The sequence below is a fragment of the Drosophila albomicans genome, chromosome 3 (assembly GCF_009650485.2).
Source record: "Drosophila albomicans strain 15112-1751.03 chromosome 3, ASM965048v2, whole genome shotgun sequence".
NCBI lineage: Eukaryota > Metazoa > Arthropoda > Insecta > Diptera > Drosophilidae > Drosophila > Drosophila albomicans.
Genome location: NC_047629.2, coordinates 676,273 through 747,174, shown reverse-complemented (window position 1 = coordinate 747,174; position 70,902 = coordinate 676,273). Strand labels below are relative to the sequence as shown.

The following is a 70,902-nucleotide window of genomic DNA, read 5'->3' as shown; positions in this document are numbered from 1 at the left end:
ATGAAATTAGCTGAAGGCACTTGAAGTGACTTAATCTAGTCAATACTGAATTTGATTTAATACTTAATTCATTAATTAGCTACTTATAAATTTTAATTTTTCGTTAAGCTTTTTGTAAACTAATGTTATGAATTTTTAGTTATTAGCATAACAATTTGAAAATCATTACCTAAAATCCTTGACTTTATTTGGATGAAATCTAAAGACCGTCTCCCTCTTAATAACCTTGGCATAATACAAATATATGTACATTTTAGTCTTTATTGCATATTCCGATTTCAATCCATCAAAAGCCTATTTCAAACTTGTCAGTTTACTTATCAATTTTTAATTAAAATTATAATTCCTTATAAGCACTCAAGGCTTTCGTAGAAGACATTAGAATTTCTCATACAATTAAAAGTATTTCTCATATCCGTGAACTGCAGCTCATAAGCTCTTCACCTATGTCATCTTCCGCCTATCCTACGGACTCTCCGGCGGAAATTGCAAAAAGCCTAGGAGAGGCAAATCTCCTCCCGCAAAAGCAGTTGCAGAAACCAGGGCGTAATCTACAGCAATTGCACCAGAATACAAAAGTCTGAAATAAAAATAAAAGACAGTGCTCCAGTCCCTTCGAAACTCCATGGACGCAGCCGTACTCGCATTCACTCGTATAAAGTAGTTGGCATCAAAATTATGAAATAAGTAAAAGCGCACTCCATGCATTAAAAACCTTTTAATTTGCTAAATCGCCTTTCCAGACGTCGGCGTCATCGTCGTTGTTGTTGCTGTTGCTGTTGCTGTTGTTGTTGGAGCCACAGCAAAAGGTAGCTGCATCCCACGGATACAAATGCGGCATGCAGATATGGAGCTACGGCAGGCGCAGGCGACGGAAGCGGATGGACGAAGTCTGTAAGCATTTTTGAGATTTGCAGACGCCTAAAGGGGCGCCAAGCCATGCCGCCTACGCCAATACTCTGCGCCCTTACGTCGAACAGAACACATAGACACTTGGAATTCTACTTGGACCTAAGCAAAGTTGAGCAGGCAATGCAAACACTCCAAAGTCAACGGCCGTGACTGACTGCCCCTCTATCTCTTCCTGGTCTACATGTGTCGATAATTTCCACTTTATACTCCTGACTACCGTCGACTTCGAAATTCCTTTGGGTTTGGGGGAAAATCAAGAAAAAGCAGCTTCGTCTGGCATCGCACTCGTACCCCTTGCAACAAATTTTGGCATTGCCCAAAAAAAGCAAAAGATATGAGGCGAAACTTGACTGGAGCTACCTTTGAAAGGACGCAGTGAAGCACACGAAATAATTTCACAAAAATCATAATGCATTTTAATTTTTAATACCCTGAGAAAGATGTAACCATTTTATCACATAGCTTGTGTTAACTATTATTTTAATTCAGAAATTTTGTTCGTTTATATTATTAGAATTTATATCATAGAAATAATTGTATCTTAAAGTTTATTAAGATCAATTAAACTTTATTTTAAATGTATTTCATGTTATTTAAAAAAAAAGGTTTTTAATTTATTATATCATAGAGTATTTTAAATATCGTTTTATTAAATATCAAAATTGAAAACTCTTCCTCTCTTATAAAATAATTGTATTAATGTGATATTTAGATAATATGGGACTGAATACGTTTAATGTGTCTTTAAATTCCTTTTATTAAAATTTTTAACTATAAAATTTGTAAATATTATTTAATTTTTGAAATGTTTTAAAATAAATGCACTTTTCAATTCTTCAATCGTTGAGAATTTTTATACCCGCTACCCATAGGGTAGAAGGGTATTATAACTTTGTGCCGGCAGGAAATGTATGTAACAGGTAGAACGAGGCATCTCCGACCCTATAAAGTATATATATTCTTGATCAGCGTCAACAGCCGAGACGATATAGCCATTTCCGTCTGTCCGTCTGTCCGTCTGTGTGTCTGTCCGTCTGTCCGTATGAAACACTGCATCTCAGAGACTATAAGAGATAGAGCTATAATTTTTTTTTACAGCATTTGTTATGTTTGTACGCAGATCAAGTTTGTTTCAAATTTTTGCCACGCCCACTTCGAATAACAAGCCTAATGTTAAGGCTAGAGTTGCGAATTTTAATATATACAATAAATGCTATGGTAGTTATGATTCCTGAAAATTTGGTTACGATCAAATAAAAATTGTGGAAGTTATTAAAGAAATAGTTTTATATGGGCAAAAGCGCCTACTTACTAGGGTCTGAGTTACTTTGGCCGACAATCTGGTACATTGTGCCGTCTATGGTATATTTTGAATGGTGTACTATATCGATATACCAACATATATATATATATATATATATATATATATATATATATATATGGTATATTTTTAGTATTTTTTAGTATTTTCGGTATATTTTGAAAATGATACCGCAATATTTTGCCTTTATTAAAAATGGGTAGCGGGTATCTCATAGTCGAGCACACTCGACTGTAGCTTTCTTACTTGTTTATCATCTGTATATTGAAATTTTAATTATATAATATAAGCATTATGAAGGTAGAGTATTAAAAACTCTACTAAAATGTTTGAATTTCATTACACAGTATTTTCAGATTATCAATGTGATAATTAGAAAAAAAACGTTTAATCTCTCTCCAAAAATGTGTCTTAGCACGTTTCCTAAGATTTGTTTAAAACGACGCCTTAAAGCATGCTACAAATTGTGATAAACAAATTAATGAACCGCACAAAATCTCACTGCATGTAAGAAAATAATTAAATTTGATTCCGAGAGCAGATGCAATTTCATTTGGGATGTCGAAGGATACATTCTGCTCCTAGCGTGTCCATGGCAATCAAGTATTGTCATTGCATGACTCTACAGATATGTAAAGTGAGTGAGGGAGAGGAGGAACTTTATTGTGGATAGAAAGAAGCACGGGGAGACACGCAATCGAAATTAAGAAAAGTCTCGCATTTAATTTAATTGACAGCACGCGGACTCTGACACAGACAAATTCCAACTCCCGTCTCACCGAGGAGAGCACAGCTAACCCCATGGAGTCAGGGCAATATCGACAGACTCACTCACACCTGCCCACACAGTTTCATTAAAAGCGTATTATACGTATGAATGCGGGGAAATGTCTGCGTTTATCTATCGATTTGTTGTTGCCAATGATTTTCGAAATTCATTAGGATTTATTTGCGTGGAGGAAAAACGTTAAACAAATAAATTGCAAATTCATTTACAGCATGAAACTTTTACATTTTTTTTAGTAGACGAACTTAATTTAAATTCGTTACAAAATGCAAAAATTCATTCAGCCAAAAACATTCGAAAGCAAAGTTTGTTTTCACCATTTTTATAGACAATTTTTTATCATTCCCCTATTTGTAGAAGCGCCTAGACTTTGTCTGTGGTTAGCACTGTCTTCGGCTCAGCACTCAATTTAAATTGTATCCTTGGAGACTTGCACAGCCTTCGAAGATGTCATTGCGTTTGGTCTCTATGCCTCGTGTTTTTTATTTGAATACCCTGTTATTTACTTGTAAACGGTGTACCAACGCAATTCCAAATATGTACAATATATCAATTTGTTATATCACCAATAAAAAAGTCAAGTAGAAGACTTTGACTTGTGTTTTGTACATCAGATTTTAAAATGGCGAAAATAATAATAATTTTTATATTTATAAGATTACCTAATGTATTATTTATAAAACTATTTATTTTTTATCAAAAATATATATTTTTTATTTATTTCGAAATACTGGGTAGTAAACAGTCGAGCTTGGTCAATTGGAGCTTTCTTGCTTGTTTTTATTTTGAGTACTTTGGTTTGCTGATGACTCGACTGAAATTGTATTTAATGGAAATCGATAGTAATCATTCGAATATTAAGGATAATTTGCAGTTTATTGAGTTACTGTTTATTGTCTGCTGGAGTCTCTGTCAATTTGGCCGTTAGACCAGAGCTTTATTTCATTTAAAGGCTGCATAAAAACGTTGTTAATTATTGTTGAAAATCTACATTTAAAAAATGCATTCAAATGGAAAAAGGACGCAGAAATGACGCCACTTTCATGCAATACTCTCAAATAATAAAGAGAACGAAAAAACATAGGAAAAGTAATTCAATTACCCTAAAAGAAGCAAAGCGCGGTAAAGAAAAAATCGCGCGCAAAACGCGTTATGCACTCAGAGCCCATAAATTATACAAAACAACAAGAAAACACACATCCAGCGAATTTTTGGCCAGACCAAATAACATACAACACGCAACAACAACACGCGTATTAAATGTTTTACACGACTTTGCACTCATTACAGAAATGTTGGGTGAAAAAATGGAATATAATAACCGCAAAACCGTCAGAGGGTTGTCGCTGTTTTTGGCATAATTTATGCATGTGCGACATGAGAGAAATTTGGTGGGAGTATGAGGTTTGCCAAGTGTTAATTTCGAGAAATGTGAAGCATTATAAACAGCACAAAAAATATAGAGACAAAAAAAGAAAATGTTTCGAATAGACGCAGCGAAGCGAGCGTTTCTTGACGCGTTTCGTGCGCGTTTAAAATCGCGTATTACCTTTAAGTAGCGTTTCCCATGGTCCACTAACCGACAATGGCAAACGCAGTCACAATCGCAATCGAAGCCAAAGTGCAGGCCCAAAGAATGTGACTCGATTCCTGAACTAAACCCAAAACTGAGACCATAATTCATATGCGCCACAAAGTCTGCGGCAATCAAAATGCCAAAAACCGCAGCCACTTTTGGACGACTTCACGTTTCGACTCCGAAATGAAGATGAAGATGGAGCTGAAGTTGAAGCTGAAGCTGGAGGTGGATCAGTCGCGCTGTCAGCATTAGACAAGAGTTGCAGATTCAACGACATAATTGCAGCCTGTCTGCGGTGCCTAATGCAAACAAACATGGGATTATGAGAGGTTGCAAGCCAAGAGTTGCAAGCCCAAAGTATCGATACTTCCCCTTGCAGCCCCCCTTTGCAGTCTGACCCGTAACAAGTAGCTGGCGAAATGTTTTTGCAATTGGGCTGTACGTGTTGGCCCCAAACGCACTCTAGACCAACACAAAAACACAAAAATCATTGATTGCATTGTCGATGGGTTGCTTGAGATCGTGCGATAGCTTTTCATTAGTTGCACCACACAATTGTGGCTTGAACCCAAGCCTGAACTTGGCCAATAAATACGTTACACAAATAATACGAGATCTAAACTAGTGCACACTCACAGTGCCAGTTTCAGTTGCCATCATGTGCATTGCGTTTGGCGAATCGATTGGCAACGCCTGAGGGCCAAATTCACGGCCCCGTTCAATATATGACGCCAAGACACGGACAGGCAATCGATTGCATCCACCGACTGTGTTGCACGAAATTATGATTTCACCTACAACAATTTGGCTCCCGTTTCCATGAGCTGCTGCTGCACTTACTTCTGTGTGTCTCTCCCCCTCGATTGCCTCTCTTATCAGACAGTATCTCACTCCCCCTCTGCAATCTATATGCATTTTTCATGGGAATTACATACGTGATAGATTATTTTATCCAACTCATCCTGAGCAGCTGGTTGATTGGTTTTCCAGCTTCTGTGATTGCTGGTGTGTGATTACCATCGCTTCATATGCGACGTGACTGAGGCATCATATTGCGTCCATGCAACATTTGCCGTATTGCTAAGAATATGCAACAATATTCAACCTATGCAGCACTGTTTGTTATGAATGAACTCTGCTAAGACTAACCAACAGCTAGGTACTAGGTAATAAAATAGTATTTAAAACAGTTTATACATGTAATAATTTATTTTAACTTTCAAACTACCTTAAACTTAGTAATATTTTTAGAATTAATAACAATAAATGCAACTTCATTATGAAGTAGGTTTTCGTACAGCATTATTATTACACCAAAAATGTATTGCATCAGTACTGCATAAGTTTTCATACATAGAACAGTAGGGTATTATAACAAATGTTTTTTTGAACCTATCATAGAGTCACGATTTTTGGTATATATAATCATAAAAACGGTTATTGTGGTTGGTTGAGATCAGATAAAAATTGTATAAGTTATATAACAAATAATTTCATATTGCATAAAACGGTTGATGCTGGCGGGTCTTACTAGCTTTGGTTGACAATCTGGTATATTTTGTACCCTATACTGGTATATCTTAAATGTACAATCGCACATTCAAATAATACAATTCAACAATGCAATTATAGTAATTTTCAGAATATTTGGTAAATTTTTAGAATAATAACTCAGTATTTTGCTTTTGTTCAAAATGGTTAGCGGGTGTCTCAAATTCGAGCTCACTCAACTTTCTTTATATTAAATAATTGTATAAATATTTTCAAATCTTAAATTATTAATAAGATTATATGTAGGCAGTTAATAAATGAATGCAATCTAAGAAATCCTAAATTTAAATGATGACAATTCAAAATATACATATATATATATATATGTATATATCAAAGATTTAATATTTTATCTGTTCAGACATAGTAGAATATTTAAATGGAGAGTTAATCAATAAGTAGGCATTGTTGATTGTTAAATTTCATTACTTTATTTTTTTGTATTATCGTATTGAGTCTTAAATTTCGAAAATGGACAAGTTCAAGTATCTGAAACCAGCCTGGTGGACAGCTGCGTTAATGCTCTTGATGCTGCTGCAAGTGACAAAGGGAGTAACAAAATACATCGATGCAAACTTTCCTAGTCTAGCTAATCGAATCATGAACACCATTTCGAAACTAACATTAAATTGACATGCAAAAACAACTAATAACAACAGCCAAAGGACATTAAGGGAAGCAGCAATAATTAATATCAAATAGTATCTTGTATGGCCATCATATTCAAAGGAAAAAACTGCGATTAATGTGTTCACATTAAATCGAAATCCTTGTTGGGCATCCAAGCGACAGCTGGAGGCGGAGGCGCCCAGTGTAGACATGACCCCGACATGCCGCACAACAGGTGGTAAGAGTTGTGTTGAGTTGAAATTGTGGCAAGTTTCTGGTAATCTGTTTCGGCTCCTACACAAACTCGAGCTGAAGATCAAGCTCGTCCGGAGTGGGCAGTTCACATGTAAGCAATTCCTAGAACATGTCAGCAGATGATTTTGTGAACTGGCGGCGCCACAAAGATGCGGCAAAAAGTATGGCAAATAATTCAACGATTTGCCGGACACTCGTCAATGTCACACTGAGGGTCAATAATTGACCATTGAGCCGGGAGCAGGAGCTAAACCCGAACCCGAAGTCGAAGTCGAAGTCGAAGTCGGCTCAGGAGCAGGAGTTGGAATAGGAGCTGACTGCGCTGCGATGCGCTCAGTTAATAGAGTCGTGATCAACAGCCACGAAGCAACCTGCAACCTGCGATGCACATGCAACATTATTTGCTGCTGCACTGACCACCTACAACTAAGTATTTGTTTTGGGGCTAGCTACGAGTACAATTCGTTGTGAGTTGCTCCTTTGCTGCTGTTATTGTTGTTGTTTAGTTGTTGTTCAATTAAACTCTATGCCAATAAATTATATGCAGTAAGTCGTTTAATCTAAATTAAGCGCCAGTCGCAGCAGCACAGAAGAGACTGGGAGAGAGAGGATGTCTCTCGCCAGGCAACGATTGAACAGCAATTTCCATCAGCTGCATCATGTGTCATAAACAAGTTGCAAGGCGCCGACAATGCCCCATTCCCGCGCTGATTCCCTACACATTTCCATAAACGACACCAGAGCCATTGGCAAGCAAGTGCGCTTCCTGGTCGAAGGTGGAATCGATGTCTGTTTCTGGCACCGACTCTGATTCTGATTCTGGTTCTGGTTCTAGTTCTGTCTCTTTCTGAAGACTGTCTAGCATTTGCCTACGAAGCGTAAGCAATTTTTATGCTCATGTTGCACGTAATCACCGCGAGCCGCAGGTGGTAAAATACGCTTGCTTAGCTCGAATGTAGTACAGAGCATCAAGCATAGAGAGAGACGGCGACATTGGCTCATCTGGGCCTCAGAGCTGCGTTGCGCGCTGATTGAATTGCACTAATTGCGTATTAAAGCTTCAGCGTTTGCAAGGCAACAAATTGCATGCCGCCAAATTGAATTACTCGTACAGGGGTTCTGTCCCTCCCCTATTATCTCCACCCTGCCCCTCCCACGTAAATCATCCACCACTTGCCCCTTGAATGGAAGCTTTTGCCAGGTCCCATTGCGGGTCTGTGCCTGTTGGCTTTATTCGCTTAATTAATTGGTAGCGCCAAATGTCTGCGAAAAAAAGAACATGACAGTTCCTTCCCCAGAGTTGCCAAAGTTGGCCCAAAAAGTGCAACAAAAAAGCTGTCAACACAGCCCAAAAAAGATGCTGGAAGAACAGCTAACCCCAGTTGCAGCCTCAAGCTGCCCACAAATGCAAGCTGAAAGTCAAGTGTCCTTGGAGAATATGTGTGGCATGTTGCATGTTGCAATTCTTTCATTTTTTCGGCTATGCCCAAAATAAAAACACAAGAAACTAATTGTTCTTGAAACAGCGCATAGATTTTTATTTTTTGGCAGGGATTGTGACAGCGATGGGAAGAGGGAATCTCTTGAAGCATGTTGCCGATGCATAAAGGGTTAATTATACCTTAGAAGCCTTTGATGGTGAGAGCTTTTGAAACCACCGAGAGTTGGATGAGAGCAAAAAGATTTTTTTTTAATTTTGTAAATCTGCAAAATTTGATGTAACTTTATAGTTGGCTGTACCAACAACATAAATACTTGCAAGTGTATTTTATAGCTAACTCTATTTTTAAGAAAGCCTCATCCCATTAAGTGTCCTGTGCAACATATTACTATGAACATAGTTACCACACAAAGGACCAAACAATTCGGTTCCCAGTGGAGAGCCAGTTGCCAGATTCCTCTGCTCATAATAACAAAATTTTTGCTTAATTAACAGAACAAAGCATTGCCTAACAAATATGGCAACGTTGTAAAAGGAGCACAAAATATAAGTATCCTTCATGCAGAGTGAAATTTTCCCGTAACACAATGTGAAATGGGGGGGGCATGGGGCATGAAGTATGAGGCAGCTGGCATCTTGCATTACCACCTGGCACAGAGAGGGCGTGTAGCTTATGTGGGAAAATAGAAGAGGCAAAAACACTCACAATGCCTGGCTGCTGCCCCCCGCTTTTAATGCTCCAGCCAACGTCGTTGAAACCTCACAAAAAGATTTATGTTTTCTTTTCATTTTTGCATTCAACATTTCACATTTCACATTTAGCATTTCATTCCTAAAAACAAATGAACAACAAAATTGTATAAAAATTTCTATAGTCGACTCTTTGCATACTTAAAGGGTACATACATAAAAAGCAAGAAAATGTTCAAGCACGGAAAAAGGAAAAGACAACGCGTTGCCAAATGCATGCAAAATAAAACACCAAGTGCATTTCCCCAAGTATAAAACAGTTTTGGAAAAAGGGTGCTTTGAATTAATACTTTTTCGATTTGTTTTGTTTCAGTCTGCTTGAAAGCTGACTCTGCTGTTTGAAGAGAAGGCGCCACCCTGTCTACGAAATGAAGAGAGTTTTGTTTAATTTGGGTATTCTTAAGTAGACTTCAAATTTCAAATGAATTGCAGACAAAATTGCATGCGAAAATATCTAATTAGAGGTGTTCTTAGAGAGATCTAATAATAATAATATTTGTATTGAATAAAAGAAAAACTGTTTGAGGGCGGTATAACTATTTAAATGTACCAAATCAATGTATTCAAAAGAGCAAAAATATAAATATAGAGTAGTTCTTCTGCCTATTTTTGATGTTGACGCAAAATGATAATATCCTTCTACCTTATGAATAGCGGGTGTCGAAACACTAATGATTAATTTTAATGATATTTAAAAACTAATTATATACATTACAAATTGGAAAATATCAAAAATTACATGACTTTCTTTCGTTCATTATAAAATCTTGTAATTACTCTGTAAAATTCTTCATCCGAACTCTGCCAATTGATCAAACTATATAAATTATAATGATGGACAGATGGATGAAAAAAGAGATTGGAGAGCCAAATGGCGCCATGCAAAGGCCATACATCATACTCACATACCATACAGCGGTAATTTTTTGGAGCATGCATGCAACAATAACTCCATCGCAGATGACCAACAACAATACTGCGAGTACCAACAAATTGTTCAACAATTTTCCAATTTTCACATGCGAATTATGGGCAGCCTCCCATAACGATACAGCCGGAGCATAACCCACCGCAGTTTCCCTGCTAGATATGAATTTTGGAGTGATTGATAGCATGTTATGAGTTAACATGCTATTATTAGACCGCAAGATGCTACCAACAACAGCAACAGCAGCAGCAGCACCTACAACAACAACAACAACAACTGCAACAATAACAAAAAGGCAACTGAGATCGCTTTTGGAAAAAGAGCAGATCGAGGATCGGTCTAACCAAATGTTTACTCACGACTTTTCGCGTCGTCTCTATGCTTTGGATTTTTCGTCATATTTGCCAAAAGTGGAAAATTGTGCAAGAGAAATTGATTTCACATGATTTACGTGCAAGTTTTCGCAACTAGCAGCAACAACAACATGCAACCAGCAACCAACAGCAGCCAAAAATAATTTCTAATGTCATGTTCGGACTGCTCTCTCAAACACAGAGGAGAAAGGGGCATGGTCAGTCAGTCGCTTGCCATCGCAAATCAATAGCGATCGCACAGCCAACAACAACAGCAACCACAAATCGATAATCACATGCTACAACAACAATCATACTGAGCTTGTTAAGAAGTCAATAGATGGCGCTAGTGATTCGTGGAGCAGCAGCAACTCAGGCTCAGACAGTTAACTACTAGTTGGTCAGTTGGCCAGTTGTCCGCGTTTAATAGAATTTATTGGCATGCAATACAAATTTCGACCCATTGATTGGCATTTTAACTAATCTATTCAATGCATTGCCAATGCACTTCCGCTTCTTACAAATATCAAAGACAAATTTTAAGATCGCTTAAAGATACAGTTTGGAAAGCGCCGCTCAAAGTCAATGTCAACAAAGCGATAAATAATGCAAAAGCAGGCAAAACTAATAACAGTTTGGCAGTATAGTGAGCAGACAAACATTGCATAATAAATGAGCGTCTATGTATTTTGCATACTTAAATAATATAAGCATAACTGTTGAATACTGTTATTTCTGCCACGATCGTTATTTGTTTTTGCCATATAATCGGATTGAAGGTCACGTAGTTCTAAACAATGAGAAGAGACTCTGAAAGCAAATAACGATATTCAATACTCGTAACAATATTTGCATATAATTTTAAACATTTTTTATGATATAATAATACTTTGTTTCATATATCAAAAAAAAAAAAAAAACAAATCTTATTTGGCAATTTCATTTTAGTGAAACTAAATATACTGAAATTACTTTTACTTTTTTTGTAAATTTCAAGTCACATAATGATAATAAAACATATAACAAATGTAGTGTAATTAAAAAAGTCATAATATTAAATTCGTTTATAAAAATGAAGCATATTCCATAAATGACCATATTTAAAGAGGGTATATAAACAGCTTGGCATGATCACATTCTGAAACCTCTTTTTTGTGGATTTGATTGTTGACATATAAAAGTAGACAGCGCGATCTTTAAAACCAGAGAAAATCTTAATTAAGATTTGCCTAACATTTTGCAAATCATTCAGCCGAAAACCTGTTCTGAACACACTCAGCACACTCATTCACACACCCATAACATGACTTGCCAATTGAAATCAATGTAAGTAGAGCAAGATCATAATACAAACCAGATTCTAAAAATATCCTCAGGCAGTTATTCTCATTTATGTGTGTTTGGTAGTTGTAAATACTCATACTTAAGCCGCAATGAATAGATAGAAAACTGTTCGTACCTCACCCAAGTTTCACTTGCAGACAACACACAACTTTCAATGCACATAGTTCAGTAATTTTGTAGAGTTGTAGAACCAGTTGCCATAAATTGCAAATTATCTACTTAAAGAATGCCGAAAAAGAAAAAAAAGATCGCAAGTAAATTAATGAACTGATAAATGTATGTGTAGCGAAGTGTTCATAATACAAACGATGTGTTGTGATTAAGAGCAGATGCAAGGTGCATGCAACACCAACTTAATTAAAATTTCATACAAATTGAACGATTGGAGAGGCACCCAGAGAAAAGTGAGAGTCAATTGGGGCGACGACTAGGAGAGAAATTATAACAGAGGCCCAGACCCAAAACGAGGCTTCACTTAAAAATCAACAGCAAACGAAACAACAGCAACAACAACAGCAACAGTAAAAAATACTGGTTTTTTGGCGCTCGCTTATTCAGACAAAAACATAAAACTGTCAATCGAAAGAGACCCGCATAGCAGTTCCCTCCGTCTCGGCAACCTCTCTGTTGTCTGTTGTCTGCTGTCTTGTTGTCAGTTGTCTGGCAGGCTGGTTTGCCGGACCGTCCGCTGGCTTGGCACTTAGCATGCGCATGCGCTACCGTTTTCTTGGCCAGTTGTATTTTAGCCATTAGCACGTTCGGAGCTGGAATCTCGCCTCGAGTCGAGTCGCCTCAAGTGTGAAGTCATAGAGTCCGACAAGTATCGCCCAACTAAATGCTAGTAGAAACTAAAAGTGATTTTCAAATCTTGGCTGGTGAATTTTGATTGCTTGTCTTGTCTTGTCTTGTGGTGTCTCCCCGCGAAAGCGAAAGTTGCGTGCGAAGCGAGCCTTAAAAACTTAAAACTGAAAACCCCATATAAATACAATATACAAACAAAAGCGTGCAATATCTGGTGATCAACAACAACAACATCGACAACAATAACAACAATAATTTTCAACCTTCGTGGATTTACAACACAATAAAATGCCGTCTGCCAGCTCGCATTCGCGCCTGTTCTTCTACCTGCTGTGTGTGGCATCTTTACTGGCAGTCTCCAAATCGGATACCGGTAGTACAAAGAACTCCTATTTTATGTCGTATTTCTACTATCTTGTTGTGAACTTTATCAATCCCTTCGCAATGCCAATTTTTTATCGCTTTGTTAATGTTTGCCTAACATAAGTAAAATATAATACGGGGCATTGACTCTACGAATCAAACGAATTTAAGTTTAAGATAAGTGTATATAATACATATAAAATGTCCAACTAAATGTCATACTGTAAATATCTCCTACTCTAAGACTGCTAGATGAGTTCAAATGTGATTGGCTAAATGGGGTTTTGTATATAGTTAGGTATAATGGAATTCCTTTGTCTAGTATTTTGTACTTGTACCTGCAATTTTGTGATAACTTCCATGAGGCAAACTTGATAATATAATGCTACAATAAAATGTGTACAAATTCCTAATATGTGATGGTGTTTTATTTGTAAATATATTATTCATCATTCGACATTCTTTCATCATTATTCATTTTATTAATCGTCAGAATTAGGTTTTAGCAGACCTTTTAACACTATAAAACCATTTACTTAACCTTGTACACTGACAAAAATCACCAAAAGTTGCAATTCTTTTGCCTTTTTTTTGCTGATTATTGTTATTATCTAAAAACACTTGAACAATCTACGATCAGGCCAACGAATGCCAAACACTTCATAAAATATCAGAGCACCAATTAAATATTTTACAATACCCAAAGTAGTCGCTCAGTGCGGGACATAACAAGTTACAGCAAAAGACGTGACCCGACATTATGACTATCCAATGTCAGTCGACAACTCCAACTTGAATACCGAATACCGCATATCGACCATATAAACCGCATACTTAAAATCACATATTAAACACATTTGCAGTCCAACATTAATCAACAGTCCACGTTCTCAGCGTACTTGAAGTATGTTTTTGACATTGTCTTGACTTGACTTTATGACTTTAAAAAATTAGCACATTATGCGTTTTAAAGACACCAAATTTTCGTATGATCTTCAAGTATTCTTAATGATATATGCACCAGCTGTGCCTCCAAAAAAAACTCGTCAGAGAGTCGTAAAACTCGAACGTTATCAATTTGAGAGGCATTCAAATATCGAGAGAGAGCAACGATGACTTACCAGTTTTTACCTCACTCTCCATCTCTCTCTATGTCTCTCCCTCTATGAACACTCTATGACGCTCTTGTCCATGATCTTGACCACAACACTCGGAATTGATATGCTGCGATCAGTTTCGGTTCATTCGCAATGCATGCGATCTCATTGACATCAAAAAAACTCCCAAGCCTCGTCAGCTCTGCTCATTTTTTGCTTCATTTGGAAGCAGTCAAGGTTAATAGTTGAAACTGTTAGACGTTAGGTTTTGTTTTTGTTTTCTTCTCTGTTTTATTGTTGATTTTCCTATAGTGGCTGCGTCAGTAGCTTTGAAGCGGAACTGTTTAAAATGCGGAAGTTCACGAAAGATGATTAGGCAAAAAAAAAATCGATTGTTGTTTATTTTTGGTAGTTGTTGATTTTCTAGTTGTCTATTTCTGTATATTTTGTTGTTTTGTAAAGAACTTGAGCTACTTATCTCGTTTCACAAAGAAGTTTTTTGCTCAATGCAAATTATCGTCATCATTTCATGGTGTCATTTTAACACATACGTCCTCAATCATTTCATTCGTCCTTCACATCCTTTCACAACTCGCTCGCAGTTCCTTTGCAGCCTCCAGCCGAAGACTTGGCCTACGATGCTACCCTTCAGTTGGGCATACTAAACCATCGGCTTAATCAACTGGCACTTGAGGAAGAATCACGTCAACTTGGTCTGACTAACTTTACGATCAACAATCTGGTGAGCCGCATACCCTGTAATTGCGATACAGGTCTGTGTAAATGCTGTGCTGGTATGTACCAAGACTGATATTGGATTATAAGCCACATTATTACTTCTTTGGCATTGATACTCAGGATTCCTATCGGTGATTGGCATGAATAGCTGCACTGAGGTCGCCTATCGTCCGGAGGAGTTCTCCTTTGAGCTGCGCATGCGATTCAATAACAATATTTGGTTCCGACGCAAGGTATCTGGCCAGAACCCTCCACCCTTCTGCTTTAGGCCACCGCGCTTTAACTTTGCACGCGCCTGCATTCAGTTCCATGACATTTGGTTTGTCGGCCGCAATATGCACGTCTGCATGTATATGTCTGGGGAGTTCCAGGGATTTGAACTCTTTGAAAGGTAAGATTGAATTTAGGTACGTTGCACTGCAATCATCTTCGAATATATACTTCTATAAATGTATTAAATAGTGAATACTTAGATAATGCCGCTAGAAAAGAAATATGAACGAACCAATAAGGTCAACCTCAGTGTTTATTACTTCTGTTCTTTTTTGTTTCTTAGTTCGTTAGTGTTTAGTTGTTTTGATCATGTACATAAGACTAGACTCTATATATAAAAATTATAGAAATATAAAATATTAAAATTTCTCAAATATTATTTTCATAAAAGAATTATCGAAATCATTAACAGAAAACATTATAATAACGATACATGGAACAAAATCGCAAGACTAATTTCACTAATTCAAAATAAACAAGCTAATTTCATTTAATAAATGAATATTATCCCTAGGAACTTCGACTGCCTTTTGTTCGGCGATCATGGAGTTAAAATCGTGCCACCCGAGCAGGGATATCCGATGCGGCCTAACGCTGTGGACATTGATGATGCCGAGGATGAAATCGAGGATTATGATGAGAACGTAGTACGCAGCTTAGCTGAAAAGATGATGTATGATTAAGCTACCTAGAAAACGTCTACCCTGCCAATTGTCTCTCTTCTTATTTATTATCACAAATCATTGTTAATTTATTAAATCGCATTTTAAACACTTTGTGGCATGCTCTTTTGTAACCTGGGGGCACTTGGCAGCCTAATCACTTGAAAAAAAAATCCTCCCAGAGAAAGTGGCCACCTGATGCGCTGCTTTCTAAGTGTGAAAACTGCAAAGGGCAACGTGTGATGTTCAAAGGCGTGCCACACACTCAACATACAACACCGCCCCACACTCCCCTTCCCAGCCACTGCATTCGCGCTATACAACCTTTCTCGCCTCATCCTCAATATGTGCAGTCGACGCATCCGCATCCTGTTGCGCCTCTCATCCTGTCGCGCATTCAAGTGCAAAATAAAACACAAAGCGCATTCAAATTCTAAAGGATAATGCAACCAGTTGCAGTGCATGTGTAACTGCAGTCCATGGAGGGCACAAATGTAGGATGAGGGGCGGGCACGAGGACGTGTGCACTGGATAAAAAGGACTTTTTTGCATATGCAGAAACACGTCGACTGACGGAGCTGAAGCTGAAGCTGCTGCACTTCGCTTCACTCGCAGTTGACTGTAATAAAGGACTATTTAGGGCATTTGCCAGGCGCCTGACGAGAATGCAATCAACACAGGACCAAGAGGAGCAGCAGCAGCAAAAGCCAACAACGATGCAGCACAAAAGCCCACGAGCTGCTGCAATCAAGTGGATTGCCATTTGCTTTTCGAGGGTGCCGAGTCAGGTGTCATGCAAATGAAAAAGGATATGCCGACAGAATATACATGTGCATTTGCTTGTTAACCACTTGTGGCCCACATCATTTGAATGAGGTTCAACAATGAAGGTGTAATAGATTTTCATGGCGAGGGACTCAAATATGAATGGGCTGCGAAATGGGATCTAAATTAGCTAATACATTGTTATAAATTAGATACAAATTTACTAAAGGTAAGAAGTAAAATATTTAAGAACTTTGTAATTACGCAAGTATTTCACATTATACACACATTAAGTAAATCTAAACTCGCACTATCAAATCATTTATGCTCACAGTATCTAATTTTAAATTGAATAATTTACTAGGGGAATGTATTCAATTTTAGCAGCATTTTCTAAAAAAGCTATCAACCATGATTCCGCTATTATTGTTCCCATGTTATCAATAGGATTAACAAGCTATCAAAAACATTTCAATCAGACAAAAGACCAATTATGTTGTGTGGCATCACATTTGGCTGACCATTAAACTGTTTAAAATCTACTTAAGTTGCCGTTAAACACGTTGACCCCTTGGGCTTGAAAACCAATGACCCAGGGAGAGGTGAAGAGAGAGAGGGGTAGAGGGCCAGTAGTTGGTGTGAAAGAGGTGTGAACAAAGCTGACCATAAAAAAGCGACAGGCGGCTAATTTAAAATTCAAATTTGAAAGCGCATAAATAAAATGCATTTAGTGTCAGTAATTGATTTGTTTACACACAAACACAACACACACGCGACACGGAGACATGACAACACAAAAGCAACAACGAGAACAATTACATAAAAAAACTCGACCAACTGACCCAACTGACCAGCAGGAAAGGCGCATAGATAGTCGGACAGACAAACAAGGGAAAACGCAACTGGGGGAAGGAGGAGTGAAACTTGGGCACGCTACTGACAACAGACAACAGGCAACTGACCACTGGCCAGCGACGACCCTAACCCCGCCCTTGACCACTTCTCCGACCCCTATTGTGCCTGTTACCCGGCACAACAGAGAGTCAGATACAAATCACTTAAGTTTTGCTTCGGTCAGTTGATGCGATTTGCAATGATACCTTTTTTTTTGTGTTTGTTCTGTGGTTCCCTAAGGTCAATTATGTTATTTCCGGTTTCGTGTGCTCAGCAACAAAATACGAAAAAAACATTATTGAAGTGTCATGGTCAAGTGGTTAGATCCGTGGCAAAATAAACCCCAGGGCATATGGCACACATCCTTAGCTTTAGATTGAGTTACACAACAATAATATAGATGGGAAATTGTAATTGAATAGAATTCTCTTCAGGTGACTGGTCCAAACAGTCGTTCAACAGATTATTGCCTTAACATATGCTGAACAAATAAAGCCATTTAGGTCAACTCGTCTTACTCGCCAAGCAGTAAAAAGATTTGGATTACGATTATTGGTTTTAAAAATGCTGATAAGGCTTATAAATATAACATTTTTTAGAGATTTAAAGCAACATTTTCAGTTACTGCGAACTTTTCAAGGTTTCCTCATTCTTTGATGAGTAATAAAAAGAAAAAGAAAATGGAAAAACAGAAATCTCCAAACTACCCCCAAAAGTAATTAAAAACATCGTCGTCGCAGGAGACGAAGCAAACGATGCAACCAAGCGACAAATGTTAATCAAAACAGAATACAGAAACAGAGTGGAGAAATACACAAGAATATATCTTTGAGTACAGGACAGAGCAACAGCAGCAGAGACATTGTCCTTAGGGTATAATTTCTTTTAAAAATCTACATTTCGCTTTGAGCTTCTTGTGTGCTGGGATTGCAGAATACTAAATATTGTGTTCACTTATGTATGTATTATATCTGTATATGTTTGTATGTATTTTTACGAACAAGTTCTCATTAATTAATTGCATCATAGACTGGGTGGTTTAATTTAACTAATGAAGTTATAATTGAAAACGAATTAGAATAGAAACATTTTTGAAATATCATACTAGTTGTGATGTACAAATGAAAAAATTGTTAAAAATAAATTAAAAATTTGCTATTAATTTATAAAATTTATCCTTTCAAACAATTTAATTTTATAATTTAAAAAGTAATTTATTTTTTTTACCATTTTACTCTAAGAGTAACACATTTTTCAATAATACAAAAAAAAGGTTAGCATTTTTATAATATGGAGACGGAAAATGTGGTTCTTGGATTTCTTAAAAAAGTAAATGTAGTAATGTAATGTTTAGTTCACAAAAATTATGTTTTCTGAACACGAAATATACACTTTCAGGTCCTCCCATATAACCATATCCAAAAATATTGTATTCAATCTATAAATTTCTCTTCATAGGAAATTAAAAGAAAAATATTATTTTTAAACAATTTGATTTCACATCATATCTTATATATTTTGTTGACAATTAGCACTTCTACAGAATATTATCTAAAGTCAAGCTAGAAAAGTTGAATTATAAAAAAGTGGCGCCCATTCGAAAATATATAATCTTAAATTTGTCGAGAAGTGTGTGAATATATTTAAAAATTCCAAGTTTTATGATTTAATGAGTGGCAAAGCATTTAATCGGCAGATGTCGCAAAATTTGTTTAATCAAAAAATTGTGACAGTTTTTCATAAAAAGTGTCGCAAAAGGTTGTCATATAAAAGCCTAGAAATATTTACGTAGTAGCACAAGGATAAGCGACGAAAATCGAAAGGATACGCATACCACATGAACTCATATCCCAAGCTGGGACACAGAACACACACAAGCGCAGAGCAATGGGCTTATGTAAAGAACAAAATCGCGACTTTGATGCGTGCGATGTGCGTGAAAATTTCCCCTCTTTGCGTGTGCGTGCATGTGTGTGTTTGTGTGTTTGGTCTTGTATATACATAGAATGTAAATAAGCGACAGCGAAGACTTTCGATTTTTGGGGTGGCATTTCAAGCAAAGGGTTAAAAATCTGAGCCTACGCGCGCTGCGTCAACATGCGTGTGTCGTATGTATGTGTGTGCGTGAGTCTATATGTATGTGTGACAACAGCGTTGCCAGCCTGTCAGCAGAGCTATCTTGGCAAAGCAGAAAGCGACGAGGACAATGAAAGACAAACAAAGTCATTTACATAGCTAACGAAGTGGGTGAACAAGGCTGTGCGAAGATACAGAGTAAGAAAATGAAAGAAGGATAGAGAGAGAAATGAAAATCAGAGTGGGTTGCGGGAGCTGGTGGGGAGATGCTGATGGCGCGTGTTGGCGGTTTGTGGCCAAGTAAAATGGCGAACGGCGGCCAACTTACATTTTATGTGTCAATTTTTACATTTTGTGTCATCTTATCGGAGAAGCTGTATTAGCAGCAGACGCGGCGCGGATCGACGAACAGCAGGGTGTTTGAAGCAATCATTACGCATTCAAGTTGGCGAATATAGTACGAGAAGCCTTTCGTACAGCGTCCAACAATAACGCAACAATGAAACCTCATTGTTGTAGGCTATTCTGAGAGCTCGTAATGAATACGATGGGTTTTATCAAGACAGCTACAGGCCAATGGGGAGCAATTGATGTTTGTAAACTCATCTAAACTTAAGTATTAATATTTTAGCATTATAGTCAAACCCTTTATCCATTTACCACAACTGGCGCCATATATATCCATTGTTTTTCTAAACATTTTCAGCATATATTAGCATATTTTAAGTCTCTGAATTTCCATAGTTCATATCTCCCGAAACGCTTTATAACTCAATATGGTTTTTATGTACCGAAAGTATTTTGTTTTAAAAAATCAAACAATAGCTCTATTTATTTTAAATTAAAAAAAAAAACCCTGTACATTGTATTGAATATAAGCTGTATACTTTAGATGAAAGTTTAGTCAATTGGTGATGGAGGTATAGGTCGAAAGAATCATAAAATATCTGACTAAACTAAAGCCAATAATCCAAATAAAAGAAATATAAATGAATTTCTGCTAAATGTCATTGATGAAATGCTCACTTACTTGGAACAGTATTTTTGACGTAGAATTAACTAATATCTAGAATAGTCTGTCAGTACTAAATATACAAATATAACAAGAAAGAAAGGTCGATTTGCGGGGGCAGAAGTGGTCGTGGCAAAAGTTGAAACAACTTTGATCTACATGCAATCTTATCAATCAAATGCAATCGCAAGCATTCAAATGAATATTATTAACATTTTGTCATAAAATCACATTTCAGCACTTTGAACTCCGTCAAACGATGTACATTTAATTATTATTTACATGCTGGTGGGATTGTAGAATATCAAAAGGCCATGATAACGTTCGGTTTATTTCTATATTATTTGATCCCTTTGTTAATGCACCGAAAGTATATTTTCAGAGTGAAATGTATTTTATATTAATTTTTATATCAATTAAATCTTTTTTTCCTGAAGTCATTACCATCGTATATTTCTGATTATTACCAACGTATATTTGGAAATTATGAACAATGATCTACTTTTAATCATTGCGGCAATTAGTAATATTGGCTCGATAGTTTCTCATGGTCCATAAGGATCAAATGGACAAGTTTGACATCCACCTCCTCTTCCTCCTCCGCCACCGACCACAGCAAGAGGAGGAGGTGGTGGGAATGCTATAGGAATTGCAGCCGGTGGAGGCGGAGGAGTTCCAAACCAAAATGACAAGCTGCCGTAAGTGCTGCCAATAAGCATCACCAAGGCCAAAATTGAGAACTGTTTAAAAATTCAATTGATTTATTATTTTCCAGCAAATGTCCTCGAAACAATTTATACTTACCTCGAACCGCATCTCTACTATATAACTTTCTCAAATAATATCGAGAAGAGCTTGTGAGCACTATATAAAGCAGAAAAATTGCGACTTTTACAAAATTTACATTTAAATTGGAAATGTGAAAACGGATAAGTGTGAAAAATATAACAAACAAGACATTTTAGCCCTTTGCAATAAACTTCATAATATGCATAATATGCATTACTATATTACTATTTTAAAATCACATTTGACAGACATATTAACGGCACGAATATATAAACATTTAAATGCTGTTTGAAAGATCATGCTAATGACCGGCTTATTATGGAATTCAAATTATTTGTCATAGTTTCAGTATTACTCCTGGCAAAATTTTATATTGCTAGTCCCTTTGTTCTTAAAATAGAGCAAAACTAATAACTATTTCTAATAGTGAAGGTAAATTTCGATATATTGCGCACATCCATGTTTATAGTAACAGTGTTTTCTTGAATAATATTGAACTTCCTATAATAAGAAGAAAAGGAGTTAATTTTAATGTTTGTCCCATTAGTAAATTTTAATACATTTTTTTATTTTTTTTTGTTTTTTAGATTTGTAATATTATTATAAATATATAAATATATATATATATATATATATATATATATATATATATAATATATATATGTATATTTAATTGATACCACACTGTTATGTTTTCATTAAAAATACGTAGCGGGTATTATCCCGTATACTTCTATTTCTTAAATGACTTCTAAAATTATTATCTGACCGCAAAGAAATTTATGAGTTCAAAATACTATAGCTAGTATTGTATGTTCCAAAAATACCAAAAATTATTGGTCTATCTCTTGTAGTCGCTGAGATCCAGAGTGCCATACGGACAACGAACGAACGGACTTAGATGTATCGTCTCATATGTATGTTGATCGTGAATGCGTTGCTTCTTCTGCTAGTTACTTACATTTGTTAGAGGTTCAAATTTATATAACCCTTCTATCCTACGGCTAGCGGGTATAAAAACTAAGACGCCATTTATTATTAATAAATTAAATATTCGTTTAATCAAATACATATTTGCTATTGTAGCTTGGTATTACTGTTTCGTTGTAAGCATCATACTTAAGGACATTACAAGGAGGGAGACATAGACCACCACACCCTCGCTAACAAGTAAGAAAACAGGAGGTCCAGCCATTGGAGTAGGAATTGGAACAGGTTGCAGTGCAGGTCGAGCTGGAGAATTACCTAACCATTCTGCCGCTAAAAGCCCTTACAATAAGTAGAATCAACGTCAAGAAAAGGAACTGCTAAAAACCAATATATTTCAAACTTCAAGATCCTCAAGACTATACTCTCCTACCTTAAATCGCATCCTTGCTGAACAAAATTTAATGTCTTTCATAGTTTTAGATTAACTACTAATCAAGGTAACTTTGTCGTTGTTGATATTTATTTTATTTATTTAATAGAAATTAAATTAATTATTTTTAGTAAATTTTAAACTATCTTCTGATAAAACTTCGAGGAAATCGGATGTCTGAATTGGAACTTTTTTAGCGAAGTACACAATTTACTGAAAAATGCAGTTCTTTAGCTATATTGTTGTTATTTGTTAAATTAAATCGATCTACTAATAACTTCTAAAGAAATCCATGTTTGAGAATGGAAAACTTACATAAATTTATTTATTATTGTACTAGAAATATATGCTGCGACTAATCAAAGTTAATAAGGATTCTCTGTCGATAATTCGAAAGTAAGTTTTGGAGTAAATTCTGGAGATCGGTGAATTTTTTTCCTCTTCAACCAACTTCAAATATAGCTTAATAGAAATATTTCACTTTATTTTAATAAACATTATTATGTTTAAATATTTATTATCTCAGCAAGGCTCTACATTACACACTTAACCAAATAAACCTCTAAATGGATTAACAACACTGTCAAATATACCTCCAGGTTTATTATTGCCTTTATTTTGTTGACCACCATTTGCTGCATTTTGATTGCCTTGACTTTCCAGTTCCACCGTATCCGTCAATCCAATGTCTAGATCAGTTTCTTTATCATTTGTTTGTGGAGACTGGCCTTGTGGCTGTTCATTTTCTTTAGGCTTATCGTTACGGAAGATGCCAGTGACTTTGCTACTCACTCGGCCCATGATTGATTCATTGCCATCATCAGAAGGTTTATTTGAATTACCGCCTCCAAAGAATCCTCCAGTCAAACGATTTGTCAGTGGGCTAGTCAAATCGCTCAATCCACCAACCAAACCACCTGCGAGTCTATCGCTGACACCACCAATGCTTTCGCTCACTTTATCGGATATTTTATCGGCAACTGCTCCAACTCTGTCGCCGATTCTATCTGTTATTTTATCGGCCACTGCACTTACTCTGTTGCCAATTCCACTTGATATTTTGCCAAGCGTTCCACCCGGCGAGATCTTTACACCATTATATTCCGGAGGACCTCCTTCGGGACTTTTGATAACTGTTATTAGATCACTGTTATCTGATGATTCGGCAATTATCCGCTTCATTGGCGCTACTGGAGATTTTTTTGTACCCAGAATGGAAAATATCATCTTTGATGGGAAGAGAGTAAAATCTTCAAACGCTAACGCTATAGCATCTGCTCGATCGAGCCAATCTCTTAAGCCTGCATTCGATGAACTACAAGCCAGGGCTATTGCCAGGAATAATACCTAATAATGGAAAAAATAAGATGAAAAAGCTTTATATAGAAATAGTGTAACTCACTAGACATCGGGACATTCCAAAAGCTCGTGATATTACTTCGAGGCTTTTGGGAAAACTGACGCTCTATATAACAAGCGGCTGCTTATAAGGCTAAGCATTCAAAGTTAAATAGTATTTATGTAAATGTAAAATTTACGGTGGGAATTAAATAAAGTTCACCAAAGTTCAGACACATATTAAAATTTGCAATACGACTTTTAATAAATTGTATCATTCATACAGCTTTTTAAATCTGTAGTGTTATCTGTAGTGTTTTGATTCTAGTATGTTACAAGTTACTATGCTCATTGTAGTTACTATTCTATGACAGCGAACACATAACATAATTTAATTAGGTTTAGGCAACAATAAACCGATAATTGAACTTTGCTACTTATGTTTTACAACTAAAAACTGTATTTTCTTCTAAATTAAAGTTGTAGAATAAAATTCAAAGAAATAGTAGAAAATATGTTTTTAAATATTTATTTTGAAAGCATCCCTTAAAGTGATATAACAAATTAATGTGTAACAAGATCTATATATTAACAGATTAGCCATCTCTTTCCAGATAATAAAATGATACATCCTCATCTTTCAGCATTCTAATAATCAACTCTTAATTAAGAGATAAAATTATATTGAATTAATCAAAATAATTGCTTTGGGATACATGTGCAATTATTGATCTTGTTGACCATTATCATTATCATTATCATACTCATAATCATCCTCATACTTTTCGGCTGTTTTAAATAGTGAATGCAATCCAGCCAACACAAACTTTGGAGCATGAAAGCGTTTAGCGACAGTGTCTACAACATCTTCAAAATTGGGAGCATCCTTCTCCCCAAGATAGTACGCTTCAAGAGTGTGTGGTGGAAGACCCAAGTGCATACTAACTTCACTAGCCATATCATGAGCAATATTTTGAAAATTGTTGAAAATATCGATCTCCAAACCCAATGGCGATTCATCCTTTTCAGCCGATGGGGAAGTTACATAATCATATAAGTGCAAATCGTTGAGTCTATCTTGTAAAGTTTGTCGTCTTCTTCTGAGGTGCTGAGGTGCAACTTTATGTGATGGCCAGAAAGGCGAACCTGATGAAATAGGAACCGCTACGGATGCCATAGAAGACGCCCGACTAATGGGACCGCCCAAGGCCATATCCAAAAATGTTGTTCCAAGAATCGTATTAAGTATAAATATGGATCCAATCATAGCCTCTGTAATTAAGGCAGAAGAACTGCTCAAGAAGAAAACAAGCGAAAAGACAATCAGCTGTAAAAGATAATGATAATTAAAGCAGCGAGACAATGAAGAAGAGTTACCAACTAACTTACAGTCAATCGTGCCATTAGGTAATCAATGATAATATCTCAAGGTGAAGTCGACGACTGTCACTCCACATGAGCATCGACAATTTTTATAGCAGAATTCCAAAATGTAATTAGAATATAGACTCGATATTTTTACAGTTGTAAATAGAACAGTTCAGTTCGCTTTAAAGGTTCATCTTAGTGTTAACCTTGTGAGTTCACATTGAGTAAAGGAAATTTTACACGAGACTAATGTCTTTAATAGGGGAACACACTTTCGATTCCTAATGATTGTTACACTTATTCTTTAGTGGGTTAATGCTGAAAGACTATTTGTAGTATGTTTTTATTGAAATAATTACTAAATATCAAATATTCCGATCTTAATTAAATGGAAATTGATTCTGTCCTGAGAGCAGTTGAACGGACAGATAATTTCTAAAAAATGACTCAAGTATTTTGGCTTCATGCTTCCTTTCTAATAAAGCATTTTGGTGTTGTAGCTTTCAGTAATAATTCTTAATTTTCAATTTATTTGGCACTTTACGCACAAACTGCAAAATATTCAATATTAATGGAGAATACTTGTAAGGCGGAAGCCAAAGTAAACAAGACTCCATTGAAGCAAGTATGATATATGTAAATGTTGTTGCCAGAAAACTTCGTCAATATGCAGGGGAGTAAAGGCGAGTTGTCTGTGCTATATTTGATTTATAAATACTTGACATAAAATTTATGATACGTGAATAAAAATGGCGTGGAAATTGCTGTCTGAAAAATTACTTGAACGAAACGGATGCGACTTCCAACAATGACAACTTCAACACCAAAGCGAACTGGAAAACGCTTCAGAGACAGTTCAATATTTTGTTCTGTACTCTTTGAACCATTCATTAGATACAAGCAGCGCCTTAAAACTAACACAACTTTTCAAAATTTTAATATATTTAAGCTCCAATCATATTTTTTGTTGGAAATCCCAAATTCATAATTTTTACTTGACGCCATTCTGACATTAATATTTTATATTGTATGCCTTGTATTTTACCGTTTCGCTTTATTTGATTTTTCAGAAAGTTATAGGCTTATAAAAATGAACGGCCTCAATATTCAGCTAGTCATTTATTGGAAAATTTGCGAGGCATGTCGGCAACTTATTTATATGTTATGTGCTCGTGCTCTTATTATTGCAGCAATTGCAATTTGTAAGCCAGAGTCCATTAAGCAACTTTTAGCATATTTTAATGTGTACTTCGTCCTGTCTCAGTGCAATTTTTATTTATTGAGTGTTTTTACTACAAAAGCTTTAATCACTGCTGATAAAGTAGTCTCAATTTGTTTTGAGATCTTAAAAGAAAAGAATGGATCACAAATAAAGTTCGTTTTTTCGTCAGCTAATATTATGATCAACTATAGAGTCAAAGTTTATTTTTAACAATTAAAATTAAAGCATATTGTAGACGAATGTTTTGACAAACTGCGTAAATTTTTAAAGGATGCTGCACACAGATAAAAAAAAACTGAAAAAATAACTCAAATACAGTTCGAACTGAACAAAAATAAATACTTGAACGGTTTGCACTTCCTCAGTCCATTTGTATTTTTGTTGGTTTGGTTTAGTTCAATGTCAACCACTTCGAGGGTTGTTGGTATGGGTAAGTTTGTTTTGCTTTTTTACGGTTTTATAATTTGAATAAAAAGCGACTCTAAGGCGATGGCCATGGTTGGAGGGTTGACAAACTGCAAGATGCGACTCACTACACTCGAAAGTCAAATGGAAAGTTCAAAGCGTAGACAACCCTCAAGGATCTGGGATATTCGTTTCGACTTGAAGTGCGCGAGGTTTTCACTTGAAAAGTGTTGCTTGAGATGCTGCCAAAGTGGACACCCCCATCAAAGTATACCATGATAAACATGAACACCTTCTCAATAGATTGTCAGAGGGCAACTCGACAGAGCCCAGAGCAGAAGGAAGGTAATTCAAATGTGTTTTTATTGATGCGCGCTTGAGGCGCCGGATGTGTTGTCCTTTGGGTTTTCCATTCTAATATCCGCCGGTGATAACTTGAATTATTGACAAGCAGCAGCAGCCTTGCAGCAGCCCACGCTCAGCGTTGTCCAGCTTCCTTTAAAATGTGCCACTGCAGCTTCAGTTCCATCTCATCAACTTTTTTTTTGCTGTTACTTGGTCAATGTCCTTCCTCGTTAATGTGGGCCGCCATCGTTTGCGTTTTATTTTCCGTTCCTTTGGTCGTTGATTTGATTTGAGTTGAGCCTCCCCTCGAGCAGTTGCTATGCCACCCACAATCTCCACATTAAAGCGACCCGAGCAGAAGCGTTGATACCATTATGGCCAAAAGAAATTATCTGATAATATTATATCACTTTTATTGACTTCAACTCATGGGTAAATACAGTCTCTGAATGTTTTTATCTATGCAAATTAAATTTGGCAATATCAGAAAATATTTTCATTACACTTTCTAGAAAAGCTACAAAAAATTTAAATAGAATATAATCGTTATTTAAGACTAACAAGCCATTAGTTGTATTAGCTAATACAGCTCGCTAATTGATCATTTTGACACACGCATATTTCATAAACTCATTCAGAGAGTTGGGGACTCCATTTGAAAGCGATATTCAGTTTTGGGTTATACAAATGACGAAAGTGCGAGAATGCGTGTCGTATGTAAATTATAGGAACAGACAAGAACACAGCTAATATACATATATAGCAGAGAGTGAGGTAGAGGACGGAGAGTGAGTAATTTTCCAATGGGCCAGAGGCGAGACATGCAAAGGACATCGAAAGGACACCGGCACAAGGACACAGAGCACGCACAGAGAGGCCCAGAAGTCTCAAGTGCTAATAAACTACATGCACATCGAGAATGCGCGTTAATAATTTATGTGGGCTAATCGACCCCACTGGATAAACATCATATGCAGGCAGTCTATCTATTTTTTTAGAGGGGTAGCAAATAGGGGGAGAAATGCGTCTGCTGCGTCGCCTGTCAACATCAACAACCCTTTCTTTTTTCTACCCAAAAATAGTGCACAAAATTTATAGGCAATTTTTGGATGTGTTTCAAGTCCAAAATGTACCTTGACACTATCTAAACTAATGTATCTATACTTTCCCTATTAGCTGGGCAAACAGTTTCATTCTTGTTTACATATTACGACACACACAAAGAGTGAAAGGCATACACGTTATGTTGTTTGAAATTTAATTAACAAAAGGGTCAATTGTCGCGTGTGGGCGATGTTAACGCCTGACCTCTGGCCTCCCCAATTTGGTAAACAATATTCTTTTTTGATTAATTTATGAATATTCGTGTGAAATTTTTTTTGTTTTTATACATTTTTATTATTTATGCCTGCATGGGTCCAGTTCGCGTGCTCCACAAAAATTCCCATAAAAGTTCAAGTTTAATGAGCGAAAATTTCATTATTATTCTAATTACATTTTTATCGTTAGTAATTGTTCGAAATTAAACAAAAGTATACTCATTGGTTTTACGATCAAAGTAATATATGAGCAGCATTTATGAGAATTTTACTATATTATATTATTTGTCTATCATCCAAACCAAATTTATGATGACTCAAGAGAATCCCTAGACCTTTTTGACACTTTTATCTGCTTCCAACAAACTTGCAACTCGGCTGTGTCTCCAGGCTAAACTATTTTTCAAATCAAATTAAAAGTGAAAACTAATTCCCACACATGTCGTGAATGTCATGCCATTGTTTCTGTTGTTTTCCGGTTTCCTTTTCTCCCTTTCACTCACTCTCGCAAAATCCCTTTTTCGTTTAGAATAGTTGACAAAGTTTTGCAAAGTAATAAAATCAATAAATGACTTTTCAACTTTGTCCGTTTGTTTTGTGGGCCACTTTAAACTTCATGGCTAAGAATTACGAAATTGAAATTTGATTTATATTTAAAGAATGCAAATTAAAAAGCATTTAAATTATTACTTACTGAAGTATATCTTAATATTATTTCTAATATTTAATATATAATGAAAAATAAATAATAAATTATAACATTATATTTACTACAATAACATTCCTTAAACTTTCTTATGCATCTCTATAATAAATACAGATTGCATTCTTTAATACATTTTTGTCAGCACTTCTCTTTAAAGCTTCTTTACAAAAATTGTGCACATGAAAGCTAGAAGACCTTAGTCCGATTATTGCACATCCCAAGAGCTGTCTGTGTTTATCCTGTTAGCTAAGCACCTTGCTGCGGTGCTTGGTATGAATTTTTCATGGCATTTTTGCAGTATGAAACACACTACTCTACGACTCGTTGGAACTGGCAAACTGACTGGGAAAAGTGTCAGCAAACATTGCAGTCAAGAGAAGTGATGCTGCAGATAGCTATGGCGATACAAAGTTGGGGTAAAGAGATACTTTGGGGCATAAATATTAAATGTGTAAGCAGAACAGAGTCGACCTGGTCAGGCGATATGGAATATGTGCTAAACTGTCAGTAATTGAAGACATGCAAAGCACTTAAGCGGAGAACCCTCAAACCCTTTACACCTCGCACTAACCCTTCACTCAGCTGGACTCTAGAAAGATATTGGACCCTTCTCGCTTCTCGACGTGCGCTTTCGCCACGGCAATTAACTTTACAAATCGCATGTGAACCTGTGATTAATTATTCCAAAACCGGACAGTCAACTCAGCTCCATCTCTAGTTCTCTCAACCGGAGGACAGTTAACCCATTTCGTCCTGAAAAAGGGTTGCACTAACAGCTGCACAACAAATTTTGAATATGTTCATATGTAAGTGTGTGTGAGTGTATGAGTGTGTGTGGATGGGTGAGGGTATTTTTGACATTTCACAATTTTTGCTGCTATCCCAACAAAACACATTTGATGAATGTTTGCTCATAAGGCGTAAATTGAAACTATTTTTGACCAAGGCAAGAGTCCGAATTCGAGACCAAATACCATTTTGACCACATGCCACTTAACACATGTTGTGCCTCCCCCCAGCTCTTGTCCTCCACATGGTGAGCATCTCAGGGTTTTGACTTTGGTCAGTTTTCTTATCGTAGTGGCACAAAGTTTGGCATTAATTTTGATTTGGTCAACACTTCATTAATCACGCCCAAATGAAAAGTGTTTCGGGTTCTTGTTTTTTGCTCTTATTCTTGGACCCATATTTCACACACGTACTAATCTCCTGTGGTCAAGCACATGTGTGTGTGTGTGTGTGTGTGTGTGCCCATGGCAAAAGTTTTATTACAACCTTATCGCTTTATCGAACATTGGAAACTAACGACGACCCTTTTCAAGGCTCTGTGTCCTTCTCCTTGCTAGCATCCTTCAATTCAATTTCTATTTCGAAGCACGCACACAGCATCCTGTCAGAGCTGAGCTAGGGGTTATATTACCCAGAGAGCGGGGGCATTTGCATATATTTGACGATCGCGTAGATTTTATGCATCATCCGTTACGCATTAGGTTGCATGTTCTTAAATATTCAACGATCCTTTGAATTCATTCTTTTCACTTTTTCGGGTAATTCAGTGAACAGCTGTTTTTCCATTTATTGTAAATATTCTCGAAAGGGTTATAATCTTCCTCTATTATCTCTAAGGGTATTTGTTTTGCTGAACCCATCAGCTGGTAATATACGGTTACGAAAGAGCTGGTAAAAGAGTGAAATTTAAAAGTTTAAAAAAACAGAGTATTAGAGTATCATCAAAAAAGGAATAAAATCCAAATTAATAAAGTTTAAATGAAATATATTTTTATTTCAGTTGGTATAGTATATTTATAATTCACACTATCACATAATTTTTAACATAATTCAATTCCCTCATCTTAAATTTAAAGCTGCCCATTCTGCTCGTTTACGTAGCCGGGAGAAAACCAACAAATAATAACACAAAGAAGAAAAATAAAAATTGCATTTAAAAACTCAAAAAGTGGAAAAACTTGCTTTGCTTCGAGTGGTAAAAAAGTGAAAGAAAACAAACAAAAACTGAATATGAGTGGGAATGTGAGCTCGTATCCTTGCTTTTCCTTTATAATTTGCACAGCTCCAAGTGTTGTTGTTCCTTGCTTCTGCCGTTGACGGTTGATGAAGAGCCACAGCAGCTGCACCAAATAGGACCAACAAAACAAAAAACAACACAAAAAAAGATTCCCCATTTAATATGCAAAGCAACCGCCTTAGGTGCCTCGAGTTGGGGCACGAGTTGCGGGGCATGCCTCGTAGTTTCGTCCAAGTTGAGTAGCAAAAAGTTAATGGATTGTTATCTTGCGGTTCGGTTTCCTTGGGTCCAAGCAACCGCCACTCCATTCAAGTCAGTATGCAATTAAAGCGCGTGCCTCATCTTGCAGCACTTGTGCTTCGTTTGCAGTTAATGAAATTGTTATAAGTGCACTCCTAGCCATGAAATATATCCTTAATCCAAGCCAGCTGTCTCACACGAGCCATGCAACACAAGTGTTTACAAAAAGTTTCACGAATTGGATTGGGGCAAGTCGCCAAACTTTTTGCCACATGAGTTTTGGCTGGAAATTCAGCAAAATGAAATATTAATAGCCCAATGATGAGGTGATAATGGAGGTTATATCTTGGGTCTTTCAGCAATTGATTTGACTCAGTCGCCAATTAAATTCGCAGTCCGACATGCTCGCCTATTAAGCATAACTTTAAAATAACCGAAATAAAAATCGATAACCTACATTTGCTGCATTGTGAGTAAAAATACAAACTCGTAAGAATAATGCAAAACGCAAAAAAAAAGCACCACATAAAGAACAAAGGCAACAACAAGAACAAACAATTAGAAGCACAACATGAATAACAACCCTCAATTACGACAGCGAATTTCACCGTCTTGCAGTGTGTGTATTTTTTAATTAGAACAAAACGGGAAAACGGGACGCAAAGGATATGCCAGCCAAGCAGTTAGATAATAACGAAACTCAAAGCACGTTGAACTGAATTCCTGTCACAAAAAAAAGGTCTGGGCGGGCAACCGTTGCTCATGTCATTCATGACAAGCATGTATCTTAGGCAAGGATATTTCGAGACGTTAAACCTGTCAAAGAGCGTACGCATTCGTTAACCTTAACTGTGAATGATACGGAAATCCAGATTTATGCTAATTTCTAGGTGTTTTCACAAGCCAAATAAAGTCACGTGTCCTTGGGCAACATGTAGGCTGGGCACAAGACCTAAAGGCATAACTCGAAGTGTGTCCCCAGCATATTGTCAACTTTCTATTGTATCGTTGTTATTATTTTTGCAAAAGGGTCTCAAGTTCTGTATCCTTGTGTGCTGGTCATGTCAGTCGCATATGCTAATTAGGCAATTAATATTTGTGGGCAGCACAACTTAATTTATAGAACAAGAATAAGAAACAGAAATATGCTTTTTGTTATGAAATCCGATACTTGCGAGTCCTTTTTTAACATACACACAGTGTCCTGGGTCCCCTAACTATGTGTACGTCATGCGGCAACACAATAAACTTATCACATGTTGCCAACGCTTGGACCCAAAAACTTTTGCGACGAGTTTGATTTGCGGTGCAGCCCCCAGCCTATGCATATATACGTAGTATATCCTTGTGTGTCCTGCCAGCCTGTCAGGCTACTGATATACGACTTAAGCTCAGAATCTTTCATCTACTCTCAACTAGCAACGCACTGTCAGCAATAATATTTTCTTAAAGACGACTTTTGAGTGCATGCCACGAATAACTTGCCACAGGTTGAGCAGGGGCCGAGGCATGCAGCAACTGTTTTGTGGTTGTTCCTTTTGTGCGACTTGCAAGATGTAGTCAACTGCATATAGGAACTTGACTCTTGTATCTCTAGGCGATATTTGTCAGAGCTGCTTGTCGAGTCAACTTGAGAGAGTTGAGAGTTGAGTTGGGCTGCGGTTGCCCAAAAGACTTGATTAAGTTTCTATGTCTCAAGCTGACAATCAAATGGACAGCCGGGTAATGCGATATATGAATTTATAAATAAATCTAAAAGTGAAACAAACTACTTTAAGATGAGGAGCAACGCAGTGTATTGAACTATTTCGAAAATGAATATGTTACTTTCGGTTTGAACCGTTAAATGTTTAAGGTAAAGTAAAGTGGTAATCGATTTAGAATAGCATCACATATCGTAAGATGATAAGATCCGAAAGCAATCGGAAATTTGCGCTGAAAAAAGTATATTTACATAAATGGGAATGCACATCATCTGAAAAGCTTAAAATTACTGAAGGGAAATAAGTTAATCGCAAGTAAAATAACTTCGAGCCAAATATTGTGTAAAAACAAGCCAGAAGGAACGAGAAAATTGAAAAGGAAACAAAAAGCAAACACACGGCTCGCTAACGGTAAACTTTTTCGCATCCAAGTCAAGTTTGTATTACCATGTTACGTATACGTAATGTGGCAATAAATGTTGCGCTCGATTAAAAAACCATTGCATACTTTTTGGCGCTTCGCCTTTTACGACCGTTTCAGAGATGGAGAAGACTTGTCTGAAATCTGTTGGGCCAACAAAATAAAAAAGAGGCATTGTGTTAGCTCCAGACGGAGCCACAGCATACTGAGAGTATGTGGAAGAGAGTTGTTAACGCGTCAGTCAGACACATCTTGCACACGCTTCGCTTGCAACATGTTGTGAACGCGGCAGCTGGGGATGTAGTCGCTTAAGTAAGTGCTTGCAATTTTGCCTCACAACTTTGCAACTGATTAACTGAAGCCGGAAAACTGACTTGGAAAAATAACCCATGTAAGACAGATGCGAATCAGACATTTCAACAAGGCTTATTAAATTATATTCACATTTTAAAGTGTACGGTTTTATTATTTATTTAAAGTATCTCAAAACTTAACTTACTGTATATAGAGCGGTTACTATGATAAAATCATGAGAAACTCCAGATAGACGACTTTTGAATAGATGATTAATTAAGAAAACATATTTCGGAAATGTGATTAATAACAATACTTAGTCTTTAGTGTAAGTATAAAATACACCTCATTCTAATGCACATAATAAAAGAGCACCATATATATATTAAATTTGAAACTTTAAATCAAAGATCCAATATTTTGTAAATACTAATAGTTTTTTATGAAAACTTAGAATTTATTAATATCTGATCATGTATTGAAGTTGTGTTAACTTAATTTTTTGGTTAGTAATCGCTATTAAATTTCACTCATTTAATATTTTGTAACAGTTTTCTCTGAGTGTAGGCATTATTACAAGCTTCTTTGATCGCCAGAAACGCATTCCCACAACAACTGCAAACTAAACTGAAAACTAAAAATATTAAAGTTTAGGTGTTCTTAATTAGCAACAAGCATGAAAAAGGATAAAATGAAAATAAATAAGTCCAAACTGAAACTAAAGCTCGCCATATAAAATGTGCGCTCAAACAGAAAGCAATAAGAACTAACTAAAACACACACAAACAGAAATACAAAAAAATTAGAGCGAAAGTCATGCGTGCTCGACTTAAAGATACTTGTCAGTTTATTTGTTTAACAAATTCAACTCACTCCGCGAAGGATTTTAGGAATGTATACACATAATTTCAAAGCGATTCGACGACGTTGCAAATATCGACATCGTTGCTCAAATTTGTATATATTTTTCAAATTAAAGTTATAACTTATAAAAATATATAAGTTTGTAATGTATGTATATGTATGTATAATATATATATAAGTAAATATATTTGTATGTATATATATGGAATATAAGTATAATTTAAAAATTAAATTTTCTTTACATTTTTAATAAAAAAATTAAAAACTAAAATTAATATAGTAACATTTATTTTCCATTTTGGATTTCAAAATTGTTTATCAATAGTACGATAATTGCATAGAAATTTGATTACCACCAACTCATCATAGCCCTTTACTTTGTTAGTGACGGATACTAAAACAAAGGCCGGGCAGAAAAGCTTTTAAATTTTATTTCATATTTGTTAAATTAAATATTATTCAGAGATTTTCACTCGGTATCTTTCACCCCTTTTCGCTACCTTTCTACAACGCTTCTACTTTTACCATCATTTGCGAATTTTTATTTGTGTTTTTTTCTTGTGAAAAGTTTTTCATTTTTTGACCAGGTTTTGCCACTGAGTTGTGCAATGATACTTCAACTTTTTGCCAGCAGTTCGTTTAGTTGACTTTCCAGGGGTGGAAGTGATGCATAAACTCTTTAGAAGATTAATGCACGCGAAAACCAGTTTTGCTCTTCAATTGTCCATTGTCCACTTATCCAGTCGCTAAACATGTGTCATAATACATAACACACAGCAGCAAATTGCCTTCAGAGTCGCTGACCACCAACCGCGTGTTGGGTTGACCACTTCAATGCCTGTGTGTATACGTGTGATTACGAGTATTATGCTGATCAATTTGTAAATGAGTCTTGTTCAATTTTCCGCAACATTAAAGCTGACCTGAGGTCATTTGGGAACCGGCTCTACGCGCGTGCCCACAACGGATCATAAACTCTGCCTTTGCCCCTCTGTCCCTCAGTTGCAGTGACCAACCGGTTTGTTTTCCTTGACGTCCCTGCCGTCATTGCCTCGGAGAATGCAACCACCAATGCTGAAAAGGAGCGCAGACACGAGCCTGCACTCAAGGATTGCCATTTGTCCTGTGTGCTGTGTGCTGTGTGCTGTGGACAGGGGTCAGTGGTGTTGCCAATTGGTTGCATGACATTTTCATTTGCTGCTTCATGTTTATATTTTCTATTTGTTTTCGTGTTCTTCTATCTGTTGCATGTGCTCCTGCTCCTGGTCGTCGTTCTGGTTCTGCCCTTTGTTCGCTCAATAGGGGCCAATGCTGCGCTTGGCATGTGCAACACCCGAGGGCAATGCGTCTTGTTTGGGGTGCTGAATGCATTCAACGCACAACTTGGCGATGAAAAGAGATAAATGTTAATTCGAGTTTATGCTCATGCACAATTTAGATACCCTGTGTGTGGTGTGTGGTGAACAAATCTGCCACTCTACCTCAAACTTTACTACCCTATGAATGTCCTATATTAACTACTCGAGGAGTAGAAATTTCATCGTGTTTTGCTTTTGATTGTATAATAAGTGTTGTTTAGTATTAAGAATAAATATTATTAATATGTTCATTTTTAATCTAGATGGATGTGCAGGATATGCATGGCATTAATGCAAGTCAACTTATAGATATTGTTCAATATCACCTAACAGAAAACTTTGAAAATAATATTATTAAATGCACAGACAATGACAAGGATATATTTTTGTATACTTTTATTCATTTTTCAAGAAGTGACAATAAATTTCGCATGTGCTTTCCTTCAATCTGGTCGGCTTAATTCAGCCTCCATGATATATTATATGTTGACCTACCATTACCACACTATATTTAAATCTTTTAAAATTTTAAAGGTAAAATTAGCTACAGCGAATACTACATGAAATAGATAAGTAAAAGAAAAATGCAATAAATATCTTTTATTAATTAATTAATTAATAATTTTTTTAAAATTAAAATTTGAATAACAGGCACAAGGATTTACCTGCGACTACATATTTTGAATCTCCTTCTGTCCATCCATACAATAAAACACGTTAATCTCATCAACTATAAAAGATTCATGGCTAAAGATTAACTATCTTGGAGTAACAACTAATAAATATATTTTTTAAAACCCTTGTTAAATATTTTAGACTCTAGAAGGGATATATTATTTCGTGCAACTTGAAGATTAAGATTTCTGAAATACTCAATGTTCAATTGAAAACGTTATGGCTTTAGTGAGATCCTAGTCGAATTTTAACTTCTCTGGCTTGCAAATATTACTGACACTCAAACCCTTCCTCATAAGTAACAATGGAGCTTTTTGTGCTTAAACTTGGTTTGATGGCAAAGCAAAAGAACCAGATTAATGTTGCCTACTTCGAGGGTTGTCGCAGCAAATGGCAAATGTGAATTGATGAATTTTTGTTTTGCATTCAATTTTTTGGGCATTTACTGTGATTTAGGGAGGTTAGGAGGTAGTGCAATTCAAATTCAAAAGATTTTTAGATTATTAAAAAAATATGTTACAATAGAAGGAAAGGGGAATTCCGACTGCGACTCCTGCAGAACGTTGCTTGTCACAAAGGAGTATAACATATTTTGACATTTGCCAAATTAAAGTGAGTTGTTACATTTTTTCTTTTCCTTTTTCGTTGGGTGCTTGTTGCCGTCGTTGTTTTTGCTGTCGTTATTGTTCTGGCACCTTTTGCATTAAATATTAATTCATGCATAAAGTGTGAAAAAAGTGCGGAAAAAATGAATTGCGAAATCAGTGCAGACAAGACACGACACTTTTGTTGGCAGCACGTTAAGTCAACATGCGGTTTTTGGCATATTTTGGGATCCCAGCGAATCGCAGATACGTCTGGTTTAGTCTCTTACACAGTTCAAATCGTTGGCCTAGCAACCAACACCAAATTATTATCTTCGATGCTGAGTGATTTAAATTATGAAACATTAAGTTGACACGCTTCGTAATCATCATCAGAATATGAACACATTTCTATATGATAATAATAAAAACATTAAATATCCATTACCTAAAATTTAACATATTCACAAGTAATTAAAGCCAAATAATTCAAATACCTTCATTCACGGTTGCCACTTTTGGTAAAATGTACCAAAACTGGTACATTTTTATGCGTTGGTACATTGGATCACGTTTTTCATATTGGTACATTTTCAATATGCCTAGTCTAGTATGGCTCTGTTCCACCAGATATAAATTTTGTATAATTTTGTTAGAAATTTAACCATGACGAGCACTGGAAAGTATCGCATACAGTGTTAATTGAGAAAATATGTATGCGCCAATGTGAGGTCCATCACTACGTAAACAGTTATATATTGTGAATCACAATTTGTGATTCAGCCAAATTTCTAAGTGAAGAAGAACTTGCCTTCTAACTTACTTTCTAATGAAAACCTTTGAAACTTTATACAATGGTGATCCTAATGATATAATATCCCAATGGAACCAACTCCGACTTTCTTTAAATCAGGGAAAAAAAAGATATTCGTAAATTTTGGACAGACATTGAAAGTAAAAAAACGGTGTTGACGAACCGCTATTCAGGAGCTTAATAGAATTCATAAACAACTTGATTTCGTTGCCACACAACTCTGGTGCTGCAGAGCGAAAGTTTCGGTAATGAAAACTAAATTACCAAATAAATTACAATTTAAGACACTAAATAACATAATGTATTGCAAGGAATTGATTGATTGTAAAGACCTTCACTATGTTTGGTCTACAAAAGACTGTTCATTTTTAACAATTAACTAAGATATTTTAAAATTTGATTTATTATTATTCAAGTGAAAATTCTGTTTTTGTTTTCTTTTATATAGTAAATACTATACTAAAAAAATGAAATATGAAATAATAAAAGATAATTTAAAAAAAACGTTAACAAAATATGGTATTAAAAAATACCAAAAAAAATTGTTGTACATTTTTGCTAAAATTGGTGAATTTTTTCAAAATTTTGGTACACAAAATTTTTTTGGAATGGCAACCGTGCCTAGGTGGCGCCACCCATCTATTTCACCGCCATCTCTTTCTGAATATCAATGTGGTGCAGATGTCAAATACTGCGAATAGCGACATCTACTGTTCATTTGTAATAATTTCAACGCAAGGTGGTGCTGCTCACTTACTTCAAACAATTGGTACTTATGCGATGTTTAGATTTTGGGCAATGTTCTGCTAGTGTCCCAAGGTACATTTCAAAAAATTTCCTTTAGCTAAGAAATTACACAATTATGCGGGCAATTTCGCTCGCCGTCCACAAATATGTCCATTGGGGCATTTATAGGAATTTAAATTTCTCGTTACTAAATTTCCTAGCACAGCTTGCAACCCTAAATTGACTTTTGCGCTCTTATTTTACCATCGAGTTGGCATCCTTTGTCTAAGTGCATAAAATCAGCTGTTATTCTTTTTCTCTTGTCTTGGCGCCTCATACACATTTCAACTGTTCGTTACTTTTGATTTATTGAAAACTGGTTATTAACTTTATATTTGTACTTATTCAGGTGCAGTAGCTTAAAAAGGGGTAAAGAGCGATCATTATAATGAAAGTTAAAGACGTTTGTAGCGACGAAGCGCCATTGCAGCCAAGATTATTCATACTTATTATATATTGGGCCTCATCGGGCGTCTGGCAAGCGTCCTGTGTGCACGAGATATCCCCAAATCCTTGAGATTGAACCGAGAAGAAGAGCGGAGGACAAGGTTCATAGTCATAGCCAACACAGGCATCTGTTAAATCATAACTGTATGGACCTAAGGCAGTGGAGTCACAACTCTCGCCCTGTCTCAGAGAGGTTGTCATATTGCGGAAGGGCAACTCGATAGTTCGGGAGGTGCAAACCGTAAAAGTGACCTGGCTAATCGGGGAGATCTTCAGATAGCGCATGCTGCGTCTCTGAGGTAAATAAAGCGAATCCAGCCGATAAAAATTTATACTTCCCAGTCGACCATACTGCACTAAGGAGTTGCTGCCATATTCGCTGATGATCCCATTGGAATAACAGCGTGGATTCGAGATGCGACGTGGCACTGAAATAAAGGCAAACCAGAAAAAATAATAAAATAAAACAATTGGAAAACCCATTTCAAAAATGCGATTTTAAGCTGTTAAACATCTTTAAAAGATACCAAACTGTTAATGATAAATCATTTGCATTAACTTTACAGTATTTGTCTGGCTGCATGAGAAACATTCATGCTGTATAACAGAGCTGTTAAATTTACATTTACACTCAGTGCGAGTTCCACACTATTCACTAATTGCTGATCAAGGATACGAATATATGTACATACATGCATATATTGTTTACTTTAATAGTACAACAAATTACAATTCATTTACCTTGTCGGATTCGTCTAATAACTGGAGCTCCAGATTCCTCCGCAGTCTTGTCAATATTTAACAACAGCAAATCTCGACTCGGATCCTTCACAAAGTCATGAAATCTTATCAAAGCACCGCCTCCATAATAAATATATTGCAGATTGGGCAGAGTGTAAGCTAATCGATCCAAGTAACGGCGACTATAATCATAGTCGTTCTCATCCACATAAGAGATTGGACTGGGCACTAGCAGAGCCACTAACGAACGTCCACCAAGGTCACCTGCTGATCTTTCAGTCTCCAGCAAATCCTCAACTCGTGTGCTTAGGGTATTGAGAATTGCTGGTAAGTTAAACCCTGGGGGATCTATACATCACATAGTCTTGTTATAGTTATTCTTCTTTCCTTTTAAGTATTAAGTGTAATACTTACGCCAATAATGTGAAGTAAAGTTCCATTGCTGGTATACATCAACTATATAGTCGGTTGTATTCACGATAACTGCAGCATCAGAAGCCGCAAAGAGCGTTACGGTGCTGCCGTATGGATGAATATTTAGATTTTGTAACACATACCTTCAATTAAAATCGAATTAATTTAAATAGTCAAACAGTTAATGATTATACTTACGAAACATAGTCAACTACCCAGTAATATGGCCAGTTAGTGTCTACGAACACGAAGACATTGGCCTTAATCGTTGTCTTATTGGATATATCCGAAGCTGGCTCTGGCTGAAAGAAGTCCATTATGCCTGTAAATAATAAAGAGGCTTTACAAAGTTAGATATGAACTATTTAATTATTTTCTAACAGGAACCACTTTAGGAAAGCTGATCACAAGTGAAAACCCAATCTCTGTAGTTCTAGTGGGGGGACTTTATTAGCGACTTTCGTCAATTGAACTTACAACTTAAATAAAAAATCATAATAATAATTTAGGTCAAAAGTGGGTAATTTGAACTCTGTTACACTGCACTGCAACTAAATCTACAATTTGTGTGTATTATTGGACAGATTGCTGCAGCAGCAGGGCCAGCAGAATGGTCAAGAGACTGCCCGCCAATCCGGCAACTCCACTATAGCAACCCATGTTGACCGAGGACACAAGGTAACGCCATTCATCCGGCGTTTGACACTCATCCTGCGTGCAGGATGTTGTGTTGATGGTGCCCGGCTGCACAGACAAGTAGAGAGGCGGACATTGCGTTATGGTGTAGTAACCATTGCAGGCACTTGACAGATCATAGGAGAAGCTGTTGGTGATCTGCGTACAGGACTGATCCGTAGTGCCTGTCGTTGTCGTGGACGAAGTCGTCGAGTTCTGCTGTGGCCACTCATAGCTGCGCGAGGTGCAGACGGTGAAGGTGCCGCCATTCTGGGATTGAATGGTCACCACTCTATTGGCGCCAGTGCCATAGAAGTAATTCGACGCCATGCGGTAGAAGTTGACGGTTCCTGGTCGCACATACTGATACATCTGATCGGTACCCCACGTAGATGTGTACCAGGCAGATCCACAACGTGGGTTGATGATACGGCGTGGAACTGTAAGTCAAAGTGTTAGAAATATTCTTTTATGACACCTCTTTGGAGAAACTTACTCGTTATTATGCGCTTAGCCACGGGTCCGGCTGAAGTGGCTACCGTACTGCCGATGGTGAGGGAGAACAGATCCTTGGTGGAGTCGCGCACAAAGCTGGCGAAGCGCTGAATGCTACCGCCGCCGTAGTAGATGAAACGAAGATCCGGAATCTGCTCGTTGATGTACTGCAACTCAGTTGTTGCATAGCTGGAGTCGCCATCATTCACAGTTGCTTGATTCGGCAGAATCAAAGCCACTAGAGAGCGACCACCGACAGAGGAATTTGTCTGCTCGCCATTGAGCAGAGTCTGGGTCAAGTTTTGAATAGTGCGCAACACCGTGGGCAGATTGAATCCCTGAGTATCTGTAGAAGAAAGACAAATATTATATTTAAGTTGATTAAAAGGACTTTTAAAGGACTTACACTGCGCTTGCGTGGTCACATTCCACTGCTGGTAAACGTCGGTGATGTAGTTCGTGGTGTTGACAATAACCGAGCCATCGTAGGCTGAGAGCATCGTTACGGAACTGGCATAAGGATGTATGTTCAGCTGCTGCAGGATATAACTACAGAATCAGAAGAATGGGGTTAAAAATGTATTTTTTGATTGCCAGATTGGTTCAGACTCACGCAACATAGTCAACAATGGAGCTGTACTGCCACGATGTGTCCAAGAAGATGAACAGATTCGTCATAGGGGTGATAATGGCCGACAAATCCTGATTAGTGGTAGCCGAGCACGACACATCATTCAAGGATTGTGCTGTTAGGGTTAAGATATAAAAGAGATGCAGGTTGGCCATGAGAGGTCGCGGTGTTGGATTACGGAAGCGATGGAGAACCACAAAAAATATAAGAAGTTCTTATTAGGAACAAAAATACATCTACTCTACTTTTTAATGAAAAGTGTTCAATTGGTTCCAATCATATAAATTGTGTTAATTAATATCGATTAAATTTAAACATTACCTGTGATAGTACACTTTAAATTTAACTTTCAAATATATGGGTACATGAAAGACAAATATCACTGTTTACATATATACATAATGTGTATGTTCATTGTACAAGTCCATGTGTTTTTGACACCCCTACTTATGAGTACAAATTTGTTAAAAAAGGACATGAATACCTGGGGTGAGTGTCGCTCGACTTTGCGACAATTTAACTTAATGCCGCACCCCGTATATTAAAATAGACACTCAGCTATTAAAACTCTAAACAAACTTAATATCTTTTCGCTAAGCGGCCAATGTTATTTGGTTGTCTATGCCATGCGTATTTCTTTGGCAGCGCAGCTAAGTGAATTTTGATATTAAATGAGGTGAGGAGAAGACAAAACCCTATTCTTATTAAATATTCCACAAGTGGTTCCATGTTTTGCTTTTTGCTTGGTAATGTGGTATACTTACGGACATAGGTAACTAACGAAAGGGACGCAGTGCTGGCGAAATTGGCTATCGTATCGGGTTGAAGTGTAACCTTCAGCTGCATCTCGTTATCGAGCACCTGGGCAAAGGCACTGACTTGACCCTGCATCTCAGTGGTGGGCGCCACAATGGGGAACTGCGACTGGCGACTGCAAGCCGTAATGCCCGAGCCCAGAACACCTGTGGTCGAGTAGTACATGCGAAGCAGTTGGGACAACTTCAGACTGGAGGCTTGTGTCTTCCACTGGGCAATGTTCTTGGCAATGATCAAGCCATCGAGTCCTCCTCGTATCTCCGCGTCGGTGGCTTCCAGATTAGTGCGTTGCGTGAGGAAATACCAGTGAGGCAGCACCGTGTCATTCCAGCCACCGGTGGCACCCACCGAAGCCGCATTGTTTGTGGAAACTGGCACCTGAACAAGAGTCACCTCAGCCAGATCACCGCCAAGCGTGGCGGCCCAGCGATTGTCAATCGATGTCGCCGTCGTTTGCCGTTGTGGGCGACCACGTCGCTGAGAAGAATGCCTGAGCAGCGTGTTTACAGCCACATTTTGCTGCTGCAAGCCAGTGGCGACACCAGCAATCAAAGCTCCAGCTGAAACGGTGCCCCAAGGAGTCCGCACCACGCCGTCTTCCACGGGACATTGGCTCTGACCCTCGGTGCCTGCATAGGCCCAATCCGTGTCGTAATCTAGTTCACCGAGCTGCACATAGTTGGAGCCGGAGAGAGCCCGTTTCCGGGACTTGTCCAGCCACTCGGCGTCGCCAATGAAGTTATTGCTGGCATCTCTAATGAGACCCCGGGGCAAACGTTGAGCGCGATACTGCGAGAGCTGGCTACAAACGGTATTCTCATCGCCACGGGCTCGGGTATCGAACGTGCTGGACATCATAAAGTGCAGAGAGCAGCGCTCAGTGCTGGTAAGCGAGCTGTTGGGGAAGGTATTTGCATTGCCCTGCAGGAGGAGGGAGAGCAGAATGCGCAGCTTGGGGAATTGAAATCCGGTTGGACTGTAGGGAATGACACCGCTAACAGCTTGGACGCCAGCAGCTCGCTTAATGCCATCTTGACGGAATCGATGCAGCAGGGCCACAGACACCTGTCTAATGTCCATCTGGTAACCAGTGGCCACGTAACTATTCTCGACCTTCTCAATCAGTGAGATCAATGTATCCATGTTGGCGGGCAGACGATTGTCGCGATTCATGAAATATGAGGTGTTGTAGCATTCTATCAGCGAGGGCGGAATCTGAAGTTGTGCATTCTCCTGAGCCTGCGCCGGGCTGATTGTCAGGATCAGACCCAGGCAAAGGCAGACAGCGGCTGCCTGGAACTCTGCGAGTTGCATGCCGATGTTGCTCCTTGTTGTCGTTGTGTGTAAATGTGTGTGGGGATCGTTGAATGGAAACTGAAAGATATGATAGAGCGGAGTTAGTGAAACCTTTGGGCAGGTTAGTATTTGATTTCTTCCCCTGCCCCCGATATGGCTTTCAATACCAAAATTTACTGTGGTTAGTTACAACACCTCTCAACTTATCACATTGGCCCTGGCCCAAAAACAGAAATACCCAAGCCACTGAGTCAGCGCCCATACGGCTTACAATTGTCCACGAAGTAATACCCCACCGATAAGAATACCGTTTCTATACAGTGTGGTTACTTATCAGGCGACGGACGAACAGCTATATTTATGTTTGATTTACGCGCATGTGTAAACTCTGTTATCCTTATCGTTAGACAAACATTTGAACAGTGCACAGGTTGGGTTTTTTAAAATGACCCTAAAATGTGCACGGTGCAATCATTATTGATCTGATAAACGATTAAATTCATTAGTTTCCTTTGGGTTCGCCGCTTCTTTTTGTTGAGTCAGGTGCTGTTGCTGAAAAATATCTAGAAGTGTTGATGCTTATCTCTCTGTGTCGTGGACCAGAAAACACACAATAACAAGTGATAAGTAAAAAAGCTACTTTTGAGAGTGTTCACTGTGGAGATACGCGCAAGCTCTTCTCATATCTAATGTGAACAAAATAATATTACGATTATGAAATCTGTTATGAATACTTAGATACATCATGCGCAGCATTATGCCTGAATAACATATAAATTTATTATGTGCCCGTTAAAAAAACGATTATTTGTATAAGTATACTGTTACAACCCTTTTCACTTTTTAGAAACAATTTAAATGTGATGCTAAAACTTGGAAACCAATATTCATTAAATTTCTTTACATTAACATAACGTTTTTAGATTTCTTAAAAATCAATAGTTTAGTTGAAACTGAGAAATAGTGAAGGCAACCCCATTGAATAAACAGATTATTATTTTTTGTAAAACTAATTAATTAATTAAAACTTTTCATTTCGGAACTTCGGGTAAGCAATGAAGTGTGGACAAATTCCAAAAAGTTTTTACCGCCTTTTTAGATACTGAAGACATTTTGTTGTGGTCGCTGAGATACGTTTAAAACCATCTATATTCTCAGATAGAGCTAACCTACTTATCATGTTGGCTAAGAGAAAGGAGTACTTTCAAACGAACCGTAAGCTATGTGTCACTTCCGGTCTAACTGCAATTAACGTCTTGTAAAAGGCTTTGTAATAGCATACTCAAAATTTCTTTGACCGACGGAAGCTGATGTCATAGAGCCAACACTCATACACTTATCAAGTGAAATAAAGTTCATATAATAAAAAGCTTGTAAGCGCATGAGTCAAGTTAGCCTGATATGCGTATATATAAATTCAGTATCTTGTTATCAATTATTATCAGTTTCGCAAAGAATTTGTTCAAATTCACAGTTGCTCGCCCCCTCATTCAATATACATAAATACTCGCCGTTCGGATTGGACACTACCGTTAGTTAGAGAGCTTTATAGAAAAACTATTGCCCAACCATAAAGCACGAAATATCGATAAGTAATACGTGAGTCAGGTTTTCCAGTAGAACTTGGAACTTTGTTATATATGAAGAACTGCAAATTGTCCCTTTTCGTTGAGAGCTTCTACATATACATATGCATAAATGTGTGAACACTATTTGTATAGTCTTATATGAATGCACAACACTACACTACGATTTTACGCGATGAGATAAGATAACTTTTAATTGTTTAAGCACAGTTAGTTGAGTTTTTAAAGAATTTAGCACAAAATAATTGGGGCGTTTTCTTTTATGTATAGTTTTATTCAATTGTTATTATTATTATTATATTTTTATTATAATAATATAATTATTATCACACGAATGACTTCGACTATAAATCGGTTAAAATGGGTATATTTATCAACCATGTTTAGCTGTTATTATCTTAACTAATTTATTTCTCACAGTATTTTTGAATTCTTTCTCTCACAACCAAAGTTTTTCCGTATTACCTTGTTCCACCTGCTAAACTATTCGAACTGATTGTACAGTATTTGGGCAAGCAGGTGCCTCACCCGTATGTGTCGAGTTGCGTAGAGTGTTGTAATCTCGTCAACCTGCTTATCAGTCCCCAATACTAATAGCACTGATTAGATATGGGTCTTTTGGATCTGAGTGAATAATACTCTACACTGAGCACACTGTGCGAATCAAAATCAAACCATAATCTATATACAAGTCAACAAATGGTGTAGACTTTTAGCGCTTGTAAAAATGGCAAAAGAGAAACGAAAGACTCGTTTAGTTGAACACATATGAGATATTCAACAACTATGCACAACTAAACCATTCATGAAACACTCAATTGTATTTGATTAATTTTTCATGCACTGCTTGCTTCGCGCGTAATACTTCAATATAGATAAAAAATATCGATAATAATCGACAATGATAGTTTGTGTGACCATACTGTCATAAGGTTTCGGTTAAAAAGGTATTATACTAAAAATAATGTCTTCTAAGTTTGTTGAAAGTAATTGATATGATAAGAAACAATTTATTTGTCTACTTTTGTTTTTGGAGAAAAGGCAAAAAAAAAATCGTTCATAAGTGGCGCTACACATAAAATTCTTACATACCTAATCAAATTCACAAACTGTTGCAGTGGTATAATTTGGTATAATTTACATCGTAAAATAGCGCTTAAGAAAATTTAAACTTGTGGGCACCCTACAAAGGCACTATCAATACAAAAAATCAATATATCAAAATGTAAATAAAAAGCGTGCATGTATTTAATTTATTAATCTAATGGACATGTATAAATTGCAGGGGGAAACACAGAACTGCACAACAGGATGCGATTTTCGTCGCATTCATGGAACGGCATCCAATCATAGCCAAAAACTACTACAAAGGTGATAAATTGGCCAGCGAAGCGGCTTGGAAGAGGCTGAGCAAGGAATTAAATAGCGTGGGGCCGCCAGTAAAAGAATCTGGCGAATGGAAACGAGTAAATAGTCGTTAATGACTTTCAATACTTTCGAGTTTCTGAAACCTTGACAAATTCTTAAAGGTATGGAAGGATTGGAAAAATGGCATTCGCAAGAAGATAGCGAACAACAGGCTGGAGCCGAATGCCACTGGAAAGAGTTCTTTGTACCAAGACACTTTGACGCCTTTGGAGGATGCAGTGGCAACTATCACCGATCTATATGAGATAGCCGACGTAATCGTAGAGTCTCAACCCAAGTCTAAAGTTCGCAAAGAGGAGAATTCAAATATGAGCTTACATGACATTAAAACTGATCGCGACGAAGAAGCATTTGAGAATGGTGAGAATACTTAACATTAATAATTATAATAATTGGAAATAATTATTTTGCTTAGAAGACAGCGAGCAGGAGGAGGATGACGAGGAAGAAGACGACGATGATGGCGATTCTAATGAGTCAATCAGCATTCAAAACGTCGGTGTTAAAATGGAGCAACAAATGCATCATCATTCCCCAGCCAAAAAACGAAAGTTAGAGCATGATACACTCAATGGGTCATTTGCGGGAGACAAAACAGTGCTAATGGACATAGCCAAGGAACTACGCGACCTCAATCGACAGACTAGATTAAATGCTCAGCGCACAGAAGCGAATACGGAGGCTTTATTAGCTATGGGAACACAGATCTCTGATCTGATGCAACAGCAACTGAAAGAGCGCAAGCGACTTAATGCAATAATGGAGAAGTTTATGCTAAAGATGGAGACTACCGACTAATATATATAATCATTTAATACAAATACATTTAAGGTACGACGTTCAACGAATCATAATTTTCTGTATATGAAATTCATATACATTAGTGCAATCGATTAAATTCGCTTTCTATATTAAGAATTATAAAAAATGTGAAATTGATCGTCATATTCAAGTTGCTGGTCAATTTCATTTTATGTTGATAATATAAAAAAATAAATGTAACGATGGTTTTATTTTATATGTTAATTTTGAGTTAGAAAACGCTGCAAATACTCCCAATTTTTATACCCGCTACCCATAGGGTAGAAGGGTATTATAACTTTGTGCCGGCAGGAAATGTATGTAACAGGTAGAAGGAGGCATCTCCGACCCTATAAAGTATATATATTCTTGATCAGCGTCAACAGCCGAGACGATATAGCCATGTCCGTCTGTCCGTCTGTCCGTCTGTGTGTCTGTGTGTCTGTGTGTCTGTCCGTCCGTCCGTATGAACACCTAGATCTCAGAGACTATAAGAGATAGAGCTATATTTTTTTTCGACAGCATTTGTTATGTTTGCACGCAGATCAAGTTTGTTTCAAATTTTGGCCACGCCCACTTCCGCCCCCCCGCAAATCAAAAAAATCGAATAACAAGTGTAATTTTAAAGTTAGAGCTACGAATTTTGGTATATACAATAATTACTGTAGTAGTTATGATTCCTGAAAATTTGGTTGTGATCAGATAAAAATTGTGGAAGTTATTAAAGAAATACTTTTGTATGGGCAAAAACGCCTACTTACTAGGGGTCTGAGTTGCTTTGGGTGACAATCTGGTACATTGTGTCGTCTATGGTATATTTTGAATGGTGTGCTGTATCGATATACCAAACATACCATTTGGTATATTTTTAGTATTTTTTTAGTATTTTCGGTATATTTTGAAAATGATACCGCAATATTTTGCCTTTATTAAAAATGGGTAGCGGGTATCTCACAGTCGAGCACACTCGACTGTAACTTTCTTACTTGTTTTTTTGCTGAATTTGTGAATGTTTTTTTTCTTATTTAAGTTCAGCTATAATTTTAATAAATAAATAAAATTTATTGAATAGAAAACAAAAGTACGTTGGACTAGGATCATTAGGCGTGTCTTTATACAAGTTCAAAGCTTGTGAAGATAATAAGGTTTTCTCATGATACTTTTGGGATCATCCATTTTAATAATAATTTATTTTTTTTATTTACGTTCAATATGCTTGGGATCGGCTTCAAAGAAAGAAAAGTATACCCTGAAAATTTTTAAAATCTTTAATTTGAATTATAGTTTAATTGCAGTAATTACTTTCCAAATAGTGTTATAGCCTCTTTCCACCTCACTCAGTTTTTCTACGTTTTTTAAAGTCCCGTTTCGGGGTTTCCATCTGCACGAACCGAAAAATATGGGCAACGGTAAATTTCTCAATATGGCCGCTCTGAAATATCAGCTGTTCAAATGTAAACACGAGTTGGCGAACATTTCAAAAAACAGCACGCGCATTTGAAAATGGAAAATTGTATTAAATTGCAGAATTTTTATGTGGATTTTAACGAAGTGGAGGGAAAATTAGCGAAGTATAGAGTATAGGCCATTGCTGGCAGCAATGTAATATTTACATAAATACATTTACTTTTTAGCAACGGCGTGGGTGTTTATAGGAGCGCGATGTTCCTGGAAACAACGAATCATTTTTTGAAGATAATTTTCGAATTAATAGGGAGGAGTTTGGCATCCATGTGGAGCGCCTTTGTGGATTGGCCAAAAAAGGCACTACATTTCTCCTCCCATAACTCGAAAAATATAGCCTTGTGGATAACACTCCACGATATTGACGGCTTTCGAGTTTTTTGGCTCATCTAAAATATAAAAAATTTGCTTTAAAAAGCAAAATAAAATTTTTATTTTTCTATTTTCATACCTTGGCGCACTTTAATGTCAGCTGTTTTGTTAGTGGTGAGCTCTTTTTCGTTGTCATATCGATCAAAATATCGCATAATTACCCAAAAAGTGCGTTCGCTATTTCTACGTAGCTCGCGAACGTAGAAAAACCGACTTTTTTTTCTTATGGGTTTTTACATGGGGCGAACGTAACATTCGGCCTGAACGTGAAAAAACCAAAGAAAACCAAAGAAAACCGAGAGGTGGAAAGAGGCTATTAGTATTAATTTTAATTGTAGCTAACCTTTTTAAATAAATACATTTTTGAAATCCTAATTGATAAAATGGAATTAAACTGATTATTTGCTGAGTCTTTTTCATAGCAATTTATATTCTGTTCTTTATTTTTGTTTGAACATTTATTACCTTTGATTTGCATTCATTCTTGAATTCAAAGATACGAGCCAATTGTAGTTTAACATTCATTTTTACGGATAATAGCCTCTTTCCACCTCTCGGTTTTCTTTGGTTTTCTTTGGTTTTTTCACGTTCAGGCCGAATGTTACGTTCGCCCCATGTAAAAACCCATAAGAAAAAAAGTCGGTTTTTCTACGTTCGCGAGCTACGTAGAAATAGCGAACGCACTTTTTGGGTAATTATGCGATATTTTGATCGATATGACAACGAAAAAGAGCTCACCACTAACAAAACAGCTGACATTAAAGTGCGCCAAGGTATGAAAATAGAAAAATAAAAATTTTATTTTGCTTTTTAAAGCAAATTTTTTTATATTTTAGATGAGCCAAAAAACTCGAAAGCCGTCAATATCGTGGAGTGTTATCCACAAGGCTATATTTTTCGAGTTATGGGAGGAGAAATGTAGTGCCTTTTTTGGCCAATCCACAAAGGCGCTCCACATGGATGCCAAACTCCTCCCTATTAATTCGAAAATTATCTTCAAAAAATGATTCGTTGTTTCCAGGAACATCGCGCTCCTATAAACACCCACGCCGTTGCTAAAAAGTAAATGTATTTATGTAAATATTACATTGCTGCCAGCAATGGCCTATACTCTATACTTCGCTAATTTTCCCTCCACTTCGTTAAAATCCACATAAAAATTCTGCAATTTAATACAATTTTCCATTTTCAAATGCGCGTGCTGTTTTTTGAAATGTTCGCCAACTCGTGTTTACATTTGAACAGCTGATATTTCAGAGCGGCCATATTGAGAAATTTACCGTTGCCCATATTTTTCGGTTCGTGCAGATGGAAACCCCGAAACGGGACTTTAAAAAACGTAGAAAAACTGAGTGAGGTGGAAAGAGGCTATAAATGTCTTCATTGCGCTGTGAATGACACATTTTCTTAGAGATGGTTTTGTAAATATCGAATGACATTGCGCAGAAACACGTTCGGATTGAACGCTCAACATAAATTATGGTTAGCGGATGAAATCAAAATAAAAAATAATTATTTAATTGGTGGTCATTAACATTTGCAATTCATTTATAGTTGAATGTCGGAGTACCACTGATTTTAATCGATACAGGGCAGAAGACTATCGATAGCCAGCACCTTCCATCGCCAATCTGCAAATCAGCGCCAAAACTGCGGCGGAATTGTTTTTAAATTAAATTTAATTTTGGCCTTTTGTGAAAGTAATTAAAGGTTTCCTAACATCATGTCCGGCACCTTGGATGTTAGGGTTTGCAAGCTCGGTGAAAAGAATCAAGTAGATGAGCTGCGTGAGCTCATCAAGAAGACCACGATTAAGGAAGTAAGTAGCGTCAGATTCAAAGTAAGTCAGACATCATTTCATTAAGCAACCTTTTAGTTAACCACAGCACTGAAAGCACGGCTGCCGAGGAGTGATTGCATCAATTTTTGGAATTATCTTTTGTTGGCGTGTGATGTGAACAATGCGGAGACACGTGAGAAACGTTTTGCCTGCGTTCAATGCTTTCTGGAGGGATTGCGCACCATCGAAATGAGTTACAAGCTAAGCGTCGATTTGATTACACGTCTTCATCAAGATTTGCCCAGCTTTTCGTCGGACGAGTTAAACTGGATTCTGGAGCACTGCGTGGATGATATGCGAGCTGGAGACGCCAAATGTGTCGCCTGGAAGGATCTCCTGCCAGAGACTCTGCTTGTGCTCATTACCAAACCTCGTCTTGTCATCAATGGCATTGCTATGGCCGGCAACGAACTCCGAGATAGTACCGTGAGGAATCTCTGCACTATGCGTTGGCCTTCCTCCATCCTAACGCCTATTGCCGACATGTTTAGGTGACTGTCGCATTTCTAGTTGTGCCTCCAATCAACTAATTGTTTATCTTTTTTTGCAGCACTCTAAAGTTAAACAATGGGGAGCGTTTGACAGTTCTTAACAAGTTTTCAGGTGCTTTGCAGGACCTGTCGCCAATGGAGCTACCAGCTCTGTGCTACCAGCTCTTCTCCATGTGCCAAAGCGCTACTCAACTCATCATTCCATTGCTGGCATTGGAAAAGTACTTTTATCGCAACTACTACAAGCGCTTGTTTTCGGACATGTCTAGCAATTCCACAGATTTTGATAGTATTGGTATGCACTCGATTTACTTCTTATATCTGATATTTACTATATAGTGTATTGATAAGCCAAAAGAAAGTGTATATCACTGTATATTCATTTTTGCTAAATTTATAGGCAAGATTAATTTATTATCTGACAAAAAATATCTATATCAAGCTGGTTGTTCGTAACAGTTTTTAGGTATTTCTCAGATGGACAAATACTACTAATTTAAATACTACGGGCTTTGTAGTTATTTGAAAACAGGTCTAATATTGACTTTTAAACCTTATAGATAATTATTCGGATAAGGAGCTGCGCGAGGCGGAGGAGACAGTTCTGCATCATTTGAACTATTGTACCATGTATTTGCTGAACGAACAGCATATATCTATAATGCTCAGGGTAATACCCAACATTCAAAATATATTATATAAGCCATGCTACAGTTTCATTGATTTCAGAACTTTCTTTATATGCCCGATGTAATACTGACACCGTTTATGCTCAGCGCAATTATCTCGATGACGTCTGTGAATCGTGATCCTGAATCTGCAAGACCCTCAAGCTGCATTCTGCTTCCATTTCTACGCAACGTCATCAAACACAATGAGGATGAGCGTACACTGGCTGATCACTCTGTTTGGTGTCGCGATACACTACAACGTCAGCAAGTGGATTTGCATCAAGTGTTTACAGTACTAATCGATCAGAATAAGGACGGCAAGGATGTTATAACGCCCGGCTTGGTACATTTAGCATTTACCCTACTTAAAGCTCAGAACTCGCCAAAACTGAATACGCTAGCCATAACATTTCTGACCAAGTTTATACGAAGGCGGTTCATGTTTGGCCAGGGTATTATTAAACGTATTGCCGAATGGATGGTTGTAGATCAGGTGCAAAATCAGTTCTCGGGTAATTAACTTTCTTACAACTTATTTGCGAGCTCTAGTTAAAAACCATTTTTTTTTTGTAGAATGTCTTACAATGCTGAGTGTGGCCGACACTTACACTGTTTCTGAGTGCTTAGAAACTATTACAGATGTTATGGAAGATTTTCTTTGGGTAAGTCGCCTATTTTCATCTCTATATTTGGCATTTTAATATTATCTCACAATACATTTCAGCTGCCTGGTGAGCAATCCATGCGCATGATGAACTTTATATTGCCTTTACTCAAACTTTCGAATCGTGTTCGAGATGCTTTAATCGAAGTGCTTCGTAAAGCTATGACTAAGTAAGTGAACCCTAATTCTTTATCATTTTGAATATTTCTATTAAGATTTAAAAATAACTTGAAATTAATTAGTTTTGCGTTTAATAATTTTAAAACAGCTATCAAAAAGAGTTTCAAACTATTATTTAAAAGTTAAATTTATTTAGGGACCTTCGAATTCGTCGAATGGCGATCTTTGGCTTCTGTATGATTCTTAAGCAGCTGAACAATAGTAATTCTGTGCGTCCATCTCAGAATGCAAGTAGCTTCTGCACACAGCATAACATCTCTGGCTATTCAATGATGACACAAAGCTCATTAGGTAGTCGAAGCAATCCGCAGCGAAATTTCGATATGCTCACCTTAGAGATAATTGGCATTCTTCGCAGCTGCTTTGATCAACAATTGGAGATACGTCGTACACTCTACGAGAGTGAGTAGATAAGATTGTTAGTTTGAAATGCATTAATTCTATTATGCTCTTCTACAGATCTCCAACGAGCAGTTGAGCTTAATGCTAAGCTCGTTCCTCACGTACTTCAGTTTGTTGATTTTCACTTACGCAGCTTTTTTGACACTCCGCCCGCTGATCAGGTGGGGGACGATCTGGATACACGCTTCAACATCAACTATGAGCAGCTAATTGGTTCTAATGACGATTACGCAGAATTGAAGGATAATCTAGGCTGCCTTGTACAATTTGTTTCCTATTGCTTGGCAATTTTTGAACGTGTGCCTTCTGGCTGCGATGTGCGTGAAATGCGCAGACTATTGACGCTTTGCATCCAGAGATTGGTGGCCAACAGATTGTCATTAGAGGATACGGTAGGTTGCATTGAATCTAACTATTTGTGACAACTTAATTCATACTTGAAACTCTCGTTCAAGGTTGCGCCAGCTACACACTTGAAATGCGCCCGCATTCAACAAGAGTTGAACCTTATTGAGGGTTTAATTTCGCATTCACTACTCACTTCTAAGCCAAATAACGATGATATAAAACACGTTCTGCCTCTGTTCAAACAGCATCAAAAATTGCTAAAAGGTCTTCACGGCTTGGCAGACTCGTCGAAGAAATCTCAAAAACAGTCAAAATCAAATACGAATGACAGCAATTTAACTGTCAATGTCAGTGTGAGTACAGCTAAACTTAAAGATATCTGCAAGCATCCTGAGAATATTTGGGATCTTAATATACTGGAAAGGTTGCTCCATGTGCTACATGAGTAAGTTTTATAAACTTGTAGAGATAATATAAATTTTGTATGTCATTCAATGACTTCCATTTTAGCGATCTTGTGCCTTTTGCAACTGCTGAAAATACATCGCAATTGCGAAGCTACGAGCCTTTGGTTCGCTATGTGCTTGAGATTACTGCCCAGAAGGTAAAGGCCATACGTGAGGAGCCCGATTACAAACAGTTATCCTTTAGTAAGCGTACTTTAAAACTGCTAACCGATATCACCAAAGTGATCTATGAGAGATGCATTCGTCGTCTGCCTGATCTATGGCGAGATTTTGACCTGGAGAGCGCTGCTTTGGCAGCACACTGTTTTATGGAATGCATACGTACTGCTCATGAGACGTTTGCAAAACGCTTTAAAGAATTTGTGAAAGGTTTTGGTAAGAGTTAAATCAACTTTTCACCTTAATCAAAGAATTTTCATTAAGTTTAAATATATTTTCAGATATGGCCATTGTAAACAGAAGCAAAGAGGTGACATATGTGCTGCAGGGTGTGCTTGATCAGTTCATGAAGGAGGAAGACAGCAACGATAATCCTGCTGAAGCTCTCAGTACTGATAGAAATGGAGCCAAGTTACCTGTTTACCTAATGGAGTCGCTGGAAATTCTTTACGATCACATTGGATATGGCGAACGTGCGACAATTGATTCCTACACTTGGCTGCTTGAATTTTGTCAAAGTTGGGAGGTGCGAAATCCAGAAATGGGAATTGTGCATCGAGTATTATTTGCACAACGCCAGAAAACTCATTCAGGTTTATTCTTTGATGCTGTCGCCAGACAATTGGGTCACGTTTTGGGGAATCAGAATGATGATAATGTGAACCAAGAATCAGATTTGGGACTTAAAACTCTGGATATGAACACAACAGCAAGTTGTCTGCAGTATATTTATGCAGTAGTGCAGAAGCAGCTAGAGGATGTGGATTATTTTATTAACAAGGCCAACAATCTAAAATATAAATGTAACATTGTGCCAGAGACCGATCGAGTCTACTATCGAGGCAATCTAGAGACATTAGAAGGTTCTATCTGCACGCAGTTGATTTTGATTACGCGCACAGTGTTAGAACTTACAAATGTGTGCATACCACTCGGAAGTCACATGGATGGATTAATGAAGCTTCTAATACAACTGTACACGTGCCTCAAGAATCTGGCCAGACACTACCTGGTTGGCTACTCGGCAGACTCAAGCAATGGCATGAGTAACAAGTAAGTTAGACTAGCATGATTTCCAGCTTTTACCGATTGTCTGAACTTTTTCCTTTAGGTTTGAGCAGCTTCTACGAAATGTAGGTAAGCCATTGCCGGCAAACATCTATCAGTTGATATCTTATGTGGAGTACAATATTCTGGACGATCACTCAAAGGAGCCGGCAGCAAAGCGCAAACCGCAAGTAGAGCGTGCCAAAGTGCTCCGCGAAACACGTCTCATACCCAAGGTGATATTGGCCATTGAGAACTTTAACAAGCACATCATATTGCTGTCGAAGAAGGCCAAGACAAATGACCGCCTGGCAAACTATCTGCATTTTGGTGCAGTGCGTGACTTTAACATCAAGTCGGGTGATTTGAAAGCAGTTATCGAACGCACCTATTCGCACAGCAGTCAGATTGAGGTGTCTGATAGTAATTTGGAAAATGTGGAGGACGACGAAGATCAGGAGGAGGAACAACAAGAACCCGCCAGCGAAGATGAGCACGACAGCAACGTTGAAGAGTCAGCTGAGGTTGAGGAGGAGCAGCCACCGCCTCCAAAAAAGCAACAGGAAACCACTCGCAAAGCTCTGCGAAGACGACGCGTTCCCAACGAAGATGCGGAGGAGTCGCAACCTAAACGTAGGCGTGGACGGCCCACAAAGAAATAAGAGCGGCCTCTGTGCTCAATCATTGTGAGGATGTTGGATGGTGGATGTATGGTGGATTGGGGGCACTTTTAAGAGCAATAGCAACGCATGTGCCTGTATCATCAACATCGTCGTCATTCGTTGCTAAATCCATTTAAGTTTTTAACTTGTGTTTTTATGTACTTTTGCGCAAATTTGATGCCCGCACGCAATAGAGAAACTGCGTTCCACCTTGCCACCTTTCGCAGCTCACATGGCGAGTGGCCGACCCATCATTTTATTGCACTTGAAAACTTAATTAGGCCAAAATGCGGTGTGAACGCCTATATATATTTTTTTTTTTCAGCTCTGTATCAAGCTGTGCGAGATTTTTATTACATGCATCAAATGTAATTTGTTACCAAATTTGATGTGTTTCTATCTTCTTCAAAACGGCATAAATAAAAGAAAACTTCTACGAGGGGTTGGGGTAGTTGTTAAGTGGAGTGGGCAGGGTTGAAACCGCTGTTCCTGATGGCCTGCCAACGGTTTGCTTTTTCTTCGTTTTTTGGTTTTGCAGCAGAGAGCCATCATTTAAATTCGTGGCAGGTCTTATGGCCAGGTAACTTTTGAGTTTTGCCTCACATCAAACTGAAATCTACCGGATATTAAAGGGCCACATTTAAGGAAACTGTTTGGTAGGGGGATTAGTTTCTTGGATTGTTGGTTAGTATGCTGCTGCGAAATTTCAACCCTAATCTCGCGTTAGCAAAAACTCGGGCAAGCATTGGGTGTCAAGGGTCAGCGCGCTTGAATGGTGCGCCAAGAGGCGCGAGAGTTTTGGAGATGGCTGGCTTTGTTTAATTGTGGTTGCAATTTGCACAAATGTGGTATTCGCAATTTTTTTCATCGAATAAAATGTCGTTTTTATTTGATTTGTCTAAAAATAGTGAATAATAAGAAAATTTGAGTTACATTCAATGTATTAAATTTGCTCAATCACTTGGATTTTAATTGTTATGAACGGTACAGAAAACTAGGGCCGTATTGTTCGAAATATTTTCAATAGAAATTGTATAAGTGTAGATAGTGTTTCATTAATTTTATTTCAGATAAAAGAACTAATTGTGCATATAAACAGTTATAATAAATCGGCCAAAAATAACATGAGAATAAAGCATTAGAATATTTAACATGTATTTATTTTTATCCTCGATGTGCTTTTTATTATTCTTGATTTGTTTTCATTGTTTTATTTCTTAGTTTGTTGCTGTTTATAGGTGACCTTAATAAATAAATTGAAAAATATAACACAAATTATTAGTACAATAGAAGGTTGCTGAACTCTAACGACTTCAAATATATTCTTACTATTTCCACTATGAACAATATTAACAACCTTTAAACTGTTTTTATTTCAATTAAAGTGTATATTTTAAGCTCCAAATTGTCACTCGATTGCGTCATCACGAGAATTCCCCACACTTGCATCATTTATATTTGCTTCGTTAGCAAAGTAGAAATTTGCATTAAGGAAGCACATAAATATTTTGTGGTTCTTATTTTGCTTTTGTTTTTTGTTTATTCTTTTGATATTTTCCTGCATTTCTAACAAGTTTAGCGCCACGGCAAGTGTTTGATTTTCAATTGCGAGAAAGTATCCAGAAGTGGGTTTTTGTTGCATAGAGCAAAACTGTGTGCTGGGATAGGGGAGGTGTCTAAATTTATTATTCAAATTTCCTCAGTTGATTTGCTTGCATTTATTATTAAACATTACAGACGCGATTCAAGCTTTGTTTTAATTCACTTAAAACTACATAAATTTTACTTTACATGCAAGCCGCGCTAGCGCGAGCGCGACTCACGTGCCTCAGGGCCAGCTATGAGCTTCATTTCCAATAGATACGAAGATACAAATGTATCTACGGCCGTCCGAATGCTCGTAAAAGCGACGAAAAGCGTTGTCGCTGCGAGTAGCGATCCAACAGTTTAGCTCACGATGAGACATTTAATTCAATCAAAAGACCAGCGGGCGACTTGACGAATCTTTAGTCGATCACTCGAGCGCAACGACAACGGTTCACATTCCGGCGTTTCCGTTCCAAAACGCACTTCTCGTCTATATTTAGTAGTAGTAGAGCGTTAGTTCAGTTAATCACGCTCCTCGAATTTAATTCATACGAGTGCCCGGGGTGAATGCAATTTTAAGATGTTTTCGAAACGCTGCTGCAAAATGTTGCAACTGTTGCTGTTGCTGCTGCTGTCAATGTGCCACTGGAGCAGCGCCAAATTGCGTAAGTATTTGATAATAAGGAAATCCACCAACTGAAGGTCGATCGCATCAGTTTGCCGTTCATCAATCAATCAATCGCTTAGACAAGTTTCAATCACTACACTTAAAGGGCCGCTGACCTGAGCCAACTTAAAACGAATCCAAAAAAATAAGTGCAATAACAACAATAGCTGAACGATTACAGCTGTTGCGCATATTAATTATGCTCACCGAGACATCGAAGGTTGATTTAAAAATAAACAAGTAAACACCACAACATGAGCACTTTTAAGAATTGCAAACGCAGCAACATGAACTGAAGCTATTGAATGCCACACGTTCTTTGCTTGAGGTCAAGGTGTGGCTAACCCATTTCGTATGTACTGACTTCCCTATTGCTTCTGCTTCCCATTTAAAGCGTCCAGCATAACACCCTGCGCACGTGACGATCCGCAGCTGGAGCGTTGCATTATAAATGCCGTCTACCAGGTGAGACCGCTGCTGGTGCATGGCGACTTGGGAGATGGCTATCGAACACCGCCGCTGGAGCCGCTGCAGCTGGACAACATTGAGCTGGGAAGCAGCAGTCAGTTCCAGGCCGTATTCATGGATCTGTACGCCCGCGGAGGCAGCAACTTTACCATCGATCGTATTATGTAGGTAGCTGTTGAGTTTACAGTTTGACCAGCACTACATGATATTCTTATCGACAGCGCCCAGCCAGAGGATATCTCGTATGATCTGTGGATAACTTTGCCACGCATTGTATTCAGCGGAAAGTATTTTATGCGTCTTAATCTGCTGCTGCTAGATATTCAGGGCAAGGGCACAATGCGTGGATACTGTGGTTAGTCTTGGTGTTATTTTAAAACACGTTTCGTATTTTAACTGTTGTGTGATCTTTTTGCTTATAGAGAGCGCCAAGGCAGCCGTTAAGATGCGTGGCACTCGCTACTTGCGCAATGGATTGGAGTACGTCAAGTTCACCAAGATGACTATGCGCATCCAGTTCAAGGACTTTAAGTTGCAGCTGGATAATCTATTCAATGGCAATGGAGTTCTGGGTGAAGCGGGCAATGCGCTAATCAATGACAATCAGGATCTCTATTTGAATGAGATTGTGCCAGGCCTGGAGCGTGGACTCTCAAAGAAGTTTCTGGATGTTGCCAACGAGATTTTGGCCACAGCCACATTTGATGAAATGTTTCCGCCTAGCCGCACTATCGTTAATCCCATTTCCTTTCCAAATCATGCATCCGGCTCTGGCTCTGGCTCTGGCACAGTGGGTCCCAACATATTTGAAACACCACTCGCCTCTCGTAATCCCACTGGCGGCATCTTGGATCAATTGCCACCTAGAAGCAGCAGTCATAGCCATAACCAGAGGCCCAAACAACCAGTGAACAATCCAGCGGGCGGCATTTTTGGCGAGTCGTTGCCAGGGGGAGGCATCATTGACCCCAGGCTAAACTTGGGCAGTTAAGATGTAAACACATTGTTTTTGAATTTATTGAGGTCTCTGCTTAATGTCATTTTCTATGTAATTTCACAACAAAATTATGCGGCATTCTTTTTCGCGCAGGAGGAAGTGAAAATCCTTTTGAATTAAAAGAAAATGGAAGCTAAAACAGACTTGCAATAAAATTATTGTTATACAGTTAACATTTGATATTGTAAAGGGATATTGTTGGAAAGTTAGTTGGGTGGAATCATTAATTATATTCTCGCGCCTTAATGGATCGAACTACTTAAGTAGTTTGAAAGCAGCCGAGTCTGAAGCTGGTCCTTTGCCACCTGACTACTCTGGGTACAGTTGCCTTCTCATCCGAGCGCTAATTTGCCTAAGAGCGCTTAATGTCTTACTCCATTTGCTTGCTTTTGAGCTGAGGAGCTTGGCAAACTTTTTAATCCACCACAAGCTCAGGACAGTTTTGCATATTAAGCGCAAAGTTTGGGACTGCAAAACAGCACCAGGGGGACACTTTAAGGGCAGACAAACAAGCACACACACACAGTAACACCTCTGCATTTTACACCTGTTCGATGTGGCACAGGACACGTGCCCCACGTTGCTGGCGCTGCTGCTGCTTCTCCTTTCTCTTCGGAGCCTGTGATTAATCACCGGCAACGACAAAGATGAATTTACAAAGATTTCGTGTGGTGAAAAGTTTTTACTTTCGCCTGGACAGTTAATTGTGTTAGATGTAGATGGACTTCTAGCTCGGACTTGGACTTGGTAACAACAGTAAAAAAAAAAATAAAAAGTGTTGGGCGTCGCTAATTAAATTCATGCGTAGCAGCTGTCGGAAGAGGAAAGAGGACCAAAGTGAAAAAAAAAACGAAAGAAGCATTATCGACTTTTAGGCGCTGAATATTTCAAATGAAAATGTTTTTGATGTAAACACAAGGACAGCATCAGCATCAGCAGCATCAACAGCATCGTCAGTTGCCACGACCTCCTTGTCCTTGCGATCTAAAAGGAAACCCTTGGCAACATCTTTGACCAATCCCATTGGCAATGGCGAATGGCGAACACTGCGCTGCTCGCTGGCAAAGTGTCGCCGACATTAATTTCATTTATTAATTTTTAACTACGCCCGCGCACGAAAATAAAAGCAACTTGATAAATGGGAGACCCGAAATCTTTCGCGTGGCACATTTTGTTTTCCTTTGTGCCATTTCCCCTCGATTTTCTTTTCTCTTTTCTTTATTTTTTGGCAGGCGCTTCCTTTTTCCTTTCGCTTTTTTTCATTTTTGGACAGCATTTTCTTGCTTCGGCTTGCTTTGTTGCTGTTGCTGTTGTTAATTTTTTTTAATTCTTTGCTTTTCACTTGAAAGGCGCTTGAAACGTGAAGATGCGCCGCGGTCCGCTAATGTCCTTTCTTTTATCATTAAGTAGACAGCGTGGGTGACTTGGGGTTGTTGCTGTTTCTACTGCCGTTTTGTGGGCGTGGTAAAGCTGCCATCGTACCCATTGTCCTGGGGATGGAACCGAAAAACCCAAGGACCAAGCTCATGCTCAGGTATTTGCGGCCATTAGTGAAAAAAGGACGCGCTGTCGGCTTAAAGTTCTAAGGTTGCGACGATGGAACAAAGTGGATAACGATAAGAAGGGAAAATATCATAAACAAAAAACGTCAGTGAGTATGATGTACTTTCATAAATAAACCAAAGCAATAAACATCCGTTGCGATCATGATTGGTATTTTAATAATTGATGAAAATACTGGCAAAACAATTAAAATTAACAAGTAAGAAAGCTACAGTCGAGTGTACTCGACTGTGAGATATCCGCTACCCATTTTGAATAAAAGCAATATATTTTGCGGTATTATTCTCAAAATATACCGAATATACTGCAAAAATACTAAAAATATACCAAATGGTATATGTGGTATATCGATATAGTACCGCATTCAAAATATACCATAGACAGCACAATATACCAGATTGTCAGTCAAAGCAACTCAGACCCCCAGTAAGAAGGGGTTTTTGCCCATACAAAAGTATTTCTTTAATAACTTCGACAATTTTTATCTGATCGCAATCAAATTTTCAGGAATCATAACTACTATAGTTATTATTATATATACCAAAATTCACAACCTTAGCTTTAAAATTACGCTTGTTATTCGATTTTTTTGATTTGCAGGGGCGGAAGTGGGCGTGGCAAAAATTTGAAACAAACTTGATCTGCGTGCAAACATAACAAATGCTGTCGAAAATTATAGCTCTATCTCTTATAGTCTCTGAGATCTAGGTGTTCATACGGACGGACGGACAGACACACAGACGGACAGACACACAGACGGACATGGCTAGATCGTCTCGGCTGTTGACGCTGATCAAGAATATATATACTTTATAGGGTCGGAGATGCCTCCTTCTACCTGTTACATACATTTCCTGTCGGCACAAAGTTATAATACCCTTCTACCCTATGGGTAGCGGGTATAAAAATATATGTGATTTAACAAATGCGTAACCAGAAATACACAAGAAAAATAATATGAAATTCTACAATTACAGGCATGTAAGGAATATGTGGAGGCATTGAAACCACAATAATGAAGTTCAAGTAAAGTATTGTTAAATTTCTATATTTGTTTTAAAGGTTTGCGATAATTTCTCCCCATTTGAACAATAATAAATAAATGACAAAAACCGGCTGGAGCTATCGTTTATCATTGCAAATATAGTATGTATGTTTTAATGATAATACCGTACTGTTTTAATTTTATTTGAAAATAGTGGCAGGCATCTCAAATTCGATCACACTCTACTGCAGTTATGTCACTTGTCTAGACTATCAAAGTAAACATAGATTTAACCCTTGAATTATTCTCTCAAAACCAAGTGCTCTATTATAATTTGTGTATCCATACTTCAGAGATGGAAAATATATTAATATTAGCTGGGGATACAATTTTAGTTTCGTTCACTAATATTTATTAAATATTACACTATTTTGAAATACTTACAATGAGCGGTTGTGTAAAGCGTTACTTTTGTCCAAATAAGCCCATTAAGACTTCAGGATGTCGTTCTACTTTCTACTATCCCAACGGAGGCTCCTATTCAGGCTACTGGCTGAACAACAAGAATCATGGTTGGGGAGTCAAGGTGACTGCAGAACGTCAATCAAGTGACTTTGCGGGAAAGAAAGAACCTGATGGGCAGCTAATCTATAAGGGCTTATGGAATCACGGGAAACGTGATGGTTGTGGATCGATGATACGTAAGCGCGGGACGGATTTGCAGACGATCTACACAGGAAAATGGATGGATGATATGAAGCACGGTATGGGCAAGCATTTCTATCCGGATGGTTGTGTTTACTTTGGGGAATGGGAGAGGAATCGTCGTCATGGCTTGGGCATACAGTGGCATGCAGATGGCAGCATCTATCTGGGTGAGTGGGAGACTGGCTTCAAGCATGGACTGGGAGTACTGTTCTACGGTGAGTATAGCATTGGAAATGATTGACATCAGTAATAATTATCCAAATAAACTCAGCCAATGGCAATCGCTACGAGGGACACTTTGCCCGTGGCTTTAAGAATGGCGAAGGCGTCTTCTATCATATGCACACTGGACAGATTCAGAAGGGAATGTGGCAGAATGATAATGCACGTGTTTCGCTTATGCAAGATGCCCCACAAATTAGACGTAACGATGCTGTCACGCCCCTTCCCATTCCTCGCAATTGTCTGAGGTACCCCAACCAAATCATACGCGATCTCTTTAAACGATTTAGGCCACACGGTGATAAACCACATCGTCGCTTTAATGATATGGTTAGCCTTGAGTTCATACACCGACAGCGACAATTTGCATCCTTTGAGGAACGTTTTTCAAGTCCATCTGGCATAGATATATATCCTAACTCCGGTTTTGTTTGCACCTGTGATTGCAAAGTGTATTGAAAATCACTTTTAAATTGTACGTTTGTTGTGTGAAAAAGTCCAGTAAACCTTAAAAGCTTAGCTAAAAAATTGAAAAGAAATCTCTGGATGTCCTTTAACTAGATGCTGTCAACGACACTAAGGTCCTTCGCAGTTATTCGGGTTAGCCGCAAATGTAGAAGCCGTACAATGGGCCAAGCATAATAATAAATGCAAAAAGGATGAGGGATGTGTGAAGTGCGGACACCTGGTTTGGTCAGCCATCGATTCAATTTAACCTGCTTTTGTCAGTTGTAAATCATTTCACATGCAAATGTTGGCCGAGTTCTTGTTGCCCTTGGGACGCCATTAAATTGTGAACTTCTTCAACAGCATAATCAATTTAATAAAGGATAACAGGATAGTGATGATTATTTTCTCAAGTGCTTTTTGATTGAATAATACACTCAGTTGCTTTCAGTTCGATTCTCTCGAATGTCTGTCATATTTTTGGCGCCACTTGTGCAAGAATTTCAAATATTGAGCGTGCAACTGATTAAATTTGTCAATATATTGTTCAATTAAAATAAGGAAAAATTGTAGCAAACAAAATTCAAAGGTGAAAACTGTTTTTTTATTGCATCATCATTGTATTAATTCATAATCTATTTATATATCCGCTATCTATAGGGTAAACTTTGGTATAGCTTTGTATTTGTGAGTATTTTATCAATGTCTGAATTTAATGTTTTAACTATAATACCGCTTTCAGAATCTGTTGACTTGTTTTTTTTTTTTTAATGGTTAACGGGTATATCACAGTCGAGTATACTCAACTCTAGCTTTCTTATTTGTTTTCAATTTAGAAAGCCTTTTAAATCAGATTTAATTTTATAAGCTGCAGGCTATGAAATCCATATGTTTTGATAAACTTCACTAGCGCCAATTTTTTTGAGGGCTCGTAATGCCTGATCCTACCCTTTTTGAAGAATGCGACTTTCGTGGGGTTAATCAACCCGTACAAAAAAATTACCGATGCAAGATGTAAATCACTTTAATTCCTGGTTATTCGATCCTCAGCTATGACAGTGGTAGATTCACATTTTTTTCATCAACCCTTTTATTTCCTGTTTTTTTTTTCATTAGCATAAAGTGCAGCTGCAAAAAAAAGTGTGTGGTGTCATTTTTTTGACTAGCCATAAATTTGCATATTGAAAAAAGTGTTAGGGACGCGTGCCTGGAAAACTCTTTCATATGGTAATTCCTCTTGAAGCGCCTTCAATTAGATGCTTCCATCGAATCATGCTGTGTGGAAATTAAAATTTTAAGCTTACTCATCGATTTGGTGTACATTATAATTTATTTTTTATCTTCTCTACTTGTGCGAAATAGTTAAACTGTTTCTTTAAATGTCACTTGAATTGTGTGGTGATGATTGGCGGCCAGAGTCATTAATTAATCGGTGGGTTCGGGCAACAATTGCAAACGATTAATAATTGATGGCGGCAATTGGGGGCAACATTCGCTGAGATTGCTTAGACAACTCAGCAGCATGGTTGGATTTGGTTAATGTGGTTTTGCCAAGAGGTTGGGATTGTTGGTATGGCTGAAAGTGGAGGGAGTGACAGGAAGTGAAGCGAAGCTGCCTGCTGGCCAAATAATTGCAAATGACAGGCGCTTTAATTTTTCTTCCTCTTCCACTTGGGCAGCTTATTTTTAGACGTGAATCGGGACGGGATCGAGGTGGGTTGGGTGTCGAACTTGGGCCCGGTTGCCATGTTTATGATAAACTTAATTCAGTGTAAATGAGCGGCCCCAATGAGGGTTGACAGCTAAGAGGGGGGCGGGTGGCAATGGCGGTGGCAGAGGTGGAGGCTAGCTAGGGGTTGGGGGTGGTCCAAAGACCGCAGTCGGTGGCAGGCAACAAACTTCTGCTCTGCTCAAGATTCGGCAAAACTTCAAATAAACAAATCTGTGAAAGAAAAGCAAAAACAACGGGCAAAACAACAAGAATCCAAGTAAGCATCATACAATGTGTTCGACTATGAAATACTTGGTAGTATATTTTGTATATTATTTATCTGTAATCATTTTATTGTTTTTTTTTTAATCTTTTCGAAATCGTTTTCTAAACCATTATATCAAGTAAAATATTCCGAACTGAGAAGTTTGATCTGAATCCATTATTTTTTCTTTGCCGAGTATACCCCACGTACTTTAGCTTTACCTGGTATTGAAACAGTGAAAGAAATAAACAAACGGCTGAAACTTTGTTCGATAGCTTTTGCGTTTTCAGTTGAATGATATGGAAAATTTTAATTGCTCTATGTGTGCGCGTTGGCGTTGCAAGCATCCATAGCCACAGCAGAATGGAATTTTTTTATTTTTACGTTTGCATTACTCAAAGCGGTCTTCTGGATAGCATGCGATGGTTATACTTCGAGCGCAATTATTGATCAAATATCCTTCAAATAAATATTTCAGTTTCAGTGAATTTAACGTATAAGATTGTATGTAAATCGCACACAGAAGAAGAACAGAAAGGATAAACAATATTTGTATTTTTAGCATTGCGAATTTTATATATTGATGTTTTTAAATCTAACATTATGAAAATTTTATTACCATATAGAAGTTTTCTTAATTAATTTTCATAATAATTATGATGATTTCAGTCGCGAAAGCTAAATTTTTTCAGTGCTACTCCAAAATAATCAATTGCGAAATTTTTCGTAGCTAACAGAGGGTTGTTGCGAAATGGTCTTTTCGTTATTATAACTCATAAAAGGGGTTGTTGTGGGGAAGCTGCTCCAACTCTGATGAAATTTAAATTATTAGAATGCGCACACAAGCGCAAATGAGTGTGCCAGAAATGTAAGCGACACTCACATGGAACATGAAAGGATCTCCCTACCCATACAAACATATTTACACACACACACACACTGTCAAAGTCGATGCTAAGACGCAAATTTCATGGCCTTTTCTCATTAAGCCGATGTCAGATGAGAGCTAAAGCGCAAGAGCTAACGGGAACGTTCATTCACATAACATAGATGGAGTCGGCGGCACACACGGGGGCCATAAATTATTGTGCGGCACAGCCAACCCTTGGAAAGCGTTAGGCAACATTTTTACAGTGCAGAGAAAAGTCGCGGCATTTGTTATAAATTAAGTGATGGGGGTGCTCAATACGGTAACAAACATTGCGACTGTGGCAGAGAGTGCTGGTGAAGAAGGAGGAGGAAGCGAGGAAGCTGTTGCGGCAATTGGAGGTGGGCTTATTACCGCCGCAAGCAAGTTTGTAGCCCTGCGACTTTTGCCGTTGCGCAGCTAAACAAAACAAAAATAATATTGAATGGCAAGGTTAAGTTTAAAAATATGACAACAATTCAACACTCTAACAAGGTTGTCTAGTTGAAGTTTGGTTCTATTTTTTTTCCTCTATTGTACTCATTAATGTTTAGTACTTCTAATTCTACCGCAAGGCTTAAATTAGAAAATTAAAAAAACAATTTATATTATAAGCTGTACTTAAAATTACAAAATGAAATAATTAAAATAAAACCAAAGAGAACAAACGAAATGTATTTAATAGGAATAGTTTTGATCTTAAGAACGGATATATATTATTTTATATATATAAATTATAATGTAAAATAATATAATTAATATAATAACATTAATTCCATTTACTTATTCCATTTCTCAAACTTTTCCCTTCCGTGTTATTGAAGTGAATTAAATAGTGCATAGACTCCTTAAGTTGTGTACATTTCTGAGTGTAATGAGAAAAAAATTTGCATATTTTCGGTGTGGCGACGGCTGCCGTTCCTCAGATGGGGTTGTTGTTGGCACGCTTGAGCTTTTTGCTCATAAATAAAGTGGAACACAGCAAACGAGTGTGTGAGAGTGGGATAAAATGACAATAAATGAGAGAGAGAGATAGAAGGGTATGATTTTGGATGGTTTAAAAATGCTGAGCATTGAATTAATTGCATATGCAGGTTATCAGTCGGAAAGGGGTTGGGGTCAAAAACGGGATAAAATGAAGGCGAGGGTTGCTTCGACTTCGGCCATTGCGTTGCTTTGTTTCAAGCACTTTGCTCGCTTAACCCTTTAACGATTCACACTCAACCCTTTACGATGGTCTGGACTGGTGTGGATCTGGACATCGATAGGCGCCGTGGCTCGACCAATGGACTGTCATCTAACCCTTTTGTTTGGTTGAGGGTGAGCTGGGGCACTTGCCACTCCCTCAGGTCGCATCAGGCCGCCCACAAATTCAAAATGAAAATTTCGAGAGTTTTTCTTTCTTCGTTGTGTCTTATGTTTTTGTTTGTTTTTTCTTCTCATTTTTTGTTGGGTATTTGTGTTGGGTCAAAACTTTGATTTCATTTGATTTGCTTAACATGCGCCAAAGTTTCTTCAACCGGAAGGCACAGCAACAAGAACAAGTTGAGAAAAAGAAATAAATTATGAGAAGGCAAAAATATGCTGCAAACAAATTAACAGTCCACTGATTATTGTCAAAAGCAAACGAGGAAGCAAAACAAGTGCCCTATCAACGGTCCCAACTTGCCCCTTGTGGGCCGTGGCGCCCAGCGATTCAAAATTAGAAAAGGGCATAATTTTAATGAACTTTTTTTCTAAGAACTTGCTAACTGTCCCCCTTCTCCACCTCTCCCCCACTCAACTTGGTCCATCTGCAACCGCGTGGCACTCATGTAAGCAGCAGCAGCTGTCGAAAGGACTTACAACTTTTGCTGCCGCTGCTGTGCCACTTGTCCTGGCTTTTGGCTTGTTTCGCCAGCCGCTTTTGATGGACGCACGAATTTGCCAAGGACTTTGGCTCGGTTCAAAAAACTTCAACTTTATATATTCCGTTTGCTTAGTAATTTGTAAAAGAACGTCGAATACTCCTCCTCTGCCGATTACTGAATCCCCTACCTGCCACCAACTGCTGGCATTAATCACTTCCACTCAATCGCTGCTTTGGTTTCCTAATTGCAACAGCCTGCAGCCTGTTCACCGTTAACCAAACAAAGCCTATAAATAATGCCGCGTGCCTCATCTCGTATGTGGCATCGAAATCCAACTGTAAATCTAAACGTGGCTCAAATTGCGAGTACTTCGATGACAACGGCCGTGCTCTGCCGCACACCTGCCCTACTCTGCCTCACGCCTGACTGCTGCCAAGTGTCCTGCAAATGAAGTGCCAGGACAACAAAGAGTAGTTCCAGAGTAGAGTGCAGCCTTAAGATTTTCTGCATTATGCAAAATGACGAAATGCAACAGAGGAAAATGCAAGTAATGGAAGGAGAGATGAAGATGGGGAAGAAGCTGAATGCAATTGCTCCGATCAGATGAGAATGACAATGCAGATGCAGATATTTTGTGAAGCAGATGAGATGCAGAAATGTAATTATATTTAAAGATTCATTTATAGCAGACGAGTTGCTACCATTTAACTGGTAGAAGGATAGTTTAGATTGTTTTTCAATTATTAGTCTATTTAGAAGTCTTCGTAATAATTAAAAGGCTTCCTATAGGCTAGAAAAATATTATATGAAGAAATTTTTGTTATAAGCAGAACAAAGTCTATCTGATCCCATTCAGAATTACTATTCAAGACTCAAGATATATTCAAGAAATAAAATATGTAGTATGTAGTATATAATGTAGTCTAAATGTTGGGATTGGTCAGTATATTTGATAGAAAATACCGTTTTCGCACTGTTTCGTTTTTACTGAATGTGGGTATATGGTATATCACAGTCAAGCAAAACAAATCCATTATCTGTTACAATTTAATTTGTAAGTTATCAGTAACCAAGAATAATCATTTATTAAAATGTTCGATAATTTTTCATTAGAATGTAGTGCTTTATTATTACTTAAGTATAACTTAGTTAAAAGATAAATAACTTAACCTATAATTTTGGTCATTAATTGGTTTAAAAGGGATCTCAAGTATTTCTACCAGCCCAATAGAACAATTGAAGGTCTCTGGTAGAAATACCGTTTCATTCGCAAATCGATTGTCAATATGATTGATTGGAG

The 70,902-nt window shown here is 37.6% G+C and overlaps 8 protein-coding genes across 9 annotated transcripts; 5 read left to right on the top strand and 3 right to left on the bottom strand.

Moving 5' to 3' along the window:
• Positions 1–12,555: 12,555 nt before the first annotated feature.
• On the top strand, positions 12,556–15,870 carry LOC117566799 (uncharacterized). Its single transcript, XM_034246341.2, has 4 exons — positions 12,556–13,004; positions 14,694–14,885; positions 14,950–15,220; positions 15,617–15,870. Exons 1-4 carry the CDS (start codon positions 12,920–12,922, stop codon positions 15,783–15,785), a joined length of 717 nt encoding a protein of 238 aa, XP_034102232.1. The 5' UTR covers positions 12,556–12,919; the 3' UTR covers positions 15,786–15,870.
• Positions 15,871–23,083: 7,213 nt separating this feature from the next.
• LOC117568788 (uncharacterized) lies at positions 23,084–24,142 on the bottom strand. Its single transcript, XM_034249627.2, has 2 exons — positions 24,063–24,142; positions 23,084–24,007 (listed from the first exon to the last, which is right to left on the bottom strand). The coding sequence occupies exons 1-2, from the start codon at positions 24,075–24,077 to the stop codon at positions 23,207–23,209; spliced, it is 816 nt and encodes a 271-aa protein (XP_034105518.1). The 5' UTR covers positions 24,078–24,142; the 3' UTR covers positions 23,084–23,206.
• Positions 24,143–24,511: 369 nt separating this feature from the next.
• Positions 24,512–25,468, bottom strand: LOC117568884 (uncharacterized). The gene is made up of 2 exons (XM_034249783.2): positions 25,388–25,468; positions 24,512–25,325 (listed from the first exon to the last, which is right to left on the bottom strand). The coding sequence occupies exons 1-2, from the start codon at positions 25,400–25,402 to the stop codon at positions 24,723–24,725; spliced, it is 618 nt and encodes a 205-aa protein (XP_034105674.1). The 5' UTR covers positions 25,403–25,468; the 3' UTR covers positions 24,512–24,722.
• Positions 25,469–41,156: 15,688 nt separating this feature from the next.
• On the bottom strand, positions 41,157–46,760 carry LOC117569805 (uncharacterized). The gene is made up of 6 exons (XM_034251119.2): positions 46,695–46,760; positions 43,296–44,721; positions 42,514–42,646; positions 42,307–42,449; positions 41,902–42,246; positions 41,157–41,845 (listed from the first exon to the last, which is right to left on the bottom strand). Exons 2-6 carry the CDS (start codon positions 44,659–44,661, stop codon positions 41,304–41,306), a joined length of 2,529 nt encoding a protein of 842 aa, XP_034107010.1. The 5' UTR covers positions 44,662–44,721; positions 46,695–46,760; the 3' UTR covers positions 41,157–41,303.
• A 568-nt stretch (positions 46,761–47,328) lies between these two features.
• LOC117568075 (nucleoplasmin-like protein ANO39) lies at positions 47,329–48,659 on the top strand. 2 transcript variants are annotated; one of them, XM_034248445.2, is made up of 4 exons: positions 47,329–47,454; positions 47,515–47,695; positions 47,759–48,017; positions 48,076–48,659. In XM_034248445.2, coding segments are annotated over exons 1-4 (822 nt in total). In that variant the 5' UTR covers positions 47,329–47,452; the 3' UTR covers positions 48,456–48,659. The 2 variants fall into 2 exon arrangements, with proteins under 2 accessions (XP_034104336.1, XP_034104335.1); XM_034248444.2 differs by having other exon boundaries at positions 47,338–47,454; positions 48,073–48,655.
• Positions 48,660–51,705: 3,046 nt separating this feature from the next.
• On the top strand, positions 51,706–57,643 carry LOC117569937 (Fanconi anemia group I protein). Its single transcript, XM_034251294.2, has 13 exons — positions 51,706–52,113; positions 52,171–52,625; positions 52,685–52,920; positions 53,186–53,295; positions 53,355–53,808; positions 53,870–53,958; positions 54,021–54,130; positions 54,277–54,542; positions 54,600–54,934; positions 54,998–55,335; positions 55,401–55,732; positions 55,798–56,569; positions 56,628–57,643. The coding sequence occupies exons 1-13, from the start codon at positions 52,018–52,020 to the stop codon at positions 57,223–57,225; spliced, it is 4,191 nt and encodes a 1,396-aa protein (XP_034107185.1). The 5' UTR covers positions 51,706–52,017; the 3' UTR covers positions 57,226–57,643.
• A 1,605-nt stretch (positions 57,644–59,248) lies between these two features.
• Positions 59,249–61,105, top strand: LOC117570701 (uncharacterized). Its single transcript, XM_034252504.2, has 4 exons — positions 59,249–59,477; positions 59,874–60,111; positions 60,169–60,302; positions 60,370–61,105. Exons 1-4 carry the CDS (start codon positions 59,393–59,395, stop codon positions 60,936–60,938), a joined length of 1,026 nt encoding a protein of 341 aa, XP_034108395.1. The 5' UTR covers positions 59,249–59,392; the 3' UTR covers positions 60,939–61,105.
• A 2,713-nt stretch (positions 61,106–63,818) lies between these two features.
• LOC117570702 (MORN repeat-containing protein 3) lies at positions 63,819–64,961 on the top strand. Its single transcript, XM_034252505.2, has 2 exons — positions 63,819–64,415; positions 64,472–64,961. The coding sequence occupies exons 1-2, from the start codon at positions 63,938–63,940 to the stop codon at positions 64,879–64,881; spliced, it is 888 nt and encodes a 295-aa protein (XP_034108396.1). The 5' UTR covers positions 63,819–63,937; the 3' UTR covers positions 64,882–64,961.
• Positions 64,962–70,902: the final 5,941 nt, after the last annotated feature.

Bases quoted from the DNA above. Each gene is read 5' to 3' on its own strand.
- LOC117566799 (XM_034246341.2), top strand. From the start codon at position 12,920: ATGCCGTCTGCCAGCTCGCATTCGCGCCTGTTCTTCTACCTGCTGTGT. The intron at 13,005-14,693 runs GTAGTACAAAGA...ACTCGCTCGCAG, and splicing joins AGTCTCCAAATCGGATACCG to TTCCTTTGCAGCCTCCAGCC. The intron at 15,221-15,616 runs GTAAGATTGAAT...TATTATCCCTAG, and splicing joins GGATTTGAACTCTTTGAAAG to GAACTTCGACTGCCTTTTGT.
- LOC117569805 (XM_034251119.2), bottom strand. From the start codon at position 44,661: ATGCAACTCGCAGAGTTCCAGGCAGCCGCTGTCTGCCTTTGCCTGGGT. The intron at 42,647-43,295 runs GTAAGTATACCA...TAACCCTAACAG, and splicing joins TTCGTTAGTTACCTATGTCC to CACAATCCTTGAATGATGTG. The intron at 42,247-42,306 runs GTAAGTCCTTTA...TTTCTTCTACAG, and splicing joins TGTGACCACGCAAGCGCAGT to ATACTCAGGGATTCAATCTG.
- LOC117570701 (XM_034252504.2), top strand. From the start codon at position 59,393: ATGTTTTCGAAACGCTGCTGCAAAATGTTGCAACTGTTGCTGTTGCTG. The intron at 60,112-60,168 runs GTAGGTAGCTGT...TCTTATCGACAG, and splicing joins TTTACCATCGATCGTATTAT to CGCCCAGCCAGAGGATATCT. The intron at 60,303-60,369 runs GTTAGTCTTGGT...TTTTGCTTATAG, and splicing joins CACAATGCGTGGATACTGTG to AGAGCGCCAAGGCAGCCGTT.
- LOC117568075 (XM_034248444.2), top strand. The intron at 47,696-47,758 runs GTAAATAGTCGT...AAATTCTTAAAG, and splicing joins AATCTGGCGAATGGAAACGA to GTATGGAAGGATTGGAAAAA. The intron at 48,018-48,072 runs GTGAGAATACTT...TATTTTGCTTAG, and splicing joins CGAAGAAGCATTTGAGAATG to AAGACAGCGAGCAGGAGGAG.
- LOC117569937 (XM_034251294.2), top strand. From the start codon at position 52,018: ATGTCCGGCACCTTGGATGTTAGGGTTTGCAAGCTCGGTGAAAAGAAT. The intron at 53,959-54,020 runs GTAAGTCGCCTA...AATACATTTCAG, and splicing joins TTATGGAAGATTTTCTTTGG to CTGCCTGGTGAGCAATCCAT. The intron at 54,935-54,997 runs GTAGGTTGCATT...CTCTCGTTCAAG, and splicing joins GATTGTCATTAGAGGATACG to GTTGCGCCAGCTACACACTT.
- LOC117570702 (XM_034252505.2), top strand. From the start codon at position 63,938: ATGAGCGGTTGTGTAAAGCGTTACTTTTGTCCAAATAAGCCCATTAAG. The intron at 64,416-64,471 runs GTGAGTATAGCA...AAATAAACTCAG, and splicing joins ACTGGGAGTACTGTTCTACG to CCAATGGCAATCGCTACGAG.